The sequence below is a fragment of the Stenella coeruleoalba genome (genome assembly GCF_951394435.1).
Source record: "Stenella coeruleoalba genome assembly, chromosome: 1".
Classification (NCBI taxonomy): domain Eukaryota; kingdom Metazoa; phylum Chordata; class Mammalia; order Artiodactyla; family Delphinidae; genus Stenella; species Stenella coeruleoalba.
Window position 1 is genome coordinate 114,597,906 of NC_137169.1, and position 72,089 is coordinate 114,669,994.

Genomic DNA, 72,089 nt, shown 5'->3' on the forward strand with positions numbered 1-72,089 from the left:
TCCTACTGGGGGCAGGGAGCCTCTTCATGCCTCAATGCTGATTTGTGTTTACAATGATATCTAGAGTGACAAATTGGCTCTTCTCTCACTAGAGCAGAGAAAAAAAAAAAGTTTAATCACAGGGGTGGTCCCAAAATGGAAGACTATCCAATCATACTTTGACCACAAAACACTGAAGGCTATAATGGCTATGAAGATACTACTCAGCTGCAAATAGCCAGGAAAAGAAGTTGAGACGTTAACTTCATTAATGAAAAGTTTTGAGTTTTCTAAGAAACCCTGATTTGGCTAGCATTTCCTCTTATGTCTCTGAAACTGATATGGATAAGAGCAAATATTATAAACTTCTTCATGTTTGCTATAAACCTTTATTTCTATAGTTTTCTAAATTTAAAAGCTACCACAAATTCAATAGAGAAGGAGAAGCAGGAATACCAAAAAAAACCCCAAAAAACAAAAAAACCAACCCCCCCCCCGCCACTTAACCAAAAAACAAACCAAGTACAAGGGGCATTTTTTAAGTTTATCAAGGTATGAATGCAGGCACTTCATTTTTTTGCCATGTGTGGAAAAATTAACTTAGAGAATTGTCAGGATCTGGCCATGAGATAGATAAGGTACATGTTGTTAAATTAACTAAACAAGGAGGCCATCAAACTGAGGGGCCTCCAATGCCATGGCAGCCTATGTAAACAAACTAAAATCTAAGGCTGGAAATGCCTCCAGGTTATAAAATCAAAGCCTCAGGACAACCAATCACAAAAAGCCAACCAGGCTTTAAGCTACAGCCAGTCATTACTCTCCTTACTTTGCCTCTCCTTTTTCTTTATAGAAGTCTCTCCCTGAGTTCCTGGCCCTGGGACACCCCTAACAACTTCTGGTTTGGCACTGCCCAATTTGCATTGATTTTTGTTAAAAAAAAAAAAAAGCTTAAAATTTTTAATATGCCTCAGTTTGTCTTTTACCAATATAAAAGAGGAAAATAGTGAGAATAAGATGCTCCTAGGGGGAGAAAAAATGCCTGGACTTGGGACTGGGAAACCAGTGTGGAGGTAACCCCAGACTGGGCTTGTGAAGCCCTGTGCATTTAACTATTTTCCTGGACAGGCCTGGGGTATGAAATCCTGGCTCAGGTTTCTTTAGACACAGACAGTGGTCTCCTGGCCTTCTGCAGAGGTCTCTACTGTCTATTGAGCTTTTGGTCTACCATTTCTGAATCCCACAATAGGACAGAAACAATAGCCAGATTGACTGTTTTAGTTCTAGAAAAGAAGACGAAGAAGAAAGAAAAAAAGATATTGAGCAGGGTTCTTGACTACAGGGAGAGCTGCATAGTTTCCTGGAATCCAAGACAGAGGCTCTTAGCTAGAGCTCACTTGGGCTTTGTAACCATGGTTTTCCAAGGCCCAACTATATAAAAATAGAATATTTATTTAAAAAACAAAACCTGACAAATAAGCCACTGCTGTTTCTACTTGCAGTGCAAAGTGCCATGAGAGTCCCAAAGCACAAACCCATATAATCTGGTAAATGTGCCCTCTATGTAACAAGGTCCCTGGGCACCGGCCGTCTGCTTGCTTCTAGCCCCAGGGTGACTCTCGAGGGTGCTCAGGGAATGTCACCCAGAAAACTTGAGAGATGATCCCCAGAGAGCCTTTCTTGGGTGTCAAAAGCTCCTCCCCCAGCTGGAGAGAATATCTAGTATCTGAGGAGCCCCCTGTAACTTTCCTTTTACCTCCAGCCCTAGACTGGCCCTAAAGCAGGCAGAAGGATCACGTTCAGGTGCCTTTGTTTCATGACCTTGATTTGTGAATACTTGTGACCAATGGGCCAGGTTTCTGATCTCTACCTCCATTTTTCTGTTGAGCCACAGATTTGCAGGAAGAAAAGTAAGTGAGATTTGGGAAAAGACTTCAGTCATTTACAGAGGTAGCCACATACGGAATAAAATACACGTATGGGTTTTATTGTTGTTAAAGGGTCAAATTATATTAAGCTGGAAAGGGTCCAGGTGTATATGAATCTTTGTTCTTCTTTAGCCTTAATTTACCACTTTCAAAGATCCTCTGCTAATCCTAAGGAATAATGACTTCCAGAATTAAAGACTATCTTGACTAATATGGTAATAAAGAATGTGGCTCTGCTACTTAGCAGCTATGTTTCCTTGTCTATATTCTTGTCTTCACACAAATCATAATCCACAGAGACATTATTTATAAAGCCTCATAGGATACATTTACAGTTACTTACCATGGTACACACATCAAGCCAAACAACTTTCCCTGTTAAGAAATGGTCCCTGACGTCTAACATAAAAGTTTTCTTTCAACCTCATACCATTTCTTTTCATATCATGCTCGGAGGGGTTGAAGTGTAACTGTGCAGTAATCCCTTATAAATACTGTTTTGTAGATTTCCTTTATTTAAAATGTTATAGTTCTGAAAAATAGATTAATCTTAAAAGCACTAAAGAAGTTTGCCTTTGAAATTTACCCAATAGTGAGTCATTTTTCAATGTGGCTAATTTGCTTTACTTCCAGCAAAATGCACTTTTTAGGCAACTCCATGTATTCTATTATTAAATTTATTTTTATAGCTAACCTGTTACATAATTATATGTTTGTTTAGTAATAGGGTAAAAGCTACTAGAAAAGTTACACTACCAGTATATTTTCCAATTAGATGTTCATAGTGTTAGCTTTCTTCTAGAGTTATAATTCCAATGTTAAAATTCAGCCCAGTTCTTTAATTGTTTGTTGCTGTCACAGGCATAGACAGAGGGAAAGGAGACAGAGGTTAAAAAACATTGAAAACTCCTCTTCTTTGAAGAAGAGCTCGCTGTGGTGCCCCAGCACTCTGCTTTCTAACAGGCAATTTGTTTGATGGACCAGTTACCTGCAACGAGTCCATCAGCAGACATTGTGCCCTACATTGCAGTTGTCATAGGGTTATAAAGAGTTGAAATACTTGGTCCTTACTCGCAAAGACTATATAATATAGCCATGATGGGGACAGTTCTATGATGCAGTTTTGTGTAATGGGAGGAACAATGGACACAGGATCAGAAGACATGAGTTCAAGTCTTGATTTTCATCCTTTGACACCTGTGTGTCCACGGGCAGTTACCTAAACGGAGCTGATCCTCAGTCTCTGCTTCTGAAGAGAAACAATAATCCTCGCCCTCCCTGTTCCATTGGATGGTGATGAAGTTAAATAATGTATGTGAACATATTTTGTAATCACAAATACACTATGGTGCTTTCAACACAAAAGAGCTAGTATACAGTTGTATGCTACCTCCATGCAAGGACACGTGTTTGGGGCTGGGGGGAGGGAGGGAGCAGGGTGAGAGAGAGAGAATAGGAAAGGATTTTACAGAGGTTATGGGCTTTGTGTAGCTTTGAAAAATGAGTAGTGTCTAGGGAAGAGGACTGTAGCACAGAAGTTGAGAGGAGTAGTACCATCAGAGTTGAAAGACTGAAATGAGAACGCAGTGTGTAAACCATAGTGACAAGAGCTCTACCTTAAATCCTAGAAGCTTGGGAATTAGTAGGTAGCTACAGAGCCTGGAGCTTTGCACGACATTACACCACTGAACTTGAATGGATTCAATAATTGTTTGAATTCTAATATAAGTTGATACTTAACAGTTTAAAAATGTTTCTACCAACAAATCTATGATGTTATCACAATTGCATCCATATAAACGTGAGGAAACTGCTCTTAGAGATGTAAATTCCTTGCCCAAGGTAACTTAGCCCATGATAGAACTAAAATATGAGTTTATACCGCCTGACTCTAAAAACCATGTATTTTTTCCTTAGTGAGCAAAGAACATTGCTCCACTGCTTATTCCCAAAAGAAATGAGCATGGGTATGAATATAAATAAGCAGAGACCTGAAGCAGATGAACCAAAAGAATCTGCCCAGCCTGCTATTGACAGAAATCAACCATCTAGGTTCCTTATATAATTTTTTACTTTCTTAGCTGCCATATATTATTTAATGAAGAAAGAGAATCACACTTTGGTGAGTGAGTTTACTTTCCAGGGTTTCTCCAGCTTCCATGAGCACCAGCTCACTCTCTTTATTATGTTCTTTGCACTGTACATGTTAACCTTGGCAGGCAGTATCATCATTATGACCATCATTAGCCTTGATCATCACCTCCACACCCCCCATGTACTTCTTCCTCAGCATGCTGTCAGCTTCAGAGACCATGTACACACTCATCATTATACCCAAGATGCTCTGTAACCTCACAGGCCTGAGTCAGCCCATTTCTTTGGCAGGTTGTGCCACTCAGATGTTCTTCATCATTTTGGCCATCAACAACTGCTTCCTGCTCTCAGCAATGGGGCACGACTGCTATGTGGCCATTTGCAACCCCTTGAGGTACTCTATCATCGTGAACAAGAGGGTGTGCATCCAGCTGGTGTGGGAGGCCTGCAGCATTGGGCTGGTTGTAGCCATGACACAGGTTACATCTGCATTCAGGTTATCTTTCTGTGCTACAAAGTTGGCCCACTTCATCTGTGACATCTGACCTGTGATGAAGCTCTCCTGCACTGACATGACTGTCAATGAGATCCTGACTTTAATCATCAGTATCCTGGTGATCCTGGTTCCCATGGGATTGGTTTTCATTTCCTACATCCTCATCATCTCCACCACCCTTAAAATTGCCTCTGCTAAGGGACAGAAGAAGGCCTTTGCCACATGTGTTTCCCACCTCACTGTGGTCATGGTCCACTATGGCTGTGCCTCCATTGTCTACCCCAAGCCCAAGTCAGAGAACACCAAGGATCAGGGTCAGCTGATCTCAGTGACCTACACCATCATCACCCCTCTACTGAACCCTGTGGTGTATGCTCTGAGGAACAAAGAGGTCAAGGATGCTCTGCTCTGGGCCACTGGCAGGAAGCTTTCCTGAGAAGATGGGCCTGCTTCACAGAAGGTCTTAGAAGATTCTACAGAGAAGAAAAAGTAAAGCAGTGCCCACAGCACCTACAGTGAAAATTCTGCAGCCTACTAATCAGTGGTTGGGTAGAAGAGAAAAAAGGACTACAAACCCAGCCCCTGGAGATAGGGAGAAGGTTCTCCAAAGCACAAGCAAGCCTGCATCTGACAAGAGAGCATAGATGGTATGGAGCAATAAATATAGGAGAAAGAACTTGATTTGGGGAAGTAGATGGGTTGTCTGCACAGCTAGGACAGAATAAGATCAAGATAGTAGAACGAATTAATGAGGGGAGGCTACTCCAATGCAGGACTAAACTTTTAAATATATTCTATAACATTCTTTTCGGACATGGGATTCCCTTTTATCCATTTAAAGTTACAAAGGCTTAACACCCAATTGAAGTCATTCTTTTATGGACAATTCAAGTTCCTTGCATCTTAGACCTCATAAATAAATAGCTATCGGGGCTTCCCTGGTGGCGCAGTGGTTAAGAATCCACCTGCCAATGCAGGGGACATGAGTTCGAGTTCTGGTCTGGGAAGATCCCAAATGCTGCGGAGCAACTAAGCCCGTGTGCCACAACTACTGAAGCCCACGCGCCTAGAGCCCATGCTCCGCAGCAAGAGAAGCCACCGCGATGAGAAGCCTGCGCACCTCAACAAAGAGTAGCCCCTGCTTGCCGCGACCAGAGAAAAGCCTGCGTGCAGCAACGAAGACCCAGTGCAGCCCAAAATAAAGTAAATAAATAAGTTTATTAAAAATAAATAAATAAATAAATGGCTATCAGAGATAATAAGCATCTACACAATTCATCAGTCCTTGAAGTCTGGATCTTTTCCACATAAGTCTGCATTCTCCCATATGGCCAACCTGGAACTTAAGTTTTCAGGACCATGTAATAGAAACATTTTTGGAGAGTGATTAAAATTCCTTGGCAATTTAATTAAAGAAAGAGGTAGCACCAAGTAATCATATTGGCATTTATATTATGAGAATGTACAAAGGTTATTGGTGATAATATATGTGAATGGTTCTCCCAGTTAAAAAAAAAATTAATATTGCCTTTGGAGATGCTTGGAGAATGAAAAGAAGTGTCTAGTGATGGGAATACAAGAGAGAATCTATAACAAGGATTAGCCAGGTGAGAGGATTGGGAAGATTTGGATGGGTAAGGAAATAGCCATATGGTAACTTAGTGACTCAACAAAAGAAAAAGACTCAAACCATCAACACTATCATTTCAAACCCCCTAGGACATGAATTAATATGCCATCTTTCACTAGTCACCTCCACTTCCAGCACCCCTCCCCCAGCCTGTTATCCAGTCCCACACAGAACACCTGGTGACTTGTGGCTTCCCATTTCCCATTTCACATTCTCATGCTTTTCTACAGCTTATTGTTACTTAATGGAAATCCCTTACTGCCACCCTCACTGCCCACTCAACCAGGGTGTTCTCCTTTTAAAAAACCAAACTAAAGCATCTCTCTTTTATGAACTTTCTAATGAAGAAGAAATCACTCCCTCACTCTCCTACCTCTAAACTCATACATGCATTATATTACTATAGTGAGCATTTCCCATGATGTCTTTATGGCTCAAAGTCTGAAATGGGCAGTGAGTGATGTTGTAACCAGATGAAGACTTCACTAAGTGGACAGTTTAATGTCTTACTTGTACCAAGTGACCTGTTTTTCACAGGCTGTGTTCTCCTTCATGTTAATTTCAAAAGTTAGGGTTATGTCCAAATATTGTAATTTCATAAATAGCCCATTATGGTTCAGTCTTTCATAAATTTGAGTATTTTTTAAAATTTGTGGTGGAATCCAACAGAACCCCAAAATAAAGGTACCCCAGGTTTGCCAATGGTCACTTTTACTCAGTAAATAAAAAGACTTTTTAAATTTTAGACTGTAGCCTCAAAAATGCTGCCCTGTTCATTCAACTTTATTAATAATAATCTATATTGGCAAAGTTAGCTACTGAAAATGTTAGGTAGCAGTTTTTGGAAGCCAGCAGAGTAAAGTGGATATAACATAAGCACTGTAAGAAAAAGACTGCATTTTGAGTCCTGGCTCTGCTTCTTATTCACCACATATACTTGAATGATTAGCTAACTTCTCTAAGCCGCTGTTTCCTCATTTATAAAACGTCAGTTTCTCACGACAAACACGAGATAAGAGGTGTGAAAATCCTTTGTAAATGACAAAACAGGGGCAAATATTCTTTATTTTTATTAGAGTAAGAAAAGCGCTATAATCTCTGTAAACTTCTAATTATATCAACGAAACCCAGAGGGTTCAACCTCATCCATCTGAGGAGGGTACTGCCACAGAGATTTCTGATTCTCCGTTTTTGTCTGCCTGCTATCACTTTTATTTCTGTTCCTGGTGCAAGGTCGAGTCTCTTTCTTTAGACACCCTGGAGAATGATGAGGGGAATTCCGCTTCTGGATGATTAATCCTCCAGACACATCCCAGTCATTTAGCCTGATACAGAGCTTCAGTGATCTCATGAGCACAGAAAGTGATTGTTTTGCTTAGTTTCCCCAGACATATTGGTTCCACCCTTCATTTCTCAACTGGCCTCTTCTGTTGGGAAGAACACAAAATCATAAGAAGACTTGAATTTAAGACACACCTTTATTCCTTCCCAACTGTGTATTCCTAAGGAAGTAATGGAATCTTTCCTTATCTACGATATGGGGTTACCAATGCTGGCTCTGCCTTTTTCATTAAGCTATTGTAAGAATCAAATATAGTAGAATTAACAGAGCATAAATTGTTGTGATAACCACAGGAGGTGTTAAGAAATATAATGTATCATTATCCCTATTATTATTAGCTAACATGATCCCTGTATTCTTACCTCTCCAATTTTTCCTGGTTATTTTATATTATTTCACTAATTTTTGACTCCTTCCTCCCTCCCACTTGTACTTAAGTTCTAATTGCTGTTGTATCCATCCTTAAATCTGGTCATGTATTTGTAGTTGCTTATAAAAAACAACAACAACAAAAAAACAACACTTCCAAACTTTGCATTACTATCTTTTGTTAGCAACTTCAGCAGTTAATGCTTGTCCTGCTCTACATCAAACACTTTCCCTCCTTCTAGTTTAGTAGATTTCAAACTCTTTACCATGGTCCATGGCCCTCAATAAGCAATGCATACTGTAACATAACCCAGTATGCATGCATACATTATCTGTATGTCTGTGTATATATACACATACACATACATATACAAACAAGCAAAACATTGACAAAACAGTACTTACCCTTACTATATGCAATGCATTTAGATGTTTTTCATTCTAGTCAATTCTGTTCTATTTCATTTTATTTAAGTAATATTAGTGAAGAGAGGTGCATCTAAGACATATTTTGACCAAATACTCAATAACTGAGAGTTAAAATATTCAACGGAAGTCAATGCCTCAGCCCAATATCATCAGATTGTCTCTGGGATACTGAAATAAAATTAAAATCTTATTTCAAAATTTAATAACATTGGAATTTTATTATTAAACATTTGGTAATCATATTTAAACATTTGACATTTCAGAGGAAGGACATTTAGTCTTCACTGTAGCTGCTAGATTGTTCTAGCAGTCACTAAAACACATTTGGTATACCAGATAGATGCTCATTTTTCAAGTGAGGAACTGAGATTGGTAGAAAATCAGAATAACTTGAAGGTAATATCTCATTTTTTTCTAACACTTTCTTTTCTTCATATTCTTTATTAGATACAGATTAAAAATAATTTATACTGGATACTGTCATACATGATTTGGGTGGCAAAACTGAAATTGTGCTGTAACTCATGTATAAAATATGATAAGATTCATGGCTTAAATGGAATTAAGAAGCTAAAAACACAGTGCTGAAAAGTTGTTTTATTTAATATTATAAATACAAAACATCAGATGATTTTACAAAGATTAGAATTCTGATATCTAATTTCCATTATTCTGCTTTGTACAATTTAAATTTTATAAATATCTATTGGCTTTATAAGGATATAGTGTTCTTTCTAAAACTAATAAGCAACAAACTATTTTAATATTTATATGAAATATTATTTTCCTATTTAAAACTCTTAAATTTGTCCAGAAAATTAACAACTTTCACAATATCATCAATTATTCTTGCATTTTACTCTTGTAATAATAAATGAAATGTATACTTCAATTGCTTGATAGAATTTTATCATGAAAAGCATATAAAGCTATTTCAGTCTAAGTCACAGTCTAAGTCACAGATAAAATGATTAACTCCATTTGAAAATGCATATTTGAACATTTAAAAAAATCAAAATGACTTGCTTTATTCAGAATACTGATGTTGTTAGACTGATTAGAGACAATAACTCATACTATTAAATGATCATTGTTTACCTACAAATTGAGATGCCAAAAAAATGGCATACAAGATTTTGAGCCATCAACTTTGCAGAAACTGAAAACCAAATTAGCAACCCAACAGCAGATTTTGACCAAATACCGAAAGCAAAGCAGAACTTTGAGGTATTCCTGGTGTGATCCACTAAACTTAGGGAAAACATGGGGAGCTATGGATGCCATATGCAGTGTTGCATGCATGAGTGACACGCCAAGCTGGCTGAAATGGTAGGTAAGTATCTGAGAAGGAGGTTCCCTATTTTTTCTTTTGTCTCCTTTTATTCTAAAATAGCAGTATGTGAATTGGCACTTTCCTGATTACAAAAGCAATACTAATTCTTTGAAAAAAGTATCCGAAAATGATAAAGAAGAAAGTGGAACGTTTGATTTTTGATGTTCACTATGGCCCAATAAGTACATACAACATTTCTCCTCTCCACACTCCCCAACCCCACCCCTGCACCAAACCCAAGAAGGGAAAGAAAAGATTTTAAAATTAGGATTATATAGCCACTGCTTTAAAAAATGGAATATTTAGTGGACTAGAAAATATGAGTCATGTTGAGCAACTATGAGGCATGATATAGACTCCCAACAAATGTAATCAGATTAATAAGGTATCTTAGAAGTATATGGGAATAAAAACGAAAGTCCAGTCACAAAACTTGGGAGCAACACAAGAGTTGCTTCATACCAGCGATGCTGGAAAGTAAGAATAATGATAAATGCCAGGAGAAAGCAATAGGAGGTATTAGCCCAGAAGAGGAGCCCTCCCCATCAGCTATTGCTCCCAGGTAGGCAGTAACAGAACAGTGTTGGTGGTAGTATTGCTCTTGTCTGGAAAAGGCATGGAGAAAGAGGCATGGCAGTGACACAGAGTCTAGCCATACAAAAACTAGGGGAAAAAAACCCATAAATACAGGAGGAAGCAACTAGATACTAGAAGTGTTGAGCTAAAAAGCTATAATATTTTTATAAAGTAATTTACTATAAGAAAATTAAACTCACTTCTCTTGCTCAATGGAAAGCTTATAGCTCCCCACCAAGAAACTGAAGGATTTCTCCCTGAGAAATTCAGCATGTCAAGAACAAAGACTTAGATATGGACAGCTCAATGTCCTATGTTGAAAAAGTAAGCTTACCCTAATAAAGCCAGCTTTATCACATTACCCAGCATTATCACCCTAGTAAATAAAGCCCACCATCCAATATATCCCACCTCACCACACACATGTACACAGAGTTTCTGAACAGCTTGTTAGTATGTCAATCATAGTTATAATGCACTGAAAGGATCACCAAGCATTTGAGGAAAACCACTAACATGAAAAGAGACATCAACCTAATACACAGATAACAAAAGAATATGGAAGAATCAGATACAGTGCAGGGAATAGATTAAAATCTTTCAAAAAATACTTATTTAACATTTTCAGAAGGATACAACAAAATCCTTTATCAGAGAAATAAAAGCAGTGTTACATAAAAGGCACGTTCTCAGAAGCAGAAAGATATTTTACAAATTAAAAATACATTAGCTGAAATAAAAAATTAAGTATGAGAGTGACAAGAGAAATTTTATGAAATGTCTTGAATAGCAGAACAAAAAGACAAATAGGAGTGAAATAAGGGGACAATATATGAATACTGAAGATAAATCAATATAGTGACTCACATATTGAATTACTACATTGAACACTTGATACTAATATAATATTGTAAATCAACTATACCTTAATAAAAAACAATAAAAATAAAAATTAGGTCTTGAAAATAAAAAGTTTTGGTACATACGATCAGGAGCAAATGAGAAAAGCACTATTTAAATAAAACCACAAGTAAAATAAGGACATTTACATAACTAGGGATACAAGTAAAATTGTTAAAACTGTAAGATAATAGCAGGAAAATCTTTAGATCAATACATTTAAAAATGTAGATTAAATACACAGTTTTAATAAAAATATAAATTAATAGTGGCCTGAGAATAATTAGAAAAATGAATAGACCAATAATCAAGAAAAATTAAAATTTAATCAAAATACACTTTCTACCCCTATTCAAGAGAAAGACATGAGACCAGACATTTAAGAGGAAAATATGCACATTCTTTCAGGTCTTATAAGAAGGCAATCTCCCCAACTCAAATCATGGGAACACCAGCTTCAAAAACCTTATATCAAACCAGAAATAGGCAGTCAAAATACAAAATTAAACAACAATGTCACCTACAGATAGGAGCAAATATTCTAAATAAAATTTTAACAAAAGAAATCCATAGTTTAAAAAAACCCCAGCATGTCCAAGTTGAGTTTAGACTAAGAATATTAAGAAGATTCAACATTAAAAGAATCTATCAGAATAATAAAAGTTAAAGGATAAAATTCATATGACTATCTCAAAAAATGAAAAACATAAAACCTTAGATATAAATCCAACATTTAGTTAATCATAAACATTCTTACCAAACTAAGACTAAAAAGAAATTTCCTTTACCTATGAGCATCTATCAGAAGTCTGCACCAAACAGCATATATCATGACAAAACATTTGAGCATTCCAACTAAAGCCAGGAAAAAGACAAAAATGTATAAATATAGGTAAGTATAAAACACAATATAGATCTATTTTGTTTGCACTCTTCTCCTATCTGACTTAAAATACAACCATAAAGCAATCAAAACAAAATTATGTTGATGGACTTGTATAAAATTGTATAAAGATATTACACATATATATAACAATAATAGCACAAGAGAGGTGAGGGAATGAAACTATATTGGAGCAAAGTCCTTGTATGCTTTGCAAATTAAGTTGGTATTAATAAGAGCTAGAATTTTTTTTAAGTAAAATTTAATTGTGATCTTCCTCAGGGCAACCACTAAGAAAGTAACTCAAAAAAATCTAGAGAAGAAAAATCAAGGGCATTAAAATGTTACAAAAGAAAATATCTACTTAACAGAAAGAAGGCAGTAATAGGTTGACAAAAGGAAAAAAGAAAGAATGACAGAAAGAAAACCAATAGTAAGGGACTTCCCTGGTGGTCCACTGGTTAAGACTCTGTGTTTCCAATGCAGGGGGCCCAGGGTTCAATCCCTGGTCAGGGAACTAAGATCCCACATACTGCAACTAAGCCCACATGCCACAACTACTGAGCCTGCGTGCTCTAGAGCCTGCATACCGCAACTAGAAAAGCCTGCACGCCACAACTAGAGAAGCCCATGCACCACAATGAGGAGCCCATGCACCACAACAAAGACTCAGTGCAGCCAAAATAAATAAAGAATGCTTTTTTTAAAATTGAATTTCAGATAAAAAACTCAAATACTTAAAAAAGAAAAGAAAGAAAGAAAACCAATAGTAAAATGGGAGATGTAGGTCCTACCTGATCAGCAACGTTAAACAGAAATAATTTAAATAATACAATCAAGATGGAGAGATTGGCAGAGTGAATTAAAAAGATATGATCCCACTATATGGTGTTCACAAGAGATAGACTATAGATTCAAAGACATTCAAAGACAAATTACATTAAAAGTAAAAAGATGAAATAAGATATGCCATGCAAACAGTAATAAAAAAATGGAATGGATACATTAATATCAGACTAAATTGACTGTAAGACCAAAATTGTTACAAGAGAAAAGAAGAACACTATATAGTGATAAAAGTTAAATCCATCAGGAAAGCATAATAATTATAAATTGTACGTGTTGCTAACAACAAAGTTCCAGAATATATGGAGCAAAAACTGACAGACTGAAGGAAGAAATAGACTATTCAATAATAATAGTTGGAGACCTTAATACTCCATCTTCAATAATGGATAAAACAACTAGGCATAAGATCAACATGGAAACAGAAGACTTGAACAACACTATGAACCAACTAGAACAGACATCCAAGGAACATTCCACCCTATCAAAATACACAGTCTCCTCAACAAGGGACATTCTTCAGGACAGAACATATGTTAGACCCTTAAGTAAGCCTCAGTAAATTTAAAAGGATTGATTTCAAACAAAGTATATTTCCTGAATGCAATGAAACTAATTAGGAATCACTTATAAAAGGAAATTTGGGACTTCCCTGGTGTCGCAGTCGTTAAGAATCCACCTGCCAATGCAGGGGACACAGGTTCGAGCCCTGGTCTGGGAAGATCCCACATGTCGCAGAGCAACTAAGCCCGTGCGCCACAACTACTGAAGCCCACACACCTAGAGCCTGTGAGCCACAACTACTGAGCCCTGGCGCCACAGCTACTGAAGCCCGCCCCGTGCTCCGCAACAAGAGAAGCCACCGCAATGAGAAGCCCGTGCACCACAATACTAGCCCCTGCTCACCACAACTAGAGAAAGCCCACGTGCAGCAACGAAGACCCAATGCAGCCAAAATTAAATAAATAAATACATTTATTTAAAAAAAAAGGAAATTTGGAAAATTCATTAATATGTGGCTACTAACACACTCCTAAATAATAACCGATGTGTCAAAGAAGAAACCATAAAGAAAATTAGGAAGTACTTTAAGATAAATGAAAATGAAAACACATCCCAATATTTATGGAATACAGAAAAAGCAGTGCGTAGAGAGAAATTTATAAATGTAAATGTGTATATTAAAAAAGAAGTAAGTTCCCAAGTCATTAACCTAAGATTTCACCTTAGAAACCTAGAAAAGGAAGAGCAAACTAAATCTAAAGCAAACAAAAGGGAAAAAAAAGATTGGGGGAAATAAATGATATTAGATAATAGAAAAAATAGAATAATTAAAAAAAACGGAAGTTGGTTCTTTAAAACAATCAACAAAGTTGACCAACCTTTACGCTAAGCTGACCAAGAGAAAAAGAGAGGGGACGCAAATTGCCAAAATCAGAAATTAAAGAGAAGATATTACCAGTGACCTTCCAGAAATTTTAAAAGATAAGAGAATTGTATGAACAACTGTATGCCAACAAATTAGACAGCCTATATAAAATGGAAAATTCCAAGAAAGACACAAGTTCTCAAAATCCACTTAAGGAATAGAAAATCTAAATAGACCTATAACAAGAACAAACCTCCCATAAAGAATAGCCCAGGACCAGACGGTCTCCCTGGTAAAGTCAATGAAACATTACAAATTAATACCAATACTTTACAAAATCTTTCAAGAAACAGAAGAGGAGGAAATACTTTTCAACTCATTCTATGAGACTAGTATTATCTTAATATCAAAACCAGACAATGACATAACAAGAAAAAAAAAACTATAGACCAGTATTCCTTATGAATATAGATGCAAAAATCCTCAACAAAATGGAATCCAGCAACAATTCATTCCTAGGTATATATCTAAAAGAAATAAAAACACACGTCCACACAAAAACTTGTAGATTAACATCCATAGCAGCATTATATTCATAATACCTAAAATGTGGAATCAACCCAAATTTCAACCAACTGGTTAATAGATAAACAAATAGAGTTTATCAATACATTAGAATATTATTTAGCCATAAAAATGAATGAAATATTGATACATGCTACAATATGGATGAACCTTGAAGACATTATGCTAAGCAAAAAAAGCTAATCACAAAAGATAACATATTGTGTGATTCCATTTATATAAAATGTTCAGAATGAGCAAATCCATAGAGACAGAAAGTAGATTAGTGTTTGTAAGTGGTTGAGGAAAGGGGAGAAATGGAGAGTGGCTGCTAATGCAGGGTATCTTTTAGCATGATGAAAATGTTCTGAAATTAGACAGTGGTGATAGTTGCACAACTCCGAATTTAACAAAGACCACTAAATTGTGCACTTTCAAAGGGTGAACTTTATGTTCTGTGAGTTATAGCTCAATAGAGCTGTTATATAAAAATATCCATTTACAGCAATAACAAAACACCTGAGCACCTTATAAAAATACAGCAAAAATTGACAAGAGCCTCCTGGAGAATATTATGTCACTTTACTGAAGGACCTAAAGAAAGAACTGCACAAATGGAGCCATATCCATTGGTGGGAAGATTTAAGGATGCAAAGATGTCCATTCTCTCCAAGTCAATCTACAAATTCAGTGCCATCCTATGAACAACCCCAGTAAGATGCTGCATGTACACTGAAAAACTAATTCTAAGATTAGTTCATTCCTTTATTTAATAAATATTTATTGAGTGCTTACACTGTGTCACTTTTATTAAAGCGGCTGGGGTGCAGCAATGAAAATGATAAACAATATCACTGCTTTCATAAGGCTTATGTTTAGTAATGTGCTAAAATAGACAAGACTTTTAGAAAAAATTACAATGGGCTTCTTGATCTAGCGGATATCAAGATAAATCATAAATCTATATTAATTAAAACAGCACAAAATTGGCACAAAAATAGCCAAAATTGATCCATACTTAAGAATAGAATAAAAAACATCTGTGTACACATATACTAATTTGGCCTATGATAAAAAAGAAAGGAATATGACTAACAGATGCCACTTAGATATATGCAGTGATGAAGCTCTTTTTCTTTAGATTTTTTTTAACTGTACTTCTTGGCTCTGAACTCCAGTGTGCATAGAGCCAACAATGGAGGGAGGGAGGGAGGAAGGGAGGAAAAAAGGAGGAAAGGAGGGAGGGAGGAAAAAAGGAGGGAGGGAGGGATGGAGGGAGGGAGGGAGGAAAAAGGGTCTCACTTGATTCTCAGAAACCGATGCTATGAAGCACAGCATAGGCTCCAATTTGCTGGTTGGGGTCCAGGAATAAGAGAAAATCAACAGGAAAACACAGTTTGTAAAGCGCATCTCTTACCCATATACCAAACACTAATGGGTGATGAGATCCATTTAGAACCTCCTGACCCCAGCTCTACATCTCATTTCTTCCCCTCACCCACTCAGGAATTTTCTGATGCCCCTTCCAATGGACCATAGAAATGCCCAAAGATGAGAGAGACCTGTGACCTCTCATTGGTTCCTTTACTCACTACTTCTAAGAAGTGATGCTTCCCCACTCCTACTTCTAGTTCCCTTTTAAATTCTAAAGTCAGTGTAGTCAGTGCAGGGAGGGGAAACATTAGCAAATACAGCTCACAACAGACAGACAAGGTCTTATACACTAGCTCAGACATCCTCAAAGAGTGGTCAGGGGATTCCTTTCAGACGGTCTGTCAGGTTAAAACTGTTTTCATGATAATACTGACATTATCTTTTTCACTCATTCTCTCCTGTGAGAGGAATTTTCCAGAGGCTACATAATATGTGATATGGCATCAGGTTATAAACAGAAGCACACACAAGAATACAGATATCTTCTATTAAAGCCAGATGTTAAAAAGATTTGCAAAAATGTAAATCAGTGACATTCTTCTAAATATTTTTTTTTTGTTTTGGTTATACTTGTTTTTCATAACAACATGTTATTTATGTGAGCATCCAATAGGTTTATTGTTGTTATCTTTAAATGAATTAATAAAAAAATACTTATAATTTTTTTTTAGTTTTAATTGTTACTACAGTAAAATCATATAAACAAAAGCTGTTAGGGTCTTCAATAATTTTTAAGAGTTTAAAGGGTTCCTTGACTAAGGGGGGAAGAGATGGTGGGATGAACTGGGAGATTGGGATTGATATATATATATACTACTATGTATGAAATAGATAACTAATGAAAACCTACTGTATAGCACAGGGAACTCAGTGTTCTGTGGTGACCTAAATGGGGAGGAAATCCAAAAAAGAGGGGATATAGGTATACATATAGCTGATTCACTTTGCTGTACAGCAGAAACTAACACAACATTGTAAAGCAACTATAATCCAATAAAATTTTTAAAAGAAAAAGAAAAAAAATAAAGCGTTCCTTGATCAAAAAGTTTGGAATGATACCAGCCTTCTAAGAACCAGCTTCATCATATCAACATGAACAGATAATGAAGCCCTCAGTAAAGATCACTTGAATAAATGAGTGAAATAAAGAATTGATATATTAGGTTTTAAAGAATACAAGTATAGTTAGGTACTGGCTCTATAATTTCTTTTTTTTTAATCATGTTTTTAACATCTTTATTGGAGTATAATTGCTTTACAGTGTTGTATTAGTTTCTGCTTTATAACAAAATGAATCAGCTATAGGTATACATATATCCCCGTATCCCCTCCCTCTTGCGTCTTCCTCCCACCCTCCCTATCCCACCCCTCTAGGAGGTCACAAAGCACCGAGCTGATCTCCCTGTGCTATGTGGCTGCTTCCCTCTAGCTATCTATTTTACATTTGGTAGTGTATATATGTCCATGCCACTCTCTCACTTCGTCCCAGCTTACCCTTCCCCTCTCCCTGTGTCCTCAAGTCCATTCTCTACATCTGCGTCTTTATTCCTGTCCTGGCCCTAGGTTCTTCACAACCTTTTTTTTTTTTAGATTCCATATATATGTGTTATTATTTTTATTTTTGGCTGGGTTGGGTCTTCATTGCTTTCTTTAGCTGTGGTAAGTGGGGACACACTTTGTTGCGGTGCATGGGCTTCTCATTGTGTTGGCTTCTCTTGCTGAGGAGCATGAGCCCTAGGCACGTGGGTTTCAGTAGCTGTGGTGTGCGAGCTCTAGAGTGCAGGCTCAGTAGTTGTGGCACATGGGCTTAGGTGCTCTGCAGCATGTGGGATCTTCCCAGACCAGGGCTCGAATCCATGTCCCCTGCATTGACAGGGGGATTCTTAACCACTCTGCCACCAGGGAAGCCCTATAATTTCTAACATAGTGCTTGTTATACAGTAAATACTTAAAGCATGCATGTTTTCTTCTTTGATAGCAGAACAAGACCCACCAGGCTCAGAACTGGGAATTTAACATCATAGCCCCTGTATGTGTGAGTTCTGGTTAGGAAGATACCCTAGGATGTTGGCAGGGTGAGCAACCATGGCAGTTAACTAAATGCATGTAAATTTGTACCACTAGCTCTTGCTAGATTTGGGGATGGTTCTGGTTTACAGGACCCAGAGAGGCTAGTCCTGTCTAGGATCCCCGTGTTGGGTCTCACCTTTGTAATAACTGCAGAACTTATAAGTTTTAAACATTCTCTTGACCAGACTTGACTTAGAGAAACTGGAGGTATTCTAGTGGATAATAGTAGTCAGTGACTTCAGCCTTTCAGACAATCCAGGACTAAATAAAGACTCTGGGAAAGAAACTGGCACTTACTTGTTTCTAGGCCCCTTTTTCAGCTGTACAGTCAGAAGCACAGCATAGGATTCTGCAGGTTGTGCAGTACGTGACAGTGCCACATCTAAGGGAGTGCCATTCACATTTTAGGCATCATAGATTTATGATAATTTCCCGGGAGAGGCAGTAAAATAACTATGGCAACTTCTGACAGCAGTGTCTAGAGGAGGGGATGGAATGTTTTTTTTTTTTTCTCAAATACACACAAGCACCCTATAGACCAGCAGCTGTCCTCCCTATGCTATTCATGGGAATGTGACTGGCAGTCTGAGAGGAGCTGTCTCCTGAGATGCCATTGCAGGAGCAGAACCCACGGAGGCACCTGGTGTAGTGGAGGGTGTTCCTGACCGTAAACACTTTGGAAGAGTGAGTACACGAAGAGAAGCTGTCATAGTCTGATGCACTGAGGGTTGAGTAGTATCTTTAAAAATAAAATTATTATTTATTTTTGGCTGCATCAGTTCTTAGTTGCAGCACACAGGATCTTCATTGAGGAATATGGGATCTTTCTTTGTGGCACACAGGCTTCTCTCTAGTTGTGGCATGCGGGTTTTCTCTCTCTAGTTGCAGCACGCAGGGTCCAGAGCACGTGGGCTCTGTAGTTTGTGGCACGCGGGCTTAGTTGCCCTGCCGCATGTGGGATCTTAGTTCCCTGACCAGGGATCAAACCCATGTCCCCTGCATTGTAAGGCAGGTTCTTTACCACTGGACCACCAGGGAAGTCCCTGAGTAGTATCTAAACCGTGGCTGTGTGAAGAGCAGCTTTGACCTCCTTGTTCCCTAGGTTGTACATGACAAGGTCCACCAGGTAGTGAGGATGGTGTAGGTCACTGAGATGGGTCTGTCCTGCCCCAGGGAACTCTGGGACTTAGGCTTCAGGTAAATGATGGAGGCACAGCCATAGTGGATGATGATCACTGTGAGGTGGGGGGTACAGGTGGCAAAAGCCTTCTACTGACTCTTAAAGGCAAAGGCCTTAAGATTCCAAGGCAATCTTAAGATTATGAAGCAATCTTAAATATGGTGCAGAAGATGACAACATAGGAGACGGAGACCAGGCCCACGAGTAAAACAAAGTCACAGACACTGATGACAACTTGATGATCTCACTGACAGTGATGTCTGTCTGTGCGGGCCAGCTCCCGCAGGTACCTCACATCACAAAAGAAGTGAGAGATGACCAAGGTATCACAGAAGGGCAGGCCAAACACAGATGTTACCTGTACAGTGTCATGTCCAGGCCAGTTCCCAGTGACCCAGATGCCAACTGGCATAGGCCTCTTACCTAGGGTGACTGTGATGGTGTGTCAACTTAACTGGGCTAAGGATGTCTAGAGATTTAGTTGGTAAAATATTGATTCTGGGTATGTCTGTGAAGGTGTCTCCAGAAGAGATTAGCATTTAAATCAGTAGACTGAGTAAAGAAGATCACCCTCACCAATGTGGGCAGGCATGATCCAATCTGTTGAGAGCCTGAATAGAATCAAAAGGCAAAGGAAGGGCAAATTGTCTCTGCTTGAGCTGAGACATCCATCTTCTCCTGCCCTCAGACATCAGCATTCCTGGTTCTCAGGTTTTCAGACTGAGACTGGGATTTATACCATTTGCCCCCTGATCCTCAGGCCCTCAGACTCAGACTAAATGATACCACCAGACTTCCCGGCTATTCACCTTTCAGAGGGCACACTGTGGGACTTCTTGGCCTCCATGACCACATGAGCCAATCCCTATAATAAATCTCTTACATATATCAATATATATTCTCTTGGTTCTGTTTCTCTGGAAAACTCTAATACAATGACTGAATCCCATAGTGGGGCTGCAGATGGCCACATGGTGTTCATACTGCATGGCCATGAACAGGAAACAGTTGTTGGTTACATACATGAAATAGCTCATGCATTCAAGAGCTAGATGTCATAGTCTTGAATGGCAATGGGCTCAGGAGGCCAGACAGAATGTAGGGACCAGAGTGTAGCAGGTCTCAGAGATGAACAGCATGCTCAGGAAGGAGTACAACAGAGTATGGAGGTGACAACCCAAGCAAATGATAGTCACAATGATGACACTGCCAGAGAGAGTCAGCAGGTACAAAGTCAAAAGGACAAAAAAAGAGAACAAGGCGGTGCTACCACCCAAAGCTGGAGAAATCTTTAAAGAGAATCTCAGTAACAGCAGTAGAGTTTGGCCTAAACTCTAAGGAAGATCTGGATCTGAATGAACTGGACAAAGGAAAGGGAGAGGTAAGTTTCTAACTATACAACAGATTACACAGTACTCTGAGCAGCACTATTGAATAATGTCTGAGGCTCAGGGGAACATCAGTGCTCTTCCACTGGCCAAAAGCTCACCATTCTTGAGAACAAATTAAGAAGTTTTTCATGATTTACTAAATTTAGGACAGGGGTTGGAGGGAGGGAAAATTTCAACATAAGATGAACAGCAGAATTATGAAAACAACTACCTTACTTGACCATTAAGGAGGTGGGTACAGGTCAAAGAAGATGCAGGTGTTGAGTGAGCCTGGCACTTCAATACCTTCTGTACTCATCCTTGATCTGGGCCTTTGATGACACAATGAGGAGGCAGCAACACAGGGAAGGATGATGAATATCTGGGATTGATCCATTCGTCTCTGTCAATGTGACTGCCAACACAAAGTATGTGCCCCGGGAGTGTGCCAGAACAGTATTCTGAGTCCTGGGCTCTCCTTTCCTGCTTCTTTTGTAGAGAAGATGACTAGTACTTGGCCAGGCTTGGGAAGGGCCATTCAGGCTACCCTACTACCCACATTTCCAGACAGGGAGGTCAATGTTCCTTTGAAGTAAATTTTGACATGTCTCTTTCTTGATCTATAGAGTATACTCCCTAGAGAAAAAGAACAGTACCTGGTGTTAATAAATAATGTTGACTTTCTCTAAATCTCTTCTTATTGTAAAATTTTTCAATGAAATGGTATACGTAGAGGTGAGTGAGTTATTTTTCAAGAGTGTTTTTTTCTGCCCCTAAGCCTATACTTCATAACAGTGGCTGATAATGTCATCATTGGGACTATAATCTTTACTAGCTATCACTTTCACATTCTCCCTGTGTTTCTTTTTTAGTGTCCTGTTTCCTTCAAAGATGTTCAGCACGGGCATTATCTCATTTTGCTTTCAAGTCTTGTAGGCAAGAATCAGTATCTGAGTCTTGGAGAACTGTGAAACACAGATCATCATCTTCTTTGCTTTCTTATCACCAACCCATAGCAGTAATGGGGTAATATCTTTTCACTGGCACCTGCAACCCACTCTTACTCAGTTCAAGAACTGGAGGACGTGTGTCAGGCTGGCATCCTCAGTGTGTGCAACAGGATTGCTTCTATCACTGGTTCAGGCTGTGGCCACTCTCTAGCTAACCTTTTGTGATCCACTCACTGATCATTTTCTCTGTTATGTCTAAGTCATGTTGGACCTGGTTTCTGCTAGTCCAATCACTGATTCTGTCACTGACAGTCTTCTGACTACTACCTTTGCAATTGTCCTTTTGACTCTTATATCTTCATTATTTCTACCATTTTCAGGATAGCATTAGCCAGAAGAAGACATTGCCTCTGTATTTCTCATCTCACCATGGTGATCATCTGGTAAAGCTATGCCTTTAGAGCTTACTTCAAACGTGATAGTGAGATCAGCAAATGTTAAAATTAGTTGATCTCAATGACCAACTCTAACCAGAGTCTGTAACACTTAAAAGTAAAGATGTCGGGGCTTCCCTGGTGGCACAGTGGTTGGGAGTCCGCCTGCCGATGAAGTGGACACGGGTTTGTGCCCCGGTCCGGCAAGATCCCACATGCCGCGGAGTGGCTGGGGCCATGAGCCATGGCCGCTGAGCCTGCGCATCCGGAGCGTGTGCTCCGCAACAGGAGAGGCCACAACAATGAGAGGCCCACGTACCGCAAAAAAAAAAGTAAAGATGTCAAGAATGCCTTGACATAATTGTAGATAATAAAGCTCTTTTCCAGGATTATTGGAAGGATATTAAAATCTCTTCTCAAGTAGTTTTGCAAAATTTCCAGACAGAAATATTGTAAATAAAGTCACTGGTGTCAAGGTTTCAGGTGACTGGTGATGTGTCATCTGACACAACTAGGGCCAGCATAAAAGTGAGCTTCAAGTACAAATTTCAAAAAAAATGTTCTTATAACCTCAGCCTATTGTTAATATTATAAGTATATAGCCCTTTAAATTGATGCCCACTGATTCTAGTTCTTGAGATTTCTATGAGGTCAAAATATGGTCTACAGCATAAAATTCAAACTTAAGATGTTCAGTGTACACCATAAACTGAAATAAATTATAATAACACATACAGTTAACTAAATCTAGAATTAATTCAACTTGGATGCTTGAAAGGGGATTTATTCGAAAGAATTTTTTTGACCAAAAAAAAAATCTGATTGGGAATTCTGGTTCCTGGTTCCACATGTAAGGAGCGTGGAACACACCATTCTATCCTAATGAAAGAAAGTGAAAGCCTGAACAGGCTGAAAAATCAACAGTTCTTGAATCCATAAGAAAGGTGAGGACACAGGGAAAACTACTGCCCCTAAGATTGCAGAGACAGGCAAATATAAGGAGTCATGGTTTACTGGAACAGAGATTCATGCATGAAACCACCATGGGAGCCAGTGCTGGGGTAGGAAGGGAAAGATAAATGATCACTTTTGATATCAAAATTTAATCTAAATAAGAGCATACATTTATGCTTTATGTAATTACTATAATTGGTACTATTTATATTTTTTGTATGGTCTCCAATTGTTGTCGAGTGTTACTTCCTTTCAGCCTGTAAAACTTCCTCTTGTACTCTTGTAAGGCAGGTCTGCTATCAACAAATACTCTCAAGTCTTTGATTACCTGGAAATGTCTTTACTTCACCTTCATTTTTGAATGATAGTTTTGCTAAATATAGAATTCTTGACCTTGGGCATCATGCATTGAAAGTTTCAGATTGTATTTAAGAGGAAGCTATAGATCATTCCCTACAGACATTCTTCAGATCCACAGTTACTTGCATTTCTTTTCCTGAAGTCACTTTTTAAGGTTGGGTACTTTAAACATTTCCTTTAAAAGAAAACTTGGGGGGAAAAAAAAAGAATTATTGATGAACAGGATTTTCCTCCCAGCAATTTAGATGTGTTTTATTGACTCTGGACTATACTATCTGAAGAAAAGTCAGCTGTTCATCTTATTTTGGGGCCCTTGTATGTGATGAGTTGTTTATCTCTTCTTGATTTCATGATTTTCTCTTTGTCTTTGGCATTTAACAATTTGACTATAATGTTTCCACATGTGGCTCTCTTTGTGTCTTGTCTTTCGTGGATGGATAGACTAATGTTTCTCATCAAATTTGGAAGGGGGGGTGGCCACTGAACCCACAGTGGAAACTGAGGAAGGAAGATACAAGCAAACATCTTTTCTTAGAAGAAAGCAGTCTGTGCTGGATCTCCAACTTCAATTCCAGCTCTTTTCTCCTTCTGCACAGCACTTTCTCTCCAGACAGGACCCAGACCACTGGATTTATTGAGGAAGAAATGGCATGCCAGTGTGGCAAGTTAACTCTACTCTCTGTCTTGCTTACCTGAATTGGTGCAGCCAGAATCTTTCCTCCCCTCCAAAGAATGACTCAGTTACTTAAGAAACCATGAATTTAATATGGAGACATTAAAGTTTACTTGCCCCTTGCGTCTAAGGTGTTCTAGAATTCATGAAATTTAATCACAACCACAAACATAAATTACAGTCCTCCTCTCTCCCTTTCTTCTACAAATGACTCTGCTTCAATCTAAGAATTTTAAAGCATTCGGAACTTTTTTTTTTTTTTTAGCTCAGTTGTATCATAGATGTTGTTTCTCTGTTGGTTGCTCCTACTTTGCCTCTACATATTGAAATGACAAAGGACTGAGGTCTGGGATTTTTCATTTATATTCTCTCTTGAAGTGTTCCCATCCAATACCTTAGTTTCTTTCTTTCATTCTTTCCTCCTTCCTTTCTTCCAATTCTTTTGTTGAACAAGTAATACACAGACATTGAACAGCAATCCAAAAGTAAAACAGGTTTATAGTTAAACATTATTCTTCTTTTAGTTTCCTTCCTGTTGCTTTTAGGATGCTGGTTCCTTGAAAATACTACCCCAATAACCTACTGATAAACAAGGCTGAGATTATTCTTACTTTGATAAGGGAGAATACCACCTTGACAAAGTATTAGTGCAAAGTTAGAAGGAAGTGCAAAGTTAGGCTATTGACAAAGTTTCAGAGTATGGCGTACGTCAGTCTTTCAATTCATGGACTGTATTAGGATTGGGTAAGGATCATGATTTAATAATTTAGGACTGATAGACTCAACAAAGTAATATTTTTGAGATTAGAGTTTCAATTTCCTTAGAGCATTAACAGTCATTTGATGCTATTTATTAAAAATCCAAACAGTTTGATGCTCATTGACATAAGTTTTTGGTAGAGTTTCCTAAGAAGAACAATAAAGTTATATACAACTTTTGTCTTCCTGGGCAAGAATGTTTTGGAATAGTAATGCCATGCTGATGAAGGTAATGGAAGAGTAAAGTTGTATTACGAAAACAACTAAATAGCAAAGTCACGTTAACATAGTCAGTAAGCACACTTCCTCCCTTTACCCCTCCACCCTATATTCCTTCCAGGCAATATATAGTATATAAATATAGAGATGCCTTGCATATACTAGCTAATATAAAAGCACATATGTGTTTACATACACGTTAATACTTTCCCCACTATATTTAACAATATCTGAGATGTCCTTCTGTAGAGCACTTAAATAATTATCTGATTATTTTTCAATGGTGGCGTAACTTTCTACTTTATAGATATGTCATTTTGTTAACCAAGTTTATTACTGATGAATGTTTTGGTCCTTTTTTTTTCTAGCTATTGCCACTGTAAACAATTCTGAAACAGAAAACTCTATAAACATGCCATTTCACACATAACTGAACACCAGGAAGTGAAAATGCAAAGTTAGAGACCATGAGCATCCTAAACTTTAAAGAGTATTTAATAGAGTATTGTTCTTCTCTACAAAATTTTTACCAAATGATCTCCCACAAACAATATGTCAAAATGCAATTGCCCATCATTATGGCTCTAGAGGAAATAGAGAGTAATGAGACGCAATAGGGCCCAGTGATTAAAAGCATGGACTCTAGATTCACACTGCCCAGGACTGAATCCTCTATCCTCCAATTCCTAACAATGTAACCATAGGCAAGTTACTTAACTTCTTTGTGTCTCGGTTTCTTTATCTCTAAAACGGCTTGGTCTTCAGAGAGTTGTTGTGAGGACTAACTTGTTGATTTATGCAAAGTGGTTAGAAAAGTGTCTGGCACCTAGTAAATGTTATATAAGTCAACTCTAAGTATATATAAGGTTTGAGGCTTCCCACCAGCAGAGATCCTTAAGCATGAAGTGCTTAACCAGGAAGACTCACAGTGATCAGTTCAGAGTGGGAATTGGAAGCTAAAGATAAAAGGCAATAATTACAGGAAGCTTGCATGAATGCAATTAGTTTTATATTTTATTCAATGTGGTTACACAATTAACTCCTATATTTTTCTGTGAGATTAGTGGAAAAAAATCCACAATTGATCTTAAGGGGAGAGGAATCCCAAAGAAGAGTATTGATTCATTTATTTGTCCATCAAATATTTCTGATCCCTCTACTATGTACTAAGATCTATGGATTCAATGGCTACAACATACTTGTTTCTCAATAAATATTTATTGACTGAATAATTCATTGGAAAGAATCCCTGATGTTAAGGAACTCAGAACATCATTAGAGGAGAAGGGTAAATGAGAATGACAGTACAGAGTAATGAGTGCTATGATGGAGGTTAGTATAAGATGGTATGGAAACATAAAGGAGGGGCGTCTAACTCAGCAGTAGGGCCAGAGTATACTATCAAGGAGGTATTATCCAAGACAGTAAGGAAAAGGTGAATGATGCATGTGTCACTGCGGACATCTAGTTAGAGGGACCAGCATTTATAAAGATACAGATGAAGCAGCAAGAGAATCACTACAGTTAAATACAGAGGCTCTGAAGTCATAGGTTCCTACGATTGAATTTTATTTCACCTTAGGTAAGGTCTGATCCTCTCTGTAACATACTTTCCTTACCTATACAATACTAGTTCTTAACTCAGAAGAATATTGTGAGGCTCCAATAGGTTAATGCATAAAGCATTGAGCAAAATGACAGACACAAAGTAAGATCTCAGAAAATGTTGGCCATGATTTTTATCATTATTAGAGACAATCATGTCACTTTTAGGAAACAAGTGTGGTTCTGAATGGGTCTAGGCTCTGTGGTTCATAGCAGCTTTAAAGAGACTGAGTCCTTGGGGCCTCCTGTGAGGAAGAAAGAGAAACCCAGCTGAGTCCCTGAAGCTGAAGAGTGTGTTGGTGTATGGGATTTTCCAAAATACAAAGGTTGAATTTGATTGAGCTAAATACGTCATTGTGTACTTCCTAATATTGTGTCAGTTGAATGAAACTGTATTAGCTCTGTTCACATTATTCATAATGTATTGAAGTAAAATCACATCCCTTCTCTGCTTCTACCACTGCAGACTTCAGAGTCTCTGTCTTATCAGGCTACTTGCACACAGGAGCCCTTGCCACTCTCACGAGGGCATTTACCAGCTCTTCTCTGAACCTTCTCAAGTAGCATGGATGGGGAGTCACCTGCACTGCATGAAGGTGAACCAAGGATTTGTGTGAGGGTTCTTGCTTTTGTTTTTAATGCTCGCTAATTAAATCCATCTTTAAAAAAAAATCATTTAGCCCTGCATACTGAGGAATAGCCCACAGTAACTTCAAATTATACTTTCTTTTTAATTAATAACTCAGAGCACTTTGTGCTTTAATCATACTCTATGCTCTCCTCTTCTAATGCATTATGTTTCATTTTCTCACTGAAATTTACCTGCCTCTTCCTGACAGCTGCAAAGAAATTCCTGCCATTTATTTTCATTTGACTTTATATCTTCACACCTTTGAGAAGTATATACATTTCTATGAAGATAAATAACCATTAATCTTGACCTTTATTACCCACCTCTAATATAACCATGATAAAGCTTCTTCATTTTAATGGCTCAAATGTTAGAGAGAGAGCCCTTCCAATTTTTGAACTAAAAGTATATTATTTCTCTTATTTATACAGCAAATGGTTCATCTAGCCTCTTAAAGGATACAGTCCCCTTATAAAAGCCACACTGCTTTTCCTCCATAGGTGATGCTCAATATTTCTACACTTTATTATAGAAGCCAACATTTACGCCCACCCACTGTCACACACAACACGTCGTCCTTCCGTTTTAGACTTTGCTGCGCATATTTGAACTCTGACAGTTCTCCTTGGGTCTCTTGCATTTCTACATGTCTTGTGAGCAGACACACTGACTGCCTTTGTTCCAGATTATTATTTCAAGTGTACTTTTATAGTGAACAGCCTTGGAAGATAGAGTGTCTCTCTCTGGAGCATAGAGTAGACAGGCATACTTATATTATCTCAGATTCAGGTTCCCTAAGCTTAGAGTTCCACTTTTCTAACGCAACTTACTGCCTGTTCAGGTATTTCCTGGCTCTCTTTGTGTTCCTCTGTAAGAATTGGGACTTGGAGAACTGGTGCAAATGTCAATACTATTGCTGTGAGTGATAATGTCTTTTGCTTCAGTCCAAGGTGTCTTGCATCTTTTACCTGCATCCATGGAACTATGGCAGGCTCACTTCTAAGCTTGGAAGGAAGGTAAATCTCAGATCCTTCAGAGTTCTCGACAATGACTTCATTCCAACTTTCTTAATTCTCTAAATGTGGCTCTTCCAGAATATGTAAAATGGGGGTTCCTTCTCCACTCTGCATAGCAATGTCAGTGCCCCTCCCACATTCAGGTAAAATACTGGAAATTCACACTTTCCAGAGATATTTGCAGATCTAAAGAAAAATGCTGTGTAGAAAATAGGGGAAGAAGAAAACGTCCATACAGCAAGCAGAAAGACTTCCCCTCAGGCTCCTTCTCCCCCATGGTCTGCCAGAATTCTGGCAACAAGGTGTGTAGCCACCAGAAAGAACATTACAGTAATCCTCCCTGGGGAAATAAAGAATCCCAAGAGAATACATCTATAGATATTGACATGGGTACTTCCCAGTGAAAAATGATTTGTCACTTTATTGTCCTATATACACAGACATATACATAGAACTTCCAACTGGTTTGTTAGAGCTTCTCTCCTAGATACAAATGAAAAACCAAGGTCGTTTCTAACATGAAAGACCATGATGGAGCAAACAGAAAAAAACATGAATACTGGGGAGAAGAGAGACAATGCATAGAGAAGAGAGAAAAATTTAAATATAGATGCATGTGTATTTATATGTATTTAATATTCTCAAAGAGATGAGAGAATAGAGTGCATTCATGAAACAAAAAATGTTTCTATAACAAAAATGTTTGTTAAAGACAATTTATTCTATTAGTAAATTTAAAAAGAGAATGTTGAAAAAGTCTTCCAGAAAGTGTATTAAAAAGAAGAAAAAACTTAGGTAATGAAAGAGAAAGAAAACAAAATGTGAGGATCAATAGAAGAGGTTTAGTGTCCAACAAATACCAGTTTCAGAACAAGTAAATAGAGAAAATGGAAGAGAGACAACATCAATGAAAAGAATATTTCAAAATATTAAAGATCATCAACTTCCAGGTTGAGTGACTAGCATAGTGGAAAAACAAATAAGAGTATATATGTCAAAGAGTATCATCTTGTAATACCAAAACTCTAGGGGTAAAAAAGTGCTAAAATTTTCCAAAAAGAGAAAGAGAGGGAAATAAATCATATTATAAGGAATGATAATTCAAATGAAATTAGACTTTTTTTTTTTTTTGCGGTACATGGGCCTCTCACTGCCGTGGCCTCTCCCGTTGCGGAGCACAGGCTCCGGATGCGCAGGCCTAGCAGCCATGGCCCACGGGCCCAGCCGCTCCGTGGCATGTGGGATCCTCCCGGACCGGGGCACGAACCCGTGTCCCCTGCATCGGCAGGTGGACTCCCAACCACTGCGCCACCAGGAAAGCCCTGAAATTAGACTTTTTAACAACCACACTAGAAGTTAGAAAACAATGAAGCAATGCCTTCAATATTGTAAAGGATAATTATTTCTAAGCTACGTTAATAAATTAAACAAATGATTCACAACCTATGTGAATAAAGATATTTTCAAAGAAGTAATATTTCAAGAAATGTATATCCCATATTGTTGTTCTCAGGAAGTTATTGAAGAGGTGCTCCCGGATACAGGGAAACTGACATAGGCAAGAGATCAGGGAATCGCAGGATGCTGCTGGCCAAGTGTATGAAAAGGTGCTCAACACCTAATCATCAGGGAAATGCAAATTAAAAACACAATGAGTTATCATCTCCCATCTCTTGGAATAGCCATTATCAAAAATACAAGAAATAACTAAATCTGGCAAGGATGGAAAAAAAAGGGAATCTTTGTGCACTGTTGGTGGGAATGTAAATTGTTTACAGTCACTGTGAAAAGTAGTATGGAGGTTCCTTAAAAAATTGGAAATAGAACTACCTTATGATCCAGCAATCCTACTTCTGGAAATGTATCCAAAGGAAGTGAAATCAGTATGTCAAAGAGATATCTGCACTCCTATGTTCATTGCAGCATTATTCATAATAGTCAAGACATGGAAACAATCTAAGCATCCATTAACTGATGAATGAATAAAGATATGGGAGATATTATATACATATGTATACACACATTCATATATATACACCCAATGGAATATTATTTAGCCATACAAAAGGAGGATATTCTGGTACTTACAACAACATGAATGAACCTGGAGGATATTATGCTATGTGAAATAAGCCAAACACAGAAATATAAATACTGTGTGATCTCACTTACATGTGGAATCCAAAAAAAGTTGGACTCACAAAAGCAGAGAGTAGAATGATGGTTGCCAGGGGTTGGGAGAAAATGGGGGGATGTTGGTCACAGGGTACAAACTTTCAGTTATAAGGTAAATAAGTTCTGGAGATCTAATGTACAGTATGATGACTATAGTTAATAATGCTGTATTGAATACTTGAAATTTGCTAAGATATTAGATCTAGTGTTCTTACCACATACACACAAAAAAAGGTAGCTATATGAGGTGACGGATGTGTTAATACACTTGATTGTGGTAATCATTAACAATGTAAATGTGTATCAAATCATCACACAGTAACACTTTAAATATATACAGTTTTTGTCAATTATACTTTAATAAATCTGGGAGGAATTATTGAAGTGGGAGGAATACTGGTGAAGGAAAGCTCCAGGATTATAGCCCTGCAGCTGTCCTACAGAGCAACTCAAGAGCTGGATTGGAGATGGAAAGAGATGATCTTAAGACAAAAAGAAACTAACTAGGAGGCCAACTAACTAGATAGATGGACAGACAGACAGTCAGATAAAAGTGACTTGGGAATATTACCTGATATGTTTGACTGTAACTATGGAAGAAGGTTTTACTGTTCTGGTGGAAAATTTGAGGCTGGATTAATTACAGCTACTTGAAAACTAAACAACTAAATGGACCTGTCAACTGAAAAAAGTGCGCAACCTAAAAGTTGAGAATTATGTTTTATCTGGCAGACAATACTGAGAACTTAAGACTGGGACACAGCCTCTCAGATAGCTCTGAGGGACTATTCCAAAGAAGTAAGGGAGGAGCCAGGATATACAGGAGTTTTTGCAACAAAGACCAGGTAGTCAGCACTTCAAAAGATTACTGTTAACTAAAGAAAACCAGATAGCTCAAGTTAAGGAATTTAGCACCTTACTATATATGGGAAGATGCAAGAGTCTGGGCTCACTGAAATCATTTCTTTGATATGTACCCTAGCCATATAGGGCCAGGATCCTGTTCCTTCCTATCCTGAGTCCCCTCAGGGTGCACAGTCAGGTTGGTGGAAAAGGGGGAAGGGGAGGTGTGTGTGGCTACAGTGGCTGAGGGCTTGGCAGTGGGCATCCTGTTTCCATTCTAGGTTCCCTCAGGGATCACCCTTGGGGGTAGCCTGTAATGTGATAGCTTGATGGTTGCGACACCCTTTGTTTACTGATATGGCAGGCAACATTTTTCATTCACAGACTCAATTACTAAAACTTAGTTAGAAAAACAAAGATTGCACTGGAAGAGATGTTCACTTAGAGTATGCTGCATGGCTCAGTTGTGAGTAATAGATGCATATTATCATAATGTATATTTTGAAAATAGACCTAATTTTTACTGGGAGGATGACAAGAGGAGAAGTATGTGCATAGGTTTGTGTTCATGTGTACAAATGATGGTGTTATAAATGAACTAGGAAGAGATAATGCCTAAAATTTAAGAATTAAATACCATTATATGCATTTTATATACAATATAGCAGAAATGTGGAGGCAAATAACATGAGACACAGGTAAAAGAGTTGAAAGTAGGTGCTTCTAAGAAGCAAGAATCATGGGTGGATAGAGAAAACGTTTTAATAATGTAGTACTATTTTGTATTTTTAATTCTACCTTTTAATTCTGCATTTAATTCTACAAAAATAAAATTAAATTGTAAAAATTAAGGTTAACTCTTGGATAAATAGAAATGATGTATATATAACTTTCTAACCAGAAAAATGGAACAAAGAAATTAATCAAACAAAAAGATTTGTTAAGAAAGAAATAGAGATTAAGAAATCTTAGCACATGGAAAATATAAAATAAGATGGCAGTAATATTTAACAACTACTCTAATTATAATAAGTGTGAATGAATTAAGCTAATCAATCGAAACACAGAGGCTCTCAGACTGAATTTTAATAATCTACACTATACTATTAATATAATATGTCACAGGGACTTCTCTGGTGGCACAGTTGTTAAGAATCCGCCTGCCGATGCAGGGGACACGGGTTCAAATCCTGGTCCGGGAGGATCTCACATGCCACGGAGCAACTAAGCCCGTGCACCACAACTACTGAAGCTTGTGCACCTAGAGCCCGCGCTCCACAACGAGAGAAGCCACCACAATGAGAAGCCTGTGCACCACAATGAAGAGTAGCCCCCACTCGCCGCAACTAGAGAAAGCCTGCGTGCAGCAACGAAGACCCAATACAGACAAAAATAAATAAATAAAATTTAAAAATAAATTGAATAAAAGAAAGGATCCACTTTCCCCTTTAAAAAAAAAAATGTCACAGGTTGAAAATGAAGGGGTTGAAACGTTATCCAGAAAAATGCTGACAAAAAGGAAATTGATGTGGGCTTCCCTGGTGGCGCAGTGGTTGAGAGTCCGCCTGCCGATGCAGGGGAAACGGGTTCGTGCCCCGGTCCGGGAAGATCCCACATGCTGCGGAGCGGCTAGGCCCGTGAGCCATGGCCACTGAGCCTGCGTGTCCGGAGCCTGTGCTCCGCAACGGGAGAGGCCACAACAGTGAGAGGCCCACGTACCGCAAAAAAAAAAAAAAAAAAAAAAAAAAGAAAGTTGATGTAACATTATGAATATCAGACAAATATCTTTCTAAGTGAAAACTGCTAAGAGACATATAATATTGGTAAACAAAACAGTTCACCAGGAAGGTATTCCATTCCTGAATTTGTAAGATCCTAACGGCATAGCTTCAAAATGTATTGTGCAAAACCCAATAAAACTACCAAGAGAAACTGACAAACAAACACCAATCATAGTAGGAGATATTAACACATGTCTTTTGGACTAATAAAATAATCAATGGGTTAACAGGACTAAAAAAGTTATGACAAGTAACAAGCCTAACCTAAAACTCTAACCTTCATCCAGAGAATGTTTTGACCCCAAAGGATGCCTCAACAAATTCAGAAACAATGATATACAAATACTATTCATGGACCATAATGCAATAAAGAAATCAATCCAAAAAAGTAGCCAAACCTTCCATTACCCTTCCTCATAGTACTGAAGATTTATTTTATAAACACTTAATAGCACTTACTATATGCCAGCCATTACTCTAAGAACTTTCAAATATTTACCCATTCAAGCTTCACAACAATTGTTTGAGGTCAATACTATTATACTTCACATTTTACAAATAAGGAAATTGAGGCACAGAGGGGCTGAGCGACTTGCCCAAGGTCACATATAGCAAGTGGCAGATGGGACACAAACCCAAGCACCCCAACTCCAGGATCTGAGCTCTTTTGTATTAAGTGTATTATCTTAACATAAACATCTAAATAAACTGTGAATTAAAGAAAAAATAAAAATGAAAATTTATATAAATACAACTTACAACAGCACTACACATCAAAATGAACAAGGTAAATCTGAAGCTGTTCTCTGAAAGAAATTTATAGCCTTATAATATTTAATGTAAAGCAAGAGGAAAAATAAATATTTTAATTCAAAAAGCTTAAAAAAGAATAAGAAAATAAATCCAAAGAAAGTAGAAACAAATAATAATGAAATAAAATTAATTAAAATACTAAAGCAATATAAAATACTAGAAACTTTCTAAAAATTTGGACCTTGGAAAGATTAATTTAAAAATATAACCTCTAGCAACTATGATAAATCAGAGAGATATAATAAACAAAATCAGGTAGGAAAAAAAGATAAAAGGGCAGATACAGATGAGCAAAACAATTATAAAAGCATACCTTGAAAAACTTTACATTGATCTATTTGAAAAAGAATGTAAAATGGGCAAATTCAGAAGAAGATATAAATTACCATAATTATACCAAGAAGAAATGGAAAATTTACTAGACTAATAACCCTAAAAAGTGGAAATGATTGTAGTGAAAACCTATTCTCTCAAAAAGCAAGCAAGCAACAACAAAAAAAGACACCAGGCTCAGAGGATAGAAAAGGGGTGAAAGTTCCCCAGCATTTAAAGAGGTTGCTAATTGCAAACCTCTGGTACAAAAAATAGATAAAGTAGGAAATGATAATTATCGACTAATAATGAATGAATGAAAAAATAGCAACTTGAATTCAATAGTGTATAAAAAGGCCAAGCAGCGTTTTCCTTTAAAACATATGAATGAGTCAACATCAGAAAAATCTATTAATGTAATTCACCACCCTAACCAATTAAAGAATAAAAAGCATATAATTATATCAATGGATACAGAAAAGGAACTAGACCATTGAAAAGACTATTAGTGACAAACCTGCAAACAAACCAGGAATAGAAGGGAACTTCCTTCATGTGATAAAGGGTATCTGAGATCTATAGCAAGCATCACATTTAATGGTGACCAAACATGAGAAGCATTTAAATTTGGAAAATGACAAAAATGCCTCTGTAACTGCCTTTATTCAATCCTGTATTGTAGTTCATAACTAAATGCAATAAGCCAAAAGAAGAGATATTAAAGAAATCAGAATGGAAAAGACAAAACTTCCCAAACATACCGATGATGCACTCACTCCTTTTTCAGAAAAGAAAAACCTCCAAACCTCCATCCACTCCAGAGTTTTTTCAGTCTTTTTCAGATAAATGTACAATAAGAATCATATATTTTTTAAAAGTCATTTCTCAGTTCATAATTTCAATATCAGGGTTTCCTTTCCTTCCTCATGGGTTTAGACTCCATTACATTTCTAATTTCAGAGATAAATATTTAAACAGAGCTACCAGAAAAACTGTGAAGAATGGACATTGACTAATAAGGCCCAAGATTTAATGATTATTTTAAGGTCTTGCTAAGACCTGCTGCCCAGCTTTAAGCCTTCCTTTAGCTGCTCCGTAAAGGATTTTAAACAGTTCAAATGAGGCTATGCACTGGCCATTCCCAAGCAGTGATAAATATACTACATATCTATTTCTTAGCTGTAAGTCTCTGGATCTCAATGGCTTATGAGCCTAAGTATTTGCAGTTGCTCTTGGGTAAATGTTTGAGGGCCTTGAAAGAGACTATGTGGAACTGAACCAAATGCCTAGCAACTATTTCATGCTTATCAGTCTCTCTCAGTTTACTTAGCTTATCAAAGACACCACAATAAATTGCCTTGCTTTCAAGTATTCATTTCTCAGTACACTGGTTTTTAGGAAAGGAACCTTCCCTACTTTTGGGGTCTCTAAGAGAAAGGCATAAACTGGGTACCAGAACTAGGGATTACTGAAGAGCCCAAGTCCCAGTGGAACCTGGTATATTTGATATGATTCTCCTTCAACCTTTGGAAAGGCCCATCTTGGGTTTGCATTATGAAAGGCAGACAAGGCTGGGCCTGCTCAATGCCTAAATGCTGGGAAAGAGAAAGAGGGCAGGTGCAGGAAGGACTCCAATGTGGGTCTTCCTTCTCATCTTCCTCAAGGAGAAGGTTCTCAGCTTTTCCTATGCAATACGCAGTGATGCCTTGGAGTCTGCTGGGCAAAATCTGCAGGACTGGTATATAGTACAGATGCCATGTCCCCATTCTGCTATATTCCACGTACCTTCCATGTGAGAATCACACAATGAGTATTTGTTGAAGGAATCAGTGAATGAATGAGTCACAGTTCCCAGAACATTCAAATTGGAAGGGACCTCAGAGACAGATCCTTCGGCCCTTAGGGTACAGAGGCCCTAGTGTGTGAGTGGCTTGTCTAGTGAAGCTGCACCTTTAAACATGGTTGGGTTCCACAAGGTTGTAGACACTTTCTACAATGATGGTCATGAGGCAAGAGCTCCTATTCATCCTCCATCCACTGAGCAGAGCAGGACCATGTCCTGATGAAACAGCTTTGTTCCTGTGGAAACCCTAGATCATCTATGTAGGGGAGCAAAACTTGCCACCCCAAAATGTCTCTTTGGCATGTAGATTATTTTGAGCTGAAACAATTAAGTCCCAAAAGACTCAGGAAGAACCTTTGACTTTCCCCCTAACTGACTAAAAGAACACAGATGGAGGACTTGTTCCAGGAAAGGAGCCATCACCATAGATAACTATAATATGAAGTAGGTGTGGTAGACAGTGAGGAACCTAGGAAAGTCTGTTTATTAAAATTCCTTTCTGTGTCCCATTGTCTTTGCAGGCCCAGCAAACATTTATTTACTAAACTTTTGCTTTTCTCTCTGCATGTGAATTGCCTTTCTCCCCTTTGAATCCCCAAATCACTACCGGCAACATCCTCTTCTGTTAGTTGAAGATGGTGTTTAAAGTGAGGTCTTTGGACACTTTGGAAAGTTACTCAGTTTTCCTGGCCCTCTCCCATGTACACGTCATTAAACTTTTGTTTGATTTTCTCATGTTAATCTGTCTCATGTCAATTTAATTCTTAGACCAGCCAGAAGAACCTGAAAGGGCAGAGGAAAATTTCTTTCTCTCTGACACCTACATACTACCTATGTGAGTAGGTTGATGAGCCCCTTTTCTAATGAGATCCCCAGACATCGTGGTGTTTGGATCTTGCTACTGTTGCCTTGGGTACAGTCACTGTGGCTTTGGGGAGAGGGACCCCAGAGTCCTGGGGCACAGGAGAATGGTTCTCTCTGACAGACTGCAATCCAAATTAAAGGAACAGGGCTTTGGGGAGGCATAGGAGAATGCAGTGTTGCTTTCTGTCTGTTTGTTACTCCCAGATCTGGCCAGTCAGAGAGAGAAATTAACTAACAGACCTTGGTGGGCTCTAAGTTTTTCTTCTAGCCCTCCCTTCCAGAAGATTCTCTGGGAGCCGTGTCTGCCGCACACAGCGGGAGTCCTGGCAGTCCTGGTTCTACACTCTCAAGACTTTGCTCTCCTGAAGACTGAGAGAGCCTCAGCCCTGCCTGGTGAGATGTAAGTCACATTTTATGACTCAATGAAGCATGATTCTTGTCTGACTTGATGTGGCTTATGACCCTTGCCTCATGGAATATCACCTTTTCTTTTTCTTTTCTTTCCTAGGAATATTGCCAAGTAGAAAGATGAATGTATGGCTGTGTCACAAAACTTGGGGAATAAAAAGCATTATATAAATACTGAAAAATCGCTCAGGAAGTGATATCTGAGCATTAGTCTTAGAAAATCTCAGGCAGAACTTTCAAAGGGCTTAATTGGTGAATTTAGCTCAAAATATATTCTTTGCACTGAATGAGCCAGAGGGATTGGGGACATGCAGTCCCATCCCCACACCGTCTATCACACTCCTGGCTGGTGGGGCCTGGAGAAGAGAAATGGAACATCTGAATCTGGTTGAGTGAACCTAATTTTCCCCCTCTGTACTAGAAAAAGTATATCCCCTGAACACAGAAGTGCCCACCTTACTGCCCCAGATATCAAGCAGAGGGCAGAAAGGTGAGTGTCAGTAAACAGCCGGCTGGCTGGCTGAAATATTGTGTTCGTGAGTGTAGGAGTTCAAGGCAGGGATCCTGCACAAAGGCACGCTTGCAGAATTGCTGCACTGGGAGTGGCTTTTCCATTCCAACCCACATGCAGATCCTCCTCCTTGTCCTTGGGATTCTCTCCTCTGCTTGAATATTGTGTTTCATTCCCCCGCTACTTCCTTCTCCTCACATCTCCAAAAGACAGAAAAGCATCCTCTAATCTGCAAGCTGCCCCACAGTGTTAGCTAGATGGAGACCAGCCACCTTCTAGTCTTGACATCAGGCCTGGGGGAGGAGAAGTGAAGATAAAACAATGACCAGCAACACTCATATTTTGAAATCTATGCTCATCTTTATCAACAGTTACCACTCATTGATGGCACGCTCTATACCAGGCCCTCTGCTAAATGCCTTACTGGCATCTTCCCATGCAACCCTTCCCATGCATCAGTCCCCTGAGGTAGACATTAGTACTGTCTTCATCTTACGGGTGAAGAAACCGAAGCCTAAACAGAGGAGGAGATATTTGTAAGGTCACATGTGAAGTAAGAAGAGCTGGGGTTTGAAACCAGACCACCTCTACCCCCATCCCCACACATTTGAGAATCTAGAGTCGGAGAGGAGGTAGAAAGTGAGGCCTGGGCTTTCCAATCAACAGAGATTGGAGAAATTAATGACAAGACCCATCCAGGAACATGAGAGAGAGAGAGAGAATAAAGGTATATGTGCTTTGGGGGTGGGCTTAACATACAAGTAGAACCCAGAGTTATGCATAGTGGGGATGGGGAGGACAGATGAAGGGAGGGAAGCAGAAATGTAATGTACTGTTTGCCTATTATGTATCAAGAGCTGTGCTTGGCTATTTACATACAGTAACTCATATAATCTCCATAGGAACACTATGAGTAGATATTATCCTCTCTATATTATAGATGAGCCAATGGAGACAAATGAAGTGAGAAAAAAATTAAGCTTCCCTCCACTTACACTGGGGTTAAAGCCAGAGATTTTTATAAACTTTAATATTTTGTTGTTTTTATCACTGCTTTCTTACGGTTACTGGTAATTCAAACCCTTAATAAGTTTCAGTCTCTTTATTGTTTACAGACTAGAAAATAGAAGCAGAAACGACATTTCACACAGAAGGAGGGAGACTCAGGTATTAGAACAAGTGGTATTTGGAGAACATAGGAAGGAAGCAGGGCTGAAAAGAAAGAGCTGGTTCTGGATCATAGAATGTCCTGGGTCCACACACTAGAATCTCCTCAACTAAAAAAATAATAATTAATTAAAAAAAGAAAAGGTGGGACTTCCCTGGTGGTGCAGGGGGTGTGGGTTCAATCCCTGCTCAGGGAGCTAAGATCCCACATGCTTTGCAGCCAAAAAAACAAAACATAAAACAGAAGCAATACTGTAACAAATTCAATAAAGACTTTAAAAATGGTCCACATCAAAAAAAAAAAAATCTAAAGAAAAAAAGGAAAAAGAAAAGGTGGTATCTCCTCTCACAGCCTATTCTAGACATTAGCTATCTTGAATTTAATTTGAACCATGAGACACCTATATCTATCACTCAGGCTCCACTCCCCGAGTGTCCTCTCTGCATCTGTTGCACTTAGAATGGTACCAGATACATAGTAGCTGCTCAATAATTATTAAAACAAAGAAGAAAGGAAGGAAAGAATAAATGAAGACTCTATGGGCAGCTAAAACACAATTAGCATCAGCAGAGAGTTCTTCTCCCTCTTTTCTTTTTATTATTTCATTACTTCCAGGTTGTTTGTCCTCCTTGGTGATGTTCCCTTTTGGTACATGTATTGACTACTTCCTGGATAGCAGGCATGAATTTAAGCACTTTACTCATTTAATCCTCACTGTAAGTCTATGAGGTAAGTATTTTATTAAACTTACTTTACAGATGAGAAAGCTGAGACCTGAAAAGATTAAGTAAATTCCTCAAGGTCATACAGCTAGTACGTGGCAAAATCAAGATTTAAAACAGGCAATTCACCCCAGGGTCTGCAGCTGCATTATAAACTAATGATGATTATATGAACCAGATTTCTCCTTTATATTAATTAAAGACTAGGAGAAAAAGGAGTTCTATACACTGCAAATTTACACATATCTCAAATCCTATTTGAATGTCATTGGGTCTTGGAAATTAGTCTGGAAGTTCAGAAATTATGTAGTGTAATATGTTTTCTTCTCAAATATCTTAGTGCATCCTTTCTCCACTCAGCACAGCTCCAAAGATAAAAGGAAATCTACAGTGGGCCAAAGGCCACTGGAAAATGTTAGGGCTCAGGACCACTAGAACATTAACCTCTGTACCCATCCTCCTACCCACATTTATTATTGTCCCTGACCCCCTTCAAAGCATTGACAGCCTGAAATAGGAGATGCTTAAGCAGTGCGATATTGTAGATGGAGCACAGGCTTTGGGGCCAGAGTAGCATGTGTTCCTATCCTAGGTCCACCATTATAAGCATGTGTCCTAAGGATGGTCACTTAACCTCCCTGGCCTTTGTGTCCTATCTGCACAGTGATGCTGACAATATCAACCTCCCAAGGTTATTGTGAGGAGTCAAAACTGTTACGGACATGATGTCTCCTGGCAGCAGGAAGCAGGATAGCTGTTAGCTCCACCACTCTGTCCCCCACATTGTTTTCTATCTCACTCCAAGGTGACAGTTATAACAGCAGTTTTAACAAGTTCTCATTCATAGAATGAGTTCCCTCTTCCCAGGAGGCCCTGACTTTGAAAATGGGCTTCTCCTATAGTCTTTGATCCCACATTCCAGTAAAAGGAACCTAACTATTCTCCAGGGTCTTCCAGAATGACTTCCTGGACACATTTGCCATGTGTCAATAAACTTTCAGCTGCCTCTCTGCATTCCTACCCCAGATTCCCTTCACCTATGCCCTACCCACTTATTGGTCTAACCAACTACTCAGACCATCATTCCCACTTCTCTCCTTGTTGCCTCAGAGACACTGCAGTGAGTTCCAGGATTCATGTGTGCATCAGCTTTCATATGCAGGGTGTATAAATACTTACAAAGACATGTGCAGCTATTTTTGAATGTATCATAATTCATTTGAAAGCATGAATTACTAAATTCGTAGTTCTCTTTTCAGGATTTTTTTTTCTATCAATTGGAACAAATAGTACAACTATTATTATCCACCATCATCAAGCTGGAGAGTCATGAAATATTTTGAAATTAAAAAAGGAGTTTTCACATCCAAAAAATTTGGAGACCCCAGTTCCAGGTGACAGGGATAGTATTAGAGTAGATATAACTTCAGTGCTATGGATTGAATTGTGTGTCCACCCATGCCCCGCCCCCCCACAACCTGCACAACTCGTATGTTGAAGCCCTAAACTCTAATGTGATGGTATTTGGGGATGGAAACTGGGAAGTAATTAGGTTTAGATGAGGTCATGAGGGTGGGGTCCTCCTGATAGGATTAGAGCCCTTTAACAAGAGATGTCAGAGGTCTCTCTCTCTCTCTCTCTCTCTCCCCCCAACCCCACCATAAGAGGACACAGAAAAATGGCAGCCATCTGCAATCCAGAGAGAAAACTCTCACCAGGAACCAAATCTTCCAGCACCTTGATCTTGGATTCCCAGCCTCCAGAAATGAGAGATAATGTCTGCCATTTAAGCTACACAGTCTATGATATTTTGTTATAGCGGCCAAAGCTGACCAAGACATTCAGGAACAATGCTGGCCTCAGTTAACCCTGTTGTGAGTCCTATTCATGGCTCTGGAAGAGTCCCATTGACGATCCTAAAGGAGGGTTAGACCTGGGATCCTAAACTACTGTGAATGCCATGAATGAACTAGAATAAATGGTCCCCAAATAAAGCAGTGTATAGCAGGTTCTCTTGGCTGTTTCACCAGCTTTGTTTCTATAGTCACTTCACATGTTCATTTCCATCTAGTACCAAATTTCAATAGACTTACTGTTGGTGGAGTAATAAATTCCTCATAATTTCTCATCTGTAAAATGAAAATAGTACCACTGACTTCATAGGGTCATTTGGAGGATTAAGTGAGACAAAAACTTGTGAAAGTGTTCAATAAATATTGGTTGACTCTGGAGCTAAAAACCTCTTTTTCCCCTGGCAGCACATTTTTATACCATCTACCCACTGCCCCATTTCCAAAATCTTCTTAATTTGTCCCAAAGCAATGGCATCATAAAGCACTGAGCTATTTTGCCCAACTCCACTCCTTTCCTATTGAGATCCCCTAGTCACCAATCATATCTAATGATGGAACATTAATATATAGATCATTTGTTTGATTTATCTGTTATAACAGGAAGCTATGCATATTTGTGAATAATCGGGGGAGTTGGCATGAATGAACCTGATGGGAGTAGTTTATGAAATGATTGGTTCTTTCATCTCCCTTGATCTACACATTGATTTAGTTACAAGCCCCATTGATTCACCTCATATGTCTGTCCCATTTGTCCCTCTTATATGGGCCACTGTCACCCTCTCTAGATCAATCCCAATTATTTCTGGTCTGACTGTTGTGTCAGCAACCACCCTGCCTCTTCTCACCAACCTCAAATCCATCTTCTACTGCTACCAGATCAATCTATCAAATTCCAGGGTTGAGTAACTTTTTTACCAGCATGGAAGAAAAATCACCAGATAAACAAGAAGAGGGTGGAGGGCAGCTAGTAGTGAGGGCTGCTGGTCCTTTAGAGGTTAGTTGCTAAGGGACTGTGAAGCCCATTAACAGGAGGGATAAGTGAAATCATTTGAGAGGCCCTTAAAAATGATAGTGTCTAAATATTCTAAAACATTTGGTAACTTGGTCTCATTTACCTACTCCATTTTTTCTGTAATCAACCTGAGTCTAGTCAAGGACCATCTCTTTCCTGTCCCACTTACTCGTGGCATTTATTTCAGTTTATTTAAGTTGTTTACCACCTGTAACCAAACAGTGAGCTCCTCAAAGGTTGATGAAGCATCTCATTCATTTCTGTATTCCCAGCAACGAGCACAGGGCCTGACTTATGCTTAGTGCTCGGAGAATGAATGGGCGCAGATAAGCACCACATGTTAAAGGAAGAAAATGCTACAGAAGCAATAAAGTAACGCATGGAAAGTCTTCAGCGGAAAGTAAATTCTGAAGCTGGGTCTTGACAGACTAGTAGAAGTTTGCCAAATGGAGAAGAGGAGGTAATTTTGAGTAAAGAGCACAGTGTTCAGAGGCTCACCTCTGTTTTCTAACCCCCAAGAGAGGATGCTTGGATCTAAAGACAGTGTCCTTCCAATTCTGAACGTCACAGGGGCAGAAAGACAGGCAGCGTGAACTGCCCTCTGCAGAACCATGACCATATTTGACTACTTTAATTCCAAAGAGAGAACCAGATTCCTAAACTGTCTGTAAGAGATCCTGCCTGTAGGAAAAAGGGCCTAAACTTCCTGAGATCCAAGATGATGTGGTTCCAAGCTTGAGCTGCTGAGATGTGTAAACTATGGATTTCCAAGGCACATATGCAAAAAACCCCACAATGTGCTTATTCATTATTTTATTATTAACCCCACACTCCAACCAACTGAGCTAACTGCTCAGCCACAATGCGTTTATTCAAACAAGTATAGGGAACTAAATAAACCAGCTTCCTCTAACGCTGATTCTACGTGAAGCAAAAACTTCCCCCAGGCTCCCCAAATGCCAACCCTGGGACTGGGTAAATGAGCACTACACATAATGAGTTCCCCAGGTACCTGCTGTCTGTATCCTCCAAGCCCTCAGGATGGCTCTCAGGATGTCTGTCTACAGGGAGTCACCTCCAGGAGCCCCACTGGCTGCTCCTGGGGGAGCTCCTTCTCTGACTCTGAAGACTTCTCCACACAGAAGGGCTGTCAAGGAGGCCTGCAGCTCCCAAGCCTAACCACATTCCCACTAGAGTGTATTTATCTGCTGCCCCTTCAGCCTCAGCCCGTCATAGGCCCTTTTGGTTACCTCGCTCTTCCCTCCCTGGCCTGCATGCTGTGGCCAAGGGAGCACAACACTTTCATCTTCACTCCTCGGCCTCCTCCAGCCCAGCTCTCCTGTTGTGCCTCAGCACTACGCAGTCACAGGTAACTGTTCTTTAGAAAAGGAGCTGAAATGGGGCTTATTGCTCCTGGACTGACTTTAACTTATTGTAGTATAACAGCTCGTCACAGCTGGAGTAGGTCTTCATAAGGTTGTGTTTGCTCTTCCTACCTTTGATTTTCTTGGAAGAATTACAGGCTTCCCAGGGTGGAGGATACTAACCAGGTTATAGCAGCCATTCTTCTACCTCAAGACAGACTTCAACCAGATCAGACAACACTCTAGCCCAGAGTTTCTCAGCAGTAGCCCTGCTGGTATTTGGAATAGGACAGTTCATCCTGGGGCGGGATCGTCACATGTATTGCAGGACATTTAGCACCATTAATGGCTAGCAGCACCCATGGCCATCACTAGAACAATTAAAAGCTCTAACAGACATTTTTTTATTTCACAGTAGAGGTGCCATACCACCCATGGCTGGACCGCTGCCTAGTTTATGCCCAGAGGCCTCCCAAAAGATAAACGTCTTTAGCCACATATTTTAGTGTCAAATTATTTTTCCTATTGGGAAATATATTCTGTTGCAGCTTTACTCTTTTTTTTTTTAGCATTCTTCATGTAAATGATTAACAGCTGGTTGCCAACTTCTCTTAAATAATTTTTTATAAACTTGAAGGAGGTCTCCATGCCTGCTAAGCTTCCTCACTGATGTGATTTACTTTATGCAAAAAGCCTTTTTCTGAATATGCATAAGGAAATCAAAATATAATTTAAATATACCCTACAGGAGCTTACTGTCTAAAGGGACCAAAATGTGAAATATTACATGAATTGGACTGAGAGCTATCCTTCAACAAAATGATATATCTTTATTGTAACTCTGTTCTTTATATTTAGGGTCTGCTTTTGCTTTAGATGAGGGACACCTGAATTTGCTGCATCTTCCCTGGTATAATTGTTTACCTCTGCAGAGTAGGTGTATGCCTACTCACAAAGTTGAGTAAGGCTGTAAATCTGCCTTCTAGTTTAGGGAAGATGAAGATGTAGCATAGTTTACAATATACATGAGTGAGTGCTGTGAAGTGTCAGCTGACTTCCATCATTCAGACAGCAATGGAGAGAGGATGGTGCTTGGTTAAGATTCACCTTCTCCTTCTTGAAAACAAGGTGAACATTTCTGAGTCTGCTTTGCTTCTGCTTCTTAAAGGATGTGCAAGGGGGTGATGCATAGTTTTGAAATAAAAGAAGTCTCCAGTCAATCCCTAAACAAACTGTTTTCAAGCATCAAATGAAAATTTCAGAATACAATATGCATTGATGGAGGGGAAGACATGCATTAGTCTTTGAAGAATGGGGACGATTTAAATAAGAGCAGGAAAAGAGGAAGGGCATTCCAGATGACAAGGAGGAAGAGTAGGTGAAGTGGGAATGTACATGGTTATACAGTGGGGGTGGGGGGAGGAAAATTAGATGATTCTATCATGCATAGGAAATTGTAATAGATGGCCACAGAACAAGAATATTTTAAGCAAAGTTAAGTAAATCCAAAGATCAACTTCAATCCACTGGGAAATGTATCCCCAGGTTTACAGCTGAGAATGAAGTTCAATCAATTTCAGAAATGTGATTAAACTGCTTTACTAAAATTATGCAACTTTTATTCTTCTACTTTTCCAATTTAGTGACCACCCAATGAAGAGGGAGAACCACACTCTCACCACTGAGTTTGATTTGCAAGGTTTCTCCAGCTTCCACGAGCACCAGCTCACTCTTTTTGTGGTATTTCTTACACTGTACATCTTAACGCTAGCAGGTAATATAATCATTGTGACCATTATCCGTATTGATCATCATCTCCACACCCCCATGTACTTCTTCCTCAGCATGCTGTCCACTTCAGAGACTATATATACATTGGTCATTCTCCCAAGGATGCTATCCAGCCTCGTGGGTATAAGCTGGTCTATCTCACTGGTGGTTGTGCCACACAGATGTTCTTTTTTGTAACCTTTGGGATCACTAACAGCTTCCTGCTCACAGCAATGGGATATGACTGATACGTGGCTATCTTCAACCCCCTGAGATACATAGTCATTATGAACAAGAGGGTGTGCAACCAGCTGGTGTGGAGGGCCTGCAGCATTGGGCTGATTGTGGCTATGACACAGGTGACACCTGTATTTAGGTTACTTTTCTGTGCAACAAAGGTGGCCCACTTCTTCTGTGACATCTGACCTGTGATGAAGCTATCCTGCATCGACACGACTGTCAATGAGATTCTGACTTTGATCATCAGTGTTTTGGTGCTCGTTGTGCCTATGGGTCTGCTCTTCATCTCTTAAATCCACATTATCTCTACAATCCTCAAGATCGCCTCAGCCGAGGGCAGAAAGAAGGCCTTTGCTACCTGCACCTCCCACCTCACTGTGGTCATGGTCCACTATGGCTGTGCCTCCATTGCCTACCCCAAGCCCAAGTCAGAGACACCAAGGATCAGGGTCAGCTAATCTCAGTGACCTCCACTGTGATCACCTCCCTGCTGAACCCTGTGGTGTACACCCCAAGAAGCAAAGAGGTCAAGGATGCTCTGCTCTGAGCCATTGGAAGGAAGCTTTCCTGACAATTTGGGAATTGTGCTTCTGAGGCTCTTAGCATCCATTCTAAGCAGAACTATGAGGAGAAGAGCCCCATGTACTTGGCTCCCAGAGACCTGGCCCATAAGGAGGAGGAGAAGAGAGGAACAGAAACAGCATCTAACCGGGAGTCTGAAAGCTTTAAATATAGCCCCTGGACAAAGTGCTGGCCCTGTTTTTGTGGATAATTAGGTAAACAAGGACAGGATATGCCTGAAGAAGAGGTCGAGGAGTAATGTGGACCAAGGATTTTTCATTGGCCTTTTGGTTTTCTTGTGGCTCTCCACTTAATGAAGACAACAGGGAGTCCCTTAGAAAAAACAGAATCAGGACACACATTCTTCCCTACAATCCCTTCCCTACAATCCCTTCCTTCCTACTTAAGAGCATGAGAATTGCTCAACTTGGAGTCTCTGTTGCAATCTGCTTGTACATGACATATCAAGTCATAAATCACTGTGTGGACAGGAAAAGTGGCCTCAGAATGAGATAGCCCAGGGGAAACAGATTTCCTCTCCCAGCTGCTTTAATTTATCCCAGTTTCTAGCAAAACTGTTTATTAAAGATGGTGACCACAGACAGTTTAATTAGAGATCCTAGCAATTCTAAATCTTGTCAGCCATATTAATAGCCATTTGAGGGCACATTCCAAGATCCTCCTGGGTCAGTTCAGCTGCTGTTAATTCAGAAAGCATGTAATGGGTAATAGGAATGAACCAGGCTGTGGGCTAGATCCTGGGGAAGGAAAGATGAAAAGAAACCTAATGCCTGGCTTCAAAAAACTCAACTCTAGTGGCAAAGACAATTTTTTTTTTTTTTTTTGCAGTACGCGGTCCTCTCACTGTTGTGGCCTCTCCCATTGTGGAGCACAGGCTCTGGGCGCGCAGGCTCAGCGGCCAAGGCTCACGGGCCCAGCCGCTCCGCGGCATGTGGGATCTTCCTGGACCAGGGCACGAACCCGTGTCCCCTGCATCGGCAGGCAGACTCTTAACCACTGAGCCACCAGGGGAGCCCCACAAACATTTAAAGATATAGTTTCAATTCTTTATGTCAAGTGATATATACAAACGATCGAAGGGGAATGGGAGGGAGGGAGAGAAAGAAAGAGAAACTCTGTTGGAGATGCCAGGGAAGTCTTCAGAGAGGAGGTGATCTGTAATCTGGACTGGTTTTTAAACACTTACAGGAGACTTTCTGATGGGCAAATTGTTGAAGGAGAAGAATTCCAAAACAAAGAAATAATATTTCACATGTATGAAAGTTAAGAGAAATGTTCAGGAAATGGAATGTGACTTGGCATGCTGACTCCAGGGTACAAGAAAGGAAATGAAGGGAGATAAGACCAGAAGGTTGGCTGGAGTCAGATTGTAAAGGTCTTGTTTGCTGAACTAAGGAATTTGGCTTTAATTTTTAAACAATGGGAATCATCTAAGACTCAGGAAAACTCGGATTCAGTTTATGAGGCACCTATGTGAATTTTTGGCATCCTTATTGTCCTTACCTAGACCCACTGAGACATCTAAGAAGTTGTATGAATCTATAGACTCTAAGCTGAGAAAATCATGGGGGCAAAGAGAGTGAGACTAGAGTATTTAGAGGTCATACACAGAAATAATTATGCACTTATGATGAAGCTGAATCAGGCAATCACAGAGAGCAGGGGAGCAGAGGCTGATCAAGGAGTTTCACGTAGATTTGGGGTTTGGGATCCAAGTGAGCACCCAGTGAACAAGAACAAGGAACTAGCTGTCAAGTCAGTGACTAGGCTAGACCTCAGACTTGGGGTCACGATAGCTCCAGGACACAACTTCCACTAGAATTAAAGGGTGGGCTCAAAACTCAGAAAAGCCTTCAAAAGTAGATACAGAGACCCAAATAGCACATGTATCTGCTCTCCAGACCATAACAGAACTACCATGCCCTCTCTCAGGGTCTATAGAGGCAATGGTAAAAATCAAACTATACCTAAAATTCCCTAAGAATATAAGGTGGCTGAAAGAAATTAAGAGAAGTTGTTAACTGGCAAATAAAAGAAATGAATAATTAAAAGCAAAGTATTGCAGGCAAAGTGTTTGACAGTCATTCAGTAAACATACATAGAATCTTTACTATATGCCAGATACTGGGCTAGACATGGAAAATATCAAAATAATTCTGCACTAATCCTTGAATAAAGGAGCTCCCAGTCTAGCAGGGGACATGGGCTTATGCAGAACTCACCATAATACAATGTGATAGAGAAATGGACAAAATGTGCTTAATATTTATGACAAAGACATAAGCCTTGGGATATTTTTTTGTGATCTATATAAAGCTAATCTCATCAAGCCAGAAAGGGCCCTGCATACTGAGGTTCAGTGAAATAAATGTTTGTTACCTGGGCAATAAGGCTGTCTTGATCTAAGTATGGGGCCATCTCCTAAGGCCGAGGGCTATGTGGCTGTGGATGGCATCATGCAGAGTAACTTATCACTATGGACTTCTAGAACATTTATTACCCAGGTTTTCCAGAAAACTTGTTTGAATGGAATAGCTTCACAGTCACACACCATAGAATCATATGTTTTCAATAGCCCTTGTCACACCCCATCAAGTTCCCGGCCACAGAACTATATTTGACCTACTAAACAGTTCCAGGCTCTCACTGAATATTTGGCTGGATTAAACAACCCGAGAGGAATCCTCCCTGTTCCCCAGGATTATTTCGGTTACTACTCATGCTCAAGATCATTTTATGGCAAGTAACTCTTCCATAATGTGGTCCTTAACACAAAACACTTTCCCAGACATTATCTCACTAGGTCCTCAGAACAATCCTAGGAAGGAGGCAGGAATAAGGCTCTCAAATCTACAGATAATAAGGTTAAGACAGAAAAGGGGTGAAGGCAGAATTGAACTTGTACCACCTTGCTGGCATTTTCTGTTTACCCAGAGTATATCACTACCCAAGGGCAATTCACAGTATGGATGGTAATGTACCAGAGAAATCAAGCTAAGCAAAATTCAAATTCCCCAGGACCTCAAACTTCCCAAATAAAGCAAAACCTCATCCCTGAACCTTTTTCAAAAGAGAAGAATCCTCTATGGAATAGCCACCTGGGATCCTCATTCTAGCCAATGCAGACCCCCAAAGGAAGAGCATTTCCAGCAGCAGTTCAAGCTGTAGTCTTATTCACATAGAACCAGTTAAGAGTTTAGGGAACATGAGTATCCACTTTCTCCAGTATTAAATCAAATCAGAGAAAAGCATTTGGAACTTCACAAGCAAACCTGGCCCTTACTTAAAGAGGTTAGGTCCAGTACTAAGTGCTGGGAATACAATAGTGAATTATGCTAAATATAATATATGTCATATATAAAATGCATACTATAATATATAAAATATAATATATAACATATATTTGGCAGACTGATGACTGCTAAATGAAAATTTTAAACAGGTAATGAGAGCACAGAAGTAAGAAAACTTTAGTTCTAATTAATGTTTTTGAATCAGAAATACAGGAAGACAAATTCAGGTTCTTGGCCAGTCACCCAGTTCACTTCTCCTTCATCATGTATCACACCCTATTAGCAGTAGAGAGTGAGACTATGTAGTAGAGAGATTTGAAGTCTCTACTGTGGCCAATAGCTCTTTTGCTTGTTAGAAAACCTCCAGCATCTCAAGCTTTAACTTTGGTAAGAAACTCAATTCCAACTCCAAGAAACATAAATATTCTTTATCTCTTTACTTTCCCACCCCTATTGAGCAAATCCTATTTGCTTAGCCAAATCTACTTCTCTTTGGAGGAGAGTTCTCTCTTTGTGAATGCTGGGACCCCATGGTGAACTTTGGTTTGGAGCCCATTTGTACCAGTCACCCACTGCAGCTGCAACATGAGGAACAAGACTTGAAGTCAGTAGACTGATTTCAAGCCCTGGGTCTCTCACTTATTAGCTCTGTATTCTTGGTTGAGTCACTTAAATTTCCTCTCAATTCCACAAGGTCTTGTGAGTGAATCTTTAACCACCATCTCATTCAGGGAAGTGTGGGGAGATGCAAGGCCTTTAGGATGAAAGTAAAAACGAGATGAGATGGAGGGAATGCAGGAGAGAATACTGAAATAGACTGCTGACTCATTTCTCTAGCCTTTCACTTGGTTGTTAACTTGTTTTTTAATTGAAGTACACTTGACATGTTATATCGGCTTCAGGTGTACAACGTAGTGGTTCAACGTTTATATACATTATGAAATAATCTCCACAATAAGTTTAACGACCATCTGTCATCATATAAAGTTATTACGATAGTGTTGACTGTATTCCCTATGCTGTACCTAACATCTCCATGACTTATTTATTGTATGACTGGAAGTTTATACCTCTTAATCCACTTCACCTATTTTGTCCATTCTCCTACCCCCATTCCCCTTGGCAACCACCAAGTTTTGTTTTCTGTAACTATGAATCTGTTTCTGTTTTGTTTGTTTACTTGTTTTGTTTTTTAGATTCCATATATAAGTGAAATAGTAAAGTATTTGTTTTTCTTGGCCTGACTTATTTCACTTAACATAGTACCCTTTATGCCCATTTATGTTGTTGCAAATGGCATATTTCATTTTTTTCATGACTAATATTCAGTGTGTTTGTGTGTGTGCGTGTATCACCTCCTCTTTATACTTTTGTCTGTCAGTGGGCACTTAGGTTGCTTCCATATCTTGGTTATTGTAAAATTATGCTGCAGTAAAAAAAGGGGTGCATATACCTCCTTAAATTAGTGTTCTCATTTTCTTTAGATAGATACCCAGGAGTGGAATTGCCGGATCATATAATAAATGTATCTTTAATTTTTTAAGGACTCTCCATACCATTTTCCATAGTGGATGCAATTTACATTTCCACCAAGTGTATAAGGTTTCCCTTTTCTCAACAACCTCGCCAACACTTATTATATTTACTATCTTTTTTTTAGAGTAGCCATTCTGACAGGTGTGAAGTGATATCTCATTGTGGTTTTGATTTGCATTTCCTGACAACCAGTGTTACTGAGCATCTTTTCATGTGGTCTGTTGGCTATCTGTGTCTCTTCTTTGGAAAAATGTCTATTCAGGTCCTCTATCCATTTTTTAATCAGACTACTTGTTTTTTTGTATTGAGTTGAATGAGTTCTTTGTACATTTTGGATATTAACCCCTTACCAGATATATCATTTGCAAATATTTTTACCCATTCAGTAGGTTGCCTTAATGTTTTGTTTATGGCTTCCATCACTGTGCAAAAGCTTTTTAGTTTGATATAGTCCCATTTGTTTATATTTAATTTTGTTGTTCTTGCCTGAGGAGACAGATCCAAAAATATACTGCTAAGACCAATGTCAAAGGGATTTTACTGCCTATGTTATCTTCTAGGAGTTTTATGGTTTCTGGTCTTATATTTAAATCTGTTATCCATTTTGAGTTTATATTTGTATACAGTATAAGAAAGTGATCCAATTTCATTCTTTTGCATGAAGCTGCCCAGTTTTCCCAGCACCATTATTGAAGAGGTTGCCTTTTTCTCACTTTATATTCTTACCTCATTGGTCATAGATTGACCATATAAGCATTGGTTTATTTCTTGGCTCTCTATTCTGTTCCATTGATCTATGTGTCTGTTTTTATGCCAGTACTACACTATTCTGATTACTATAGCTTTACAGTGTAGTTTGAAATCGAGAAGCATGATACCTCCAGGTTTGTTCTTTTTCAAGATTTTTTTTGACTATTTGCAATCTTTTGTGTTTCCATACAAATTTTAGGATTATTTGTTATACTTCTGTGAAAAATGCTATTGGTATTTTGCTAGGGATTGCATTGAATCTGTAGACTGCTTTTGGTAGTATGGTACTTTTGACAAAATTATTCTTTCAATCCATAAACACATTATATCTTTCCACTTATTTGTACCATCTTCTATTTCTTTCATCAATGTCCTATAGTTTTCAGAGTACAGGTCTTTCACCTCCTTGGTTAAATTTATTCCTAGGTATTTTATTCTTTTCAATGCAATTGTAAATGAGTTTTCTTAATTTCGCTTCCTGATAGTTCAATATTAATGGATAGAAACACAACAGATTTCTGTATATTTGTATACTGCAACTATACTGAATTCATTTATTAGTTCAAATAGCATTTTGGTTCAGTCTTTAGGTTTTTCTATTTATAGTATCATGTCATCTGCAAACAATGACAGTTTTAATTTTTCTTCTCCAATTTAGGTTCCTTTTATTCCTTTTTCTTGTCTGATTGCTGTGGCTAGGACTTCCAATACTATATATATCAAATAAAAGTGGTGAGGTCTTCCCTGGTGGTACAGTGGTTGAGAGTCCGCCTGCTGATGCAGGGGACGCGGGTTCGTGCCCCAGTCCGGGAAGATCCCACATGCCGTGGAGAGGCTGGGCCCATGACCCATGGCCGCTGAGCCTGTGTGTCCAGAGCCTGTGCTCCACAATGGGAGAGGCCACAGCAGTGAGAGGCCCGCGTACCACACACACACACAAAAAAAGTGGTGAGGTAGGTCATCCTTGCTTTGTTTCTGATATTTGAGGAACTGATTTCAGCTTTTCACCATTGAGTGTGATGTTGGCTGTGGGTTTGTCATATATGGCTTTTATTATGTTAAGGTATGTTCTCTCTACATCCACTTTGTTGAGAGTTTTTGTCATAAATGGATGTTGAATTTTGTCAAGTGCTTTTTCTGCACCTCCTGAGATGATCATATTATTTTTGTCCTTTGTTTTGTTAATGTGTTGTATCACATTGATTGATTTATGGATGTTAAGCTATACTTGCATCCCTGAAATGAATCCCACTTGATCATGGTATATGATGCTTTTAATGTATTGTTAAATTAGATTTGCTAATATTGTGTTGAGAATTTTTGCATCTAAGTTCATCAGGGATATTGGCCTGTAGTTTTCCTTTTTTTGATAACTTTGTCTGGTTTTAGAAGTAGGGTAATGCTGGCCTAGTAAAATGAGTTTGAAAGTATTGCTTCCTCTTCAATTTTCTAGAATAATTTGAAAAAGATCAGTATTAACTCTAGAATTTGGTAGAATTCAATTGTGAGGTCATTGGGACCTGGACTTTTGGTTTTTGGGAGTTTTTTGATTAACAATTTAATTTCATTACTATTTATCAGTCTATTAAGATTTTCTATTTCTTCATGATTCAGTCTTGAGAAATTATATATTTGTTGGAATTTACCCATTTCTTCTAGGTTGTCTAATTTGTTGGCATATAATTGTTCATAATATTCTCATGATGCTTTGTATTTCCTTCATGTCAGTTGTAATTTCTCCTCTTTCATTTCTGATTTTATTTATTTGAGCTCTCTTTTCTTCTTGATGAGTCTGGCTAAAGGTATGTTGATTTAATTTATCTTTTCAAAGAACCAACTCTTAGTCTCATTGACTTTTTTCTATTGTCTTTTTAGTCTCTGTAATATTTATTTCCACTCTGATCTTTATTATTTCCTTCCTTTTATTAACTGTGGACTTTGCTTGTTCTTTTTTCTCTGGTTCCTTTATGTGTAAAATTAGATTGTTATATTTGAGATTTTTCTCATCTCATAATGGAGACCTGTATCATTATAAACTTCCATCTTAGAACTGAGTTTGCCACATCCCATGGATTTTGGAAAGTTGTGCTTCCATTTTCATTGGCCTCAGGTAATTTTTCCTTGGTTCTGTTTTTCAGAGGTTTTTTGTAGTTGATTTCTAGTCTCATGCTTGTAGTCAAAAAGATGCTTGATATGATTTCCAACCTTCATTACATTTACTGAGACTTGTTCTGTGGCCTAGTGTGTGATCTATCTTGGAGAATGTTTCATGTGCATTTGAAAAAAAGGTGCATTCTTCTATTTTTGGATGGAATGCTTTGTATATATCTATTAAGTTCATCTTATATAATGTGCTGTCTAAGTCCAATGCTTCCTTATAGATTTTCTGTCTGAATAATCTATCCATTGATGTAAGTGAGGTGTTAAAGTCCCCTACTATTATTGTGTTAATGTCTATTTCTCTGTTTATGTCTGTTAATATTTCCTTTATGTATTTAGGTGCTGTAATGTTGGGCACATAGATATTTATATGTTATAACCTCTTGTTGGATTGATCCTCTTATTTATCTATTTTTTTATTTTTGGCTAAGTTGGATCTTCACTGCTGTGCAAGGCTTTCTCTAGTTGTGGTGAGCAGGGGCTACTTTTCATTGCAGTGTGCAGGCTTCTCATTGCAGTAGCTTCTCTTGTTGCAGAGCATGGGCTCTAGGTGTGCAGGCTTCAGTAGTTGTGGCATGTGGGCTGTAGAGCACAGACTCTGTAGTTGTGGTGCATGAGCTTAGTTGCTCCACTGCATATGGGATCTTCCCAGACCAGGCATCAAACCTGTGTCGCCTGATTTGGCAGGCAGATTCTTAACCACTGCACCACCAGGGAAGTCCCAGATTGATCCTTTTATAATTATGTAATGCTCTTCTTTGTCTCTTGTTACAGTTTTTGTTTTAAAGTCTATTTAGTCTGATATAAATATTGCTACTCCAGCTTTCTGTTTCCATTTGCATAAAATATTTTTTTATATCCCTTCACTTTCAGTCTGTTAGTGTCTTTAGGTCTAAAATGAGTCTCTTGTAGGCAGCATATAGATGGGTCTTTTTTTTTTATCCACACAGCCATCCCATGTCTTTTGATTGACACATTTAGTCTATTTACATTTAAAATAATTATTCTTAGGTATGTGCTTATTGACATTTTGTTAATTGTTTTCTAGTTGTTTTGTACTTCTCTGTTTCTTTATTCTTCTCTTGATCTCTTCCCTTGTAATTTGATGACTATCTTTAGCTTTATGTTTGATTTCCTTTCTTTTTTTGTATATCTATTAAAATATTTGGTTTGTGGTTATCATGAGGTTCATATATAACAACCTACACATATAGCTGTCTATTTTAAGTTAATGATCTCTTAAGTTCAAATACATTCTAAAAGCCCTATTTTTCCCTCCCCTCCACCATCACATTTTATGTTCTTAAGTTCAGATTTTATATCTTTTAGTTTTGCGTATCCCTTAACTACTTATTGTACATATAGGTTATTTTACTACTTTTACCTTTTAACCTTCATATTACCTTTGTAAGTAGTTGGTTCATTATATTTACCATATGTTTGCCTTTACCAGTGAGACTTTTTCTTTCATAATTTAATTTCTAGTTGTGTCCCTTGGGTGTTTTTCACTACTTTGTCTTTCAGATCACTGATCTGTTCTTCTAGATCATCTAATATACTGTTGATTCCCTCTAGTGTATTTTTCAATTCAGTAATTGTGTTCTTCTGCTCTGATTGGTTCTCTTTTGTATTTTCTTTTTGTTGAAGTTCTCACTGTGTTCATCCATTTTTCTCCCCAGTTTTGTGAGCAACTTTATGATCATTATCTTGAACTCTTCATTGGGTAGATTGCTTATCTCTATTTTGTTAAGTTCTTTTTCTGAGGTTTTGTCTTGTTCTTTCATTTGGAACATACTCCTCTATCTTCTCATTTTTCCCAATTCTCTATGTTTATTTCTTTGCATTACATCCATTACCTCTCCTGATCTTAGAGAAGTGGACTTATGTAGAAGATCTTCTACAGAGCCCAGGAGCACAGACCCCCTGCTACCAAAGCTGGATGCAGCAGGGGTGTTCCCTACATGGGCAGCATATGCCTTTCCGGTGTGGCAGGGCTGACTGTTGCAGACACGTTAATATGCAGGGCTGGTCCCCAGCTCATCTGACTGCAAGATCCTGCCTCAGGTAGTTGATGTGGGCATGCTGGTGGGTGAGGCATGTCCCCAGTATGGCTGGTTGTGAGGCCCAGTAGCATGCTACTGCAGCACATGCACTGGTGGACAGGGAAGGACCCTGGTGTGAGTGGCTGTGTGGCACAGCAGCATGCAACAGCAGCAGGCTCACTAGTGGCCAGCATTAGCCCCTGACATGGCTACCTGTGAGGGATGGCCATGTGCAACTGCTGCCCATGTGCATGACTGGTCATGTTGTTGCTGGTGTTCTATTAGTGCAGTTCTCTGGTGGGCAGGGCAGGCCCCCAGTGCAGTTGGCAGCAAGGCCCAGCATCACCTGACTACCACAGGCATGCTGGTGGGTGGGGCAGGCCCCCAGTGTTAATAGGCTAGAGGGAGAATTCCAAAATGGTACCTGTCAGTACCAGTGTCATCATGGTAGAATGAGATCACAAAAATGGCTGATGTCAGCAACTCAGTCATCAGGGGTAGTCCCAGCTGCTTCTTGTTTCTCTGGGAGGGTCTCCAAGATCAGTGAGTGGGCCTGACCCCACTACCTTTCAAACTGCTGCCTTTGTGCTAGGACTCAGAGCAAGTGAGGTTTTGCATGCATTGTTAAGAGTGGAGTCTTAAATTCCTACAGCTCTCCTGAATATAAGCCCTGCAGTTTTTCAAAGTCAGGTATTTTGGGGCTTGTCTTCCTGGTCCTTGACACCTGGGCTGGGGATCCCAATGTAAGGACTGGACTACTTGCTCCTTGGGGAGGACCACCATGGTTTTGATTTTCCTCCTATTTGTGGGTCACCACATTGGGAGTGTGGGTGCTAACTAGACATTTTCTCTGTGCCTCCTGTTTTGTTGCAGCTCCTTCTTTATATCTTTAGTTGTGAAAAATCTTTTCTGCTAGTCTTCAGATCACTCTTAGAGATAGTTGCTCTTTAAGTAGTTATAATTTTGGTATGCCCATGGGAGGAGGTGAACTCAGGATCTTCCTACTCTGCCACCTTGATCCAGAGCCCCTGTAACTTCTTGATTTAGTATATTTATAATACAGAACAATGTAGACTCTAGGATTTTTCTTACTGGGGAAGTCTAACTAAAGTTCTTATTTCTAATCAAACTAAGAATGAATGGATACTAGTGTTTACTCCATACAAATTTCTTTAATCAGAGGAAAATGAACTTGGAAGTTGTCACTCCATCCTTATAGCAATAAAAGCTGGACAAACTGAAAGTCAAGAACTTTTCTTGGACGTACCAGAGAACTAAGGTTGTAGGTCAAACTGCCACCTGGATATCTAGACAGATGACTACATCCAGAGAGACACAGTTGAAATATTCTTATCTGATGCAGGAACCACTAAAGCCATAAATCAGAATTCTTAAATGGTAATTTCAATGAATTGCTGCAGGCTGAATATAGACTAACTTGAAAGTGAACAGCTCCTGGGAGTTGCAATCTTAGGGGAGCCCCCACACTTTCATGCATCTTGCCTTCAGGAACCCTACCAGATTCTCATAGTGAAGATTCAAGGATGATCCCTTCATGGCTCTAGCAGGGGGAAGGGAAGAGTAATTACTGTAAAATATATTCAGATCCTTCTCCATAACAAAGACCTACAATGTCAGGGAAAACAACCTTGCTAGAGCCTTATCACAGGTTCTAGAAGGAAATTCCTCCATCCAATGAACTCCAGCCCTTACTGTGTCAATGAAGTGGGTGGGGTGGGGAACAAAGTTAACAGAGGTCAGGAATTCAAGGAAATATATAGGGAATTCCACAGATGGGGAAGGGAGTGAGGACCTGGAGAAAATACTGGAGAAACACAGGTGAAGGTCATGACCCTGAAACACTGGCCCACTTAAAGTTTGAAATTGAACAGGAAGAAAATAGAATAACCTTTTCCCTACACCTTACCACCATACCAACAGGGGTTCAGTGAAATAACAGTGAATTACAACAGAGAGGGCTGCAAGACACAGACTATACAAAGAGAGAAAACAACAAGGACACTAGAGGAATTTGAAGCCCCTGGCCAGATTAATATAAATCCTCCCTTTAAAACATTAAAATCCTATTTATATCACTTCCTGTTACTCAGTATAACACGAATAGCTTATAACAAAAAATTACCAAGTCAATCTGAAAGAAAAGAAAAACAGTCTGAAAAGATGAATCAAGCATCAGAGTCAGATATATCAGAGATTTGGAATTATCAGAGAATTTAAATAACTATGGGAATTTAAAATATATGTTAAGGGCTCTAAAGGGAAAAGTAGACAGTATGCAAAAACAGATGGTTAATGTGAGCAGAGAGAAAGTCTACAAAAGGATAAAAATAAATCCTATAAATCAAAAACAAGGTAATAGAAATGAAGAATACCTTCCATGTGCTTATGATTAGACTGCACACCACCAAGGAAGGGATTAGTGAGTTTGAAAATCTGTCAGTAGAAACCTCCCAAACTGAAATGTAAACAGAAAAGAAAGGAAAAAAAAAACCATAACATCAAAGAACTGTGGGATATACAAAAAAAATAACATATTTGTAACTGGAATAACAGGAGGAGAAGGAATAATACAACAGAAGATACACTTGAAGTAATATTGCCTGGGAACTTTCCAAAATTGATAACAGGCATCAAACTACAGATCCAGGAATCTCAGAGAACACCAAACAGGATAAATACAACCCCTCCCCCAAATAAAAACAAACAAACAAAACACTTAGGGATATTATATTCCAACTACAGAAAACCAAGGACAAAGAAAAAATCTTGAAAGAAGTCAGAGGGAAAAACAAACACCTTACCTATAGAAGAACAAGGATAAGGATTAATACAAATTTCTTGTCAGAAATCATATAAGCAAGAAGAAGGTAGAGTAAAATATTTAGTGTTCAAAGGAAAAAGCCATCCACTTAGATATTTACATAGAGCAAAATTATTCTTCAAAGAAAAATATCCATCCACTTAGATATTTATGCAGAGAAAAATTATTCTTCAAAAGTGAAAGAGAAATGAAGACTTTCTCAAACAAAAACTGAGAGAATTCATTGCCATCAGACCTGCCCTTTAAGAAATGTTAGAAGTTCTTCCTGAGGAAGAAAAATGATATAGATACGCATAAAGGATCAACCTAAACAAAGGAAGAGTATAGAAAATAAATAAAAGTACATAAAATATAATACTTTATTTTCTTATTCTTAGTTGATCTAAAAGATAACTACTTGTTTAAAGCAAAAACAGTAGCAATTAGTGGAATGAATGAAAGGAATGTCACAAGGGACAGAAGGGAGTAACTGGTAATACTCTGCATAACATGTGAAGCAATACAGTGTTATTTGAAGATGGAGTTAGATCAGTTAAAAGTGTATACATAATATAAATCCCAGGGTAACTATTAAAAATGTTTTCAGAAGAAAAATTGGTATGCTAAGAGAAGAGACAAAATTGAATCACATAAAATGCTCAATTAAAATCACAGAACACCAAAAAGAGGGAAAAAAGAAACAAAGAATAAATGTAATGAATAGAAAATAGTTACAAACATGGTAGATATTAACCCAAAAATATCAATTCACTTTAATTGCTTAAATACATCAAATAAAAGACAGATCATCAGAGTGGATTTAAAAAATAGGACAAATCTATAGGTTGTTTACAAGAAAGCCATTCAAATAGCTTAAGGAGATAAAGAAAAAGATATGACAGGCTAACACTAATCAATAGAAAGATGCAGAAACTGTATTAATTTCAGACAAAGTAGAATTCAGAACTAGGAAGATTATCTAGAATAAAGAGTATTACATAATAATAAAGAGATATATTCTACAAGAAGACATAGCAATATTAAATGTGTATGTACCTAATAAAAGGGCATAAAAATATCAGTACATGAGGAAAAACTTAGAAAAGAGAAAGAGACAAATCTATACTATTATAGTTGAACACTTTACCTTTCTGTCAATAATTGATAGACTAAGCAGGCAAGACATTATTAAGGTACAGAGGAACTAAACAGAACTATCAATCAATTTTATCTTAATAGTTGACATTTATAGGATTGACATTTATAGAATTCTCAATCTAAGAACAGTGAAATACAAACTCTTCTTAAGCTCACATGTAATATTCACCAAGACAGACCACATTCTGGGCCATAAAACACAAGTTAACTAATTTGAAAGAACAGAAATCACACTAAGTATATTCTCAGACCAAAATGGAATTAAACCAGAAATCAACAACAGAAGAATAGCTGGAAAATTCCCAAGTACCCCAAAGATTTCAAAATTTCTAAATAGCTCATGAGTCAAAGAAGAAGTCTAAAGAGAAATTTTGAAAATATATTTTGAAATTAATTAAAATAAAAATAAAAGTTATCAAGATTTGTGGGTTGCAGAGAAAGCAGTGCTTAGAAGGAAATTATAGAATTAAATTCATACATTAGAAAAGAAGAAAAAATAAGCATCAATAACCTAAGTCTTGTCTTAGTAAACTAGAGAAAGAAAAGCAAATTAATCCTAACACAGGCAGAAGAAATAATATTAGAGCAAAAAGCAATAAAATTGAAAACAGAAAAATAATACAGAAAATCAACAAAGCCAAAGCTGGTTATTTGAAAAGATCAATAAAATTGATAAACCTATGGCCAAGCTAACCAAGAAAAGAGAAAAGACACACATTAACAATATCAAATGAAGGTGGGGTCATAACTACTGACCCACTGATATTAAAAGAATTATAAAGGAATATGAAAAACTCTTTGTCCAGAAATTTGATAACTTGGATGAAATAGGTCAATTCCTTGAAAGACACAAAGTACTACAACCCATGTGAGAAGAAATAAAGTGAATAGTCTTATATATGTTAAAGAAATGAATTAATAATTAATTGCTTTCCAAAAATTAAAGTGCCAGGCTCAGATGGTTTCATGGATAAATTCTACCAAATAATTAAGGAAGAAATAATACCAATTTTCCACAATCTCTTCTAGGAAGCAGAGGCAGAGAGAACACCTCCTAAGTAATTCTACGAGGCTAGTATTACCCTAATACCAAAACCAGATACAGACATCAAAAAGAAAAAGAAAGGAAAAGTAAACAGCTGACTAATACTTCTCATCAATATTAATGAAAAAAATCAACAAATATGAGCAAGCTGAATCCAACAATGTATGAAATAAAGTATACATCATGACCAACTGTGATTTATTCCAGGTATTCAAGGCCAGTTCAAGATTTGAAAATCAATCAATGTAATCCACCAAATTAGGGGGCTAAGAAAGAAATTATATGATATCAATTGATACAGAAAAAGCATTTAACAAAAGTCAATATCCATTCCTGAAGTAAAACTCTCAGCAAAAGAGGAACTGACAGAGGAAATTTCTCAGTTTGATAAAGGACATTTTTAATAACTTACAGCTAACTTCATACTTAATAATGAGATATTGGATGCTAGCCTCCTAGATCAAGAACAAGACAAGGATGACCCCTCTTGTCACCCATATTCAATGTCATATTAGAAGTCCTACCTTGTGCAATAAGACATGAAAAAGAAATAAAAGGTATACAGATGGGCAGGAAGAAATAATACTGTCTTTATTCACAATTGACATGATTGTTTATTTAGAAAACCCCAAAGGATCTACAGAATTCTTCCTGAACTAATGAGTATGGCGATATCATAGAATAAAAGGTCAATATACAAAAGTCAGTTGTTTTCTTATAAAGCACTAATGAAAAATCAAAATCTAAAAAAAAAATTTACAAAAATGTCAAAAATAATAAAATACATATAAATCCAACAAAAATCTATAGGATCTTTATGTGAAGACTATAAAACACTGATAAGAGAAATCAAAATGATCTAAACAGACAAAGACTATGTTCCTGGATTAAAAGACTTATTAAGATGTCAGTTCTTTCCAACTTGATCTATAGCTTCACACAATCCAAATCAAAATCTCAGTAAGCTATTTTATAAGTAACAAACTGATTCTAAAGTTTACATGGAAAGGTAAAATATATAGACAACACAATACAGAAGAAAAAACTTGAACTGAAAACTACCTAATTTCGAGGCTCACTATAAAGGTACAATATTCAAGACTGAGTGGTACTGGTGAAAGAAAATATAGATTAATGGAACAGAACAGAAATTCCAGAAATGACCTACAAAAAATATAGTCAACTGATATTTTTGCAGAGGCAATTCAGTGGCAAAATGATAATCTTTTTGACAAATGGTGCTGGAATGGTTGAATACCCATATATCAAAAACAACAACAAAAACTCCTAGATACAGGTGTTACACCTTAGACAAAAATTAACTCAACGTGGATCAGAGATTTCAAATGTAAAATGCAAAAACTATAAAACTTTTACAAGAAAATATAGGAGAAAATTTCTTTAACCTTGGGTTTGGGTATGACTTTTTAGATACACCTGTAAAATTATGATCCATGAAATAAACAGGGTAAGTTGGACTTTAATAAAATTGAAAACATCTTGTGAAAGACACTGCTAAAAGATGGTAAAACAAGTCACAGACTAGAAGAAATATTTCCAAAACATTTATCTGATAAAATACTTCTATCCAAAATATACAAAAAACTCTTAAAACTCAGCATTAAGAAAACAAGCAATCCAATTTAAAAAATGGGCAAAAGAGCTGACAGCTCATAAAAGAATATCTACAGATGGTATAAACATATGAAAATATGCTCAGCATCATTTTTCATTAGGGAAATGCAAATTAAAACAGCAGTGAGATATCATTACAAACCTATTAAAATGACTAAAATCCAAAAGAGTGATAACAACAATTCCTGGTGAGGATGCAATGCAGCAGAAACTCTCATTCACTGAGGGTTGAATGTAAAATGGCATAGCCACTTTGAAAGAGAGTTTGACAGTTTCATTCAAAAGCAAATATATTATCACTATATTATCCAGCAACCACACTGGTAGGTATTTGTCAGGTGAATTAAAACTTCTGTCCACACAAAAACCTGCACACAAAGTTTATAGTTGCTTTCTTCACAATTGTCAAAAACTGGAGGCAACCAAGATGTCTTTCAATACGTGAATGAGTAAACAGTTGTACATCCATACAATGAAATACTATTCAGAGATTAAAAAAAAATTAATGAGCAATCAAACCATTGGAAGACATGGGTATATCTTAACTGTATATTGCTAAATGAAAGAACCCAGGCTGAAATAGCTATACATTGTATGGTTCCATTTATATGACAGTGTTCAAAAGGCAAAACTGAAGAGACTACAAACAGATAAATGGTTGCCAGGCATTTGAGAAGGAAGGAAGGTTAAACAGAAGCATATGGAATTTAGTGACACTATTCTGTATGATACTATAATGGTGGATACATGACACTATACATTTGTCAAACCCATAAAACTTTGCAGTAGAGTGAACCTTAATGTAGGAAAATGAAAGAAAAATCATTTAGGAAATTGAGATCCCAGAATGCAATGCAAGCTGAAGAAAAATAATCTAACTGTATTACAGATGTACAAAACAACCTCACTGAAGGAGGCAAGGGAAAGGTTCTAACTGAAGTATTTTGGAAATGAGTGAAGTCTGTAGGACTAAAGGCAAAAGGAACTACACATAAGCACTCTCTTCTAATGTTTAAAACTGTTTCCCACAGGGGTTCAGGTTAAGAATTCTTAAAGTGCTATAAATTTATACTGGAATTGAACAATTAAAATACGGATGCCAGATGGTGGAAACCAGATTTTTCACTGTTAGGGTGGGAAGTTACAGACAAGCAAGAGGAGAAGGCTAGAATGATCTACATGGTAATGGCTTATGGAAGCCCAGATCTTGGTTTCTAACACCAATTTCCAATAAGAGGAATTATCCTTAGATAAATGGTTGGTTGTAGAACTAGGTCAGTAAATATACACAATGAGCCTGCAGCATCTTGTAGTGCCTAAAAGTAAGAAAGTGTTAAAACAGACAACTCAATGATTTCGGTTTTGTCAAAGGGACAGAAGAGCCAACTGAAAGAGCTTCCAATAGCCAAAACTGGAACAATCTAACATATAAAGTAGTATTGGATTATAAACCAAAAGATAAAATAAATAACCACAAGTTCATACTGAAATGGCATAAATAAATTACTGAATAAATAAGTGGGGGAGAAGAGATGAATCTCCTGGGCAGAACTCCAAATAATTTTTACACATACTCCACCCTCAAGGAAGTGGAGCATAACTTCCTCTTATTAAGAGTGAACTGTACATAGTGATTTTCTTCCAAAGAGTACAATTAAACAGTGAGATAAAAAGAGTAACTTAATTCAGAAATCTATAAAACACTACCTCATCCAGGTAATCAAAATTAACATCAACAGTGATAAGTCATATTGATAGCATGTTCCCTAAATACAATGTGATAGGAATGGCACTTTTTCTCTGTGGTCTTTCTCCCAAAATCTATAACACCTGGTAATTTTCCTTTCCCTGAAGTTTACTTTAACTGGTATTAATATAGACACTCCTATATTCTTTTGATTGATTTTTGCATTATTATTATCTTCCATCCTTTTATTTTCTACTGGCCAGTATCATATTTAAAGTTAGTTTCTACTAGACAGCATATGATTGGGTCATGTTATTAAAGCCACTCTACTGATCTCTGTTTTAACGTGGTATATTTAGAATATATTTATACCATTTACATTTAATGTAATTATTGACGTGTTAGGTCCAAGTTCACTATTTTATATTTTGTTTTGCATTTTATCTGTTTTTTTCTTTTTCATGCTTTCCTGTGTGTTAATTTAACATATTTCAGAATTCCATTTTGACTTTTCTATAGCATTTTGAGTGTATCTCTTTATATAGTTCTTTTAGTGGCTGCTCATTAGGTAAACAACAAAGAATGGAGTTGATAGATCATATGGTAAGTATACATTTAACTTTATAAGAAACTGCCAAACTGTTTTCCAAAGTAACTGCACCAATTTGCTTTCCCAATATGAATTCCAGTTGCTCTCCATTCTTGTAAGCTGTTGGTATAGTCACAATTTTTTAGTTTAGCGATTCTGACAGGTATGCAGTTGTAGTATAGTGGTTTTACTTTGTATTTCTTTAATGGGTAATAACATTGAACAAACTTTCATGTATTTATTTGTCATTCTTATATCTTTTTGGTGTGGTGTCTGTTTAAATATTTTGACATTTTTAATTGGATTGTCTTCCTACTCTTAAATTTTGAGAGTTTTTTATACAGTCAGCCCTTGAATGTGGGGGATTAGGGGTGCCCACCCTCCACACAGTCAAAAATCTATATATAACCTTGAAGTCTGCCCTCCGTATCTGTGGTTCCACATCTGTGGATTCAACCTACCATGGATCATATAGTACCGTAGTATGTATTTATTGAAAAACATCCACGTATAAGTGGACCCCCACAGTTCAAACTAATGTGTTCAAGGGTCAACTGTGTATTTTGGATACAAGCCTACTGTGAGATATGTTATTTGAAAATATTTTATTCCAGTGTGCTGTTTGTCTTTTACTTCTCATTAGTTACTTTGACTAAGCATTTCTTAAAATTTTTGATAAAGTTCTGTTTAATAATTTTGTGTTTAATGATTATGTTTTTAGTATTGTGTCTGAAAACTTGTTGCCTAACTCCATTTCATGAAAATTTTCTAATAAAAATTTCATAGTTTTAGGTTTTACATATAGTTCTAGGATATATTTGTGTCAATTTTTGTATAATATATGAGGTTTGGGTCAAGGTTCACTTTTTTACATATGGGTATCTAATTGTTCCAACATCCTTTGTCGAAAAGTTTATCCTTCTATGAAGAGCAGTATGGAAGTTCCATAAAAAAAAAAAAAAAAAAATAGGACTACTATGTGATCCTGCAATCCCACTCCTGGGCATATATCTGGAGAAAACCATAAATTGAAAAGATACATGCACCCCAATGCTCACTGCAGCACTACTTACAATAGTCAAGACATGGAAGCAACCTAAACGTCCATCGACAGATCAATAGATAAGAAGATGTGGTATATATATATATATACAACAGAATATTATTCAGCCATAAAAAAGTGAAATAATGCCATTTGCAGCAACATGGATGAACCTAGAGATTATCTTACTAAGTGAAGTAAGACAGACAGACAAATATCAGATGATATTGCTTATATGTGGAATCTAAAAAAAAAGAGAGATACAAATGAACTTAATCTACAAAACAGAAATAGACCCACAGACATAGAAAACAAACTTATGGTTACCAAATGGGAAAGGAGGGAGGGATTAATTAAGAGTTTGGGATTAACAAATACACACTACTATATATAAAATAGGTAACCAACAAGGGCCTACTGTATAACACAGGGAACTATACTCAATATTTTGTAATAACCTATAAGGGAAAAGAATCTGAAATCACTTGGCTGTACACCTGAAACTAACACAACATTGTAAATCAACTATACTTCAGTAAATTTTTTTTTAATTTTATCCATCCTCCAGTGAATTTCTTTTATACTCCTGTCAAAAATCAATTCTACATATTTGTATAATATTGACTATTCTCATTCAGGAATATCTCTCTTCTAAGATCTACCCCCACCCCCCCCCCACACACACAACATCTCTTGTGTAATGCTTCATTTTGTCTTCATTTGGTTCAATTATTTAGGAATTTTAGCAACAAACAGGCCCTATGCTGACTTCTCTGCAGTATATATGTCTCTGCAGTATTCTCAAAAGAGTGGAGAAACTTCCTCAACCTGCATTGCTCCTTATTACCTGAAAGCAGAGACAGACTTGCTTATGCATGCCCTTCATAAAACCAGCTTGTCCTGCAGCCCCTTTTCCAGATATCACACAAAAATATAGAAAACATGACATCCCTCTCCACTCTTCCTTCACCTCCTCCATCCCTATACAAAACCCTTCACAGAAGTTCTTTCACATACAAACTGTTTTATGTAAATGGATTCCTGTGGGCCTGACCCTGACATGTCTGAATCCCAATGGAAACACAACTTAGCCTCAAAATGAGACCCTCATACTACATTCAGAATATTTTTCCATGTTTTCAAAATGTCATCAATAATGGGCTTCCCTGGTGGCACAGTGGTTGAGAGTCCACCTTCCAATGCAAGGGACACGGGTTCGTGCCCCAGTCCGGGAAGATCCCACATGCCACGGAGCGGCTGGGCCCGTGAGCCGTGGCCAAGCCTGTGCATCCAGAGCCTGTGCTCTGCAATGGGAGAGGCCACAACAGTGAGAGGCCAGCGTACCACAAAAAAAAAAAATGTCATCAATAATGAGACGACTGGAGCTTGAACCAAAGTGATGAGAGCAAGAATGGAGAGGAAATGTTACTACAAAGGATAAACCAGGCTCTAGTCCCAGATTCAATATGAAGCACAAGGAAGAAGGTGAAATGCAAGCAAGATCACTCATCCTCAGTGGAAAAGCATGAGGTGATTCATAAAAATATGAAATATGGGTGAGTTCAGTTGTAAATACACATTGAGTATGAGATGATTATAGACTTTAAGTGGAAATATTCTGCGGAAAGTTGGAAATGTAGATGAGAACCTCTGAGAATATAAAATGGGGAGCTGTCACCATAAGGTGAAAAAGTTAAGCTGTGAGAATGAATGATTTCTCCGAGGGAGAAATCAGATAGAGAGGAAAACAAAAGACCAAGGATTGAACTTTGAAATTAATGAGTAGCGTTCAAGTGGCTCACTATAAAGCCTGGGTGGCAAAATGTGTCAATTTAAGCAGAAAAGGGCTAATTGAAAAGGGGCAAAGAGCTTTCCTCTGCTGCAGGCATCAAATTAATTTTAGTTTTAATATTTTTTTTATTTGTTTGTTTTGCTTTGTATGTGTTGTTGTTACTGTTGTGTGTTTCTCTGCTACTGATGCTCAGTAGCATCACTATCTCTTGACCTTGCCTTGCTTTATCCTCTTGAAAAGGAAGGAAACTTTCTGATATCCATGGTCTAGGAAAGCCAGAATACTGAAATTTTACACTAACAACAACGATACGATACCCTGTAATAATCATTTTCCAATTTTACCCTTTCAAAAAAGAGATCATCCCTGCTTTCAGCAGTTATATGGCTACCAGATATTTTCTGATTAATTATTTGCATCTACACACAAGTATTCCTTGCAAAACAACCCTAACAGATTACTTATATATCCAGGAACTCCACAGATTACACACAAGGTTTTCAAAGCAAAGTTTTCAAAATAAGTGCTTAGTTTTCCAATTATAAAGTAAAATATGCCCATTCTGGAAAAGTTAAGATGATATAAAAATACATAAGTATACTGGAATGATTCAAAAATCCAACTAACTGGACATCACAGTAAGCACATTTCCTATAGTCTTTTTTTAAATATTACTGAGATATATTTTGTATAAAAAGTCACATTGTTTTTTCACTTACTATAGTAAAAGCTTTTTTCTATACTATTACAGACTCTTCATAAGTACTTATAATATTTAAAGGCTTCAAAATGTTCCATCGTCTAGCTGTCCAATATTTTTAGTCATTAATTATGTTTTAGCACTTGGACTTCCATTTCATTTTTCTTCAGTACAAAAAAAATTGTAGGAAATTATGGGCTCTAATTTTTAAAATAATCCATTTTGAGTCATCCTCACATGAAACAGATTTAATATGAATACCAATTTCAGTTAAATGCAAAAAGATGATGTTTCACGGGATTCTAATATGTTCAGGTTTTCTCTGCATATGAAATTCCCACAGTGCACAAAAATGGTCCAATGATTTTTTTTTCTGGGTAATGATTACAAACCTAGAGTTAATCCTTCCCTTCAGTGTATTAACCCCAAATCTCTCTTCTAATAACTCTACTTCCTTTCCCTTAAAAAATATCATCCAAATTACTTTCAACCATTGTCTGCCATAAAGTTCACTTTTGGCTTTTGCTTATTTACAGGTATCCTATACAGTGATGAGAGAACATCTATCTTTATTATATTCAAGTACACAGATCAATGTGCCTAGTGCTTTAAGAAATTATCTTAAGACTTTCCTGATGTTTGCTTCTGGGACTTGATTCTAATGAAACATGCACACTGGGGCTGGGGTATGTGGAATTCTAGGCAGATGGTTATGACTGTGAGTTAAAAATTAGCTGACCAACAGTTTGGAAAAATTTTTCAACTAAAGCAATTTTTACAACAAGCAATCTGAGAATAAATATCAATAGTTTCGAAGCAGAGCCATAGAGAGTTTTCTTCACAACCTCCCCTGCTTCTCTTTCTATACCTTATGCTCTGCTTTTGTCTCCTTATCCCTCTTTACCTCCAAAGTTATAGTGAAGATCTTCAGTTTGGCCCTTCTGTGGCATCACCAGGCTAGAAGAGACATGGAATGATCTGTTACGAAGTCTTCATTTTATAAGTAAGGTACCTGAGTCTTGAAAAATTTGAGGAACCTGTCCAACAACATGCAGGTCCTAGTCCACGGCTGATTTGAAAGTGGTATATTTTCCAAAATACTATGCTGTATCAAAAAGATGGATAATTAAAAGCTGAAAATGTATTTACCCTGGGAGGGTAAATCATTCAGTAGAAAAGTGTGAGATGACTTTAGGCTTTAATTTTTAAGAAAATTTTTGAAACTACAAACTCAAAGCATGAATAGGACAGAGGAAGAGCTAGGACATAAGTCTGACTCATGATTCCTCTGCCCCACCCCAGGCACGGTGAAGGGAAGGTAGCAGAGGATCTGGAATCCTGCCTTACCATTTCAATCATTGTGAATATTTAAATAATCTTGTCTTTCCCAGAAATCTTGTACTGCAAACTTGTAAGGCTTACAGGTTAAGGCATTTTTGCCAGGTTGTAAAAAATTCACACATATTCTCTCTTACCCTAGGATAAAACTTCCAATATATTTTTTTTCCCAAGACAAACAAGAACTTCCCCAAAGTGACTTTTCCTCTGTTTTATTTACATAAATACTTTAAAATGGCCGTTTGTCTTACTAAAAAAAGGGAAACACAAAAAGGAAAATATTAAGTTCTGCTTTTTTGGGCTCCCAACGACACAAGTCAATGAAAGTTTAAAAATAAGATCCTCTGTCTCTCCCCGTGTGACTAAGCACCAAGAATCATGTTTTGCACAACCCAGTTCACCATTAAATATCTATGGAAGGAAAGAAATACCTAAGGAAAGGAGTAACAAAAGAAGGGAAGGAAGGAGAATGCTATTTGAGCTATAAACAAAGAAGGGATAAAAAACCCAACATGGTTGAAAACTTACCATGTGTTGGACATTTGACTTATAGTGTTATTTTATGCTAACAAATAAAATAGAGATTTTATCTGTACTTAGCTGTTGAAGGGAATAAAGCTCAAAGTTCATATCTAGTTAAGGGGCCATGAAGAGAGAGATTCAAACTCTTACCCCTTCAGTTTTCCCTGTCTTCATGACCATATTTTGCTTGGATTATTGTTAACAGCTTCCTAAGAGATCTCCTTGCTTCCATTCTTGCTCCACTCAAAATAGTCACTACTTAACAACCAGAGCCTTTATAAAATGTAAATCAAATTGTACTGACCTCTGCTTGAATCATTCTGGCGGCATCCCTTTGTACTTAGAACAAAATGCAATGCCTTTCCGAGGTCTGCAAAGGCCTACCTGACTTGACCTTTACCTTTACCTCTAACCTCACAACCACACTACCTTCCTTCTGTTCCAAGAATACCAAGACTAAATCCAGCTTTGGGTCTTTCAACTTGCTATTCCCCTTGCCTGCAATGCTCTTTCCCCCACATCCGGGGACAGCAGTTCATGGCCAGCAGGTCAAATTCAACTCCCAGACTCTTGCCTGTTTCTGTAAATAAAGTTTGATTGGTACACAGTCACCCCCTTTCATTTGTTTTATCCATGGGTGCTTTCACAGGTCAATAGCAGATTTGAATAGTTAGGACAGAGACTACAGGAGCTGCAAAGCCTAAAATATTTACTATCTGGTCTTTTTCCAGAAAAAAAAATTTTGCCAATTCCTGCCCTAGATTATGGTTGGTTCTATCTTGACACTCAGAACACGTTTCCATCTCAAATGTCACTTCCAAAGAGAGGTCTTCCCTGACCACCCACTCTAGAGTAACTCCTTGCCACAAATCATGCCATCTTATATTATCATCCTTATAACACTTATTTTACCCATTTATTCCTTTACTTGTTTCTTATCTAATTCCCCTCTTTAGAATATGTGTTCCAGGAGAGTTATGACATTCTAAATCTTATTTACAACATCTGTCAGTTATTAACATATAATAATCTCTTGATAAATATTTTTAATAAGTGAATACATGATGGAATGCTTGGTTTTTATTATTCCAATTCAATATTTTCCACTATGTTATGATATTTTCTAACAACAAAAGAATGTTCTGGCCAAAGGAAAGAATAATGTATAACTAAGCAAATTTTGCTCAGTCCTGCAGATCTATTTCAGATTCAGCAGAGACAGATATCACATCTCCCTCAGGAAAACCATAAAGTCTATGAAATGCAGAGTACACATTTGTAGGGTGCATGCAACTTAATTGTCAGGGCCATATCACAGATCT

The 72,089-nt window shown here is 37.9% G+C and overlaps 3 pseudogenes across 3 annotated transcripts; 2 read left to right on the top strand and 1 right to left on the bottom strand.

Moving 5' to 3' along the window:
• Window positions 1-4,005: 4,005 nt before the first annotated feature.
• On the top strand, window positions 4,006-4,933 carry LOC307198157 (olfactory receptor 10J1-like; annotated as a pseudogene). The gene has a single exon. The product of its transcript is annotated as an olfactory receptor 10J1-like (transcript).
• A 14,407-nt stretch (window positions 4,934-19,340) lies between these two features.
• On the bottom strand, window positions 19,341-21,700 carry LOC307198823 (olfactory receptor 10J3-like; annotated as a pseudogene). The gene is made up of 3 exons: window positions 21,578-21,700; window positions 19,718-19,845; window positions 19,341-19,511 (listed from the first exon to the last, which is right to left on the bottom strand). The product of its transcript is annotated as an olfactory receptor 10J3-like (transcript).
• A 24,018-nt stretch (window positions 21,701-45,718) lies between these two features.
• Window positions 45,719-46,622, top strand: LOC307198172 (olfactory receptor 10J1-like; annotated as a pseudogene). The gene has a single exon. The product of its transcript is annotated as an olfactory receptor 10J1-like (transcript).
• The last annotated feature ends 25,467 nt before the right edge of the window (window positions 46,623-72,089 follow it).